At 55.6% G+C, this 68,377-nt stretch overlaps 1 protein-coding gene and 1 long non-coding RNA gene across 6 annotated transcripts; one reads left to right on the forward strand and one right to left on the reverse strand.

Annotated features, from left to right (window-relative positions):
• The first annotated feature begins 525 nt into the window (after positions 1-525).
• Positions 526-35,786, forward strand: CXXC5 (CXXC finger protein 5). Of its 5 annotated transcripts, none has more exons than XM_042985234.1 (3): positions 526-1,024; positions 32,159-33,237; positions 34,755-35,786. In XM_042985234.1, the coding sequence occupies exons 2-3, from the start codon at positions 32,320-32,322 to the stop codon at positions 34,797-34,799; spliced, it is 963 nt and encodes a 320-aa protein (XP_042841168.1). In that variant the 5' UTR covers positions 526-1,024; positions 32,159-32,319; the 3' UTR covers positions 34,800-35,786. The 5 variants fall into 5 exon arrangements, with proteins under 5 accessions (XP_042841168.1, XP_042841169.1, XP_007077945.1 ...); XM_042985235.1 differs by lacking the exon at positions 526-1,024 and adding an exon at positions 1,112-1,187; XM_007077883.2 differs by lacking the exon at positions 526-1,024 and adding an exon at positions 27,999-28,076.
• Positions 20,253-27,953, reverse strand: LOC122238318. Its single transcript, XR_006217234.1, has 3 exons — positions 27,902-27,953; positions 26,658-27,000; positions 20,253-20,784 (listed from the first exon to the last, which is right to left on the reverse strand). It is a non-coding gene; the product is annotated as an uncharacterized LOC122238318 (long non-coding RNA).
• Positions 35,787-68,377: the final 32,591 nt, after the last annotated feature.

Genomic DNA, 68,377 nt, shown 5'->3' on the forward strand with positions numbered 1-68,377 from the left:
CGTCTAGCTCCAAGTGCCCTAGGCTAGAAGTTCCAGGCCCTACGCGTACCAGAGCTGAGGGGAGAGGCCAAGCCCTCCCTACTGGTCCAGGTAGCTTCCGGCGTGCTTAGGCAAGGGGGCAGAGGGACCGCGGATTTCCCCGCGAGGTAGGTCGTCGAGACCAGGTCGTCACAAAATAGGGAAGGTCCTCTTATTTTTTGTAAAGTTGCGGAAAAAAGAGATGAAGACGGGGCGCGCTGGGGAGCTGAGCCTGGGCCGACCTCGTCAGAGCGTGGGGAGCTCGAGGCGCAGTGGCTGCGGCTCCGGCCTCAGAGCCTGCGGCGTCCAAGTGGCCAGAGCTGCGCTGGGAGGGAGGCGGAGGGAGGAGGGAGGGGAGCTGAGGTGGAGGCGGGCGGGCGGGCGGGCGGGGTGGGGGGGGGGGGGGAGAGGAGGGAGCGTCGAGTCCGGTCCGGGTTTTGCCGGCAGCCCCCGGGCAGCGTTCAGAGCTCCTGCCCGGGCGGGCGCGCGGCGGCGGCGGCGGCAGAGGCGGCGGAGCCTGAGCGGGGATGTAGAGGCGGCGGCACTGGCGGCAGCAGAGGCGGCGGCGGCGGCAAGAGCAGGCGCCCGAACCGAGCGACAAGAGCGGCCGAACCTTGCCCCCCGAAGCCGGGCCCCGCGTCCCAGCCCTGCCCAGCCTGCGCCCAGCCATGCGCGCCGCCTGCTGAGTCCGGACGCCTCACGCTGCGCCCTCCGCCCGCCGCGCCGCGCTTCGCTCGGGGGTGATTAGTTGCTTTTTGTTGTTTTTTAATTTGGGCCGCGGGGAGGGGGAGGAGGGGCAGGTGCTGCAGGCTCCCCCCCCTCCCCGCCTCGGGCCAGCCGCGGCGGCGTGACTCCGGCTCCGGACCCGGGCACGGCGGGCTGCGCGGCTGGAGCGGAGCGCACCGCGGCGGTGGTGCCCAGAGCGGAGCGCAGCTCCCCGCCCCACCCCTCCCCCTCGGCCTCGCGGCGGCGGCGGCCGTGGCGGCTTGGACGACTCTGAGAGCCGGTAGGTGTCGGGCCACGGCCCTCCCCCGACCCCCCCGGAGGCCGGCCCCCTCCCCTTCCCCGCCTACCTCCCTCTCCTCCCTCGGGGCCCGGTGCGCGGCCGGGGCCGGAGTTCGCTGCAAGTCGGCGGAAAGTTTGGCGGCGCGAGCTCCCCCGAAGTTCAGGTGCGGAGAGCCAGGGACGGGAAAGGAGGGGTCCGTGTTTGGGAGGGGCGGGGGGCGCCCGCAGGCTGAGCCGCGGAGCCCTGTAGCCTGGGAGCCCTAGCGCCGGTGATCGCTCGGTGGCCGCTGCTATACTCAAGCCTCCCCAAGCCGCAGTCGGCTCGGTCGCAGATCACTGAGTACAGACAAAAAGAGGGGTTTTAGGGTCGGGGACTGCGGTTTGGGCGCCGTGGGTTGGGACCGAGGCTCTCCCTGCGGGGTACCGTCCCCTCCCCAAGTACTCGAGCTTGAGGGCGCTGGGGCGGCGGGAGCCCGGGTCCTCACCTCTTGGTGTTGGGCGGGCGCTCCGCCTGCGGGGGCGGCTGATTGGAGATATGCGGCGCGCACTCCCCCCGTCAGACCCCTCGCAGCCCTGTGTTTTGGGGGCTACAGTAACTGCTGCCCTGGACCACGCGTGGCTGAGTCTCACCCCTCCACTTGGAGGGGGCGGCCACTTCTATATTTCCCCTATGGTTCCTCGCCCCCGCTGCCCGCCGGGTGCCTGGCGGGCTGATCAAGTTTGACCTTTTTTTTTCCCCCTTCTTTTTTACCGTCTAAGTATCAACCCCCACCACAACCTCCGCTCTCCGAGGCCTCTCTTTCCCGTCCTCTCCAGCCTTGGGGAGTCTTTCAGCCTGTCTCCCGAGCTCCGCGTGGCCAAGCAGCGTGCAAAGCCAGGGAGGGAGACTGGGGGTGTTCCTGTAGCTGCGGAGTGTGGGAGGCGGGTGTCCCAGGCGCCTGCCTCGCTGCTTTGGCCCCAAATTTACCCATGAAGTTCGGCCCCAAGCCCCCCTCCCCTTTGCTTCCCTAGAGCGAGGGGCTGAACCGCCGCGAGAAGAATGTGTTAATTTTCTTGCTGGGGGAAGTTGTCCTCTCCCGGAATGGGCTGCTTTCCGGCGGGGAGCGCGGGGTGCGCCTGGCTTTGTTTATTTGTAGAATCGACAGAAAGTGAGTGACCCCAGTTTTTAAATTGGGGGGCTGCCTCCGGGTCCTGTCAGAAGAGCTGAAGCGCCCAATAAGGGAGCAAGATAGCTTTTTTTTTTTTTTTTTTTTTTTCTTCCCCGCTCGGAAGGGGTGCGCGGAGTTGGGCTGGTGCCATGGGCTGCAAGGAGGCAGCAGCAGATTTGGGGGGTTCTGTAGGGACTCATCCGTCAAGACCCACACCTTCCTTTTTCTCCCGAGACAAGGGTCTGAAGGCAGCCGCGCCCTACTTTGCCCCCAGGATCCTGGGTGGTCTGCGAGTCGCATCTTCGTGTTGGGGGAGAGCTGAACCGGGATCCGGCGAGCCAGCTTCTTGACCTCCGCCTTTCCCTGAGCGGCGGGCGCTGTTCGGAGCCCTCGGTTTTGTGGTGGGCCCAGCCCCCCCGCGTTTGCTCAGGAAGCGCTGGGGAGGGGGGCTTGTGTGTTCGTTCGGCCCTCGCCCCCGCCGGAGCCGCCCCGGGCGGCTGGCAAACAGAGTCCCTTTCAAGTTTTCCGCTGGGGCCGCCTGGCGGGGGCTGCGTGCGCGGTCGCTGCGGACTTGTTTGGAGCGCTATTTGAACGCCCGGCGCCACCTCAGCTGCCCCGGCCCGCGGGGGCGGGGGTGTCCTTCCGTGCAACTGAGAGCATTTCAATTAGATGTTTTTACCGGTCGCACTGGCCTAAGCTTCGCGTGAGCCCCCTCCCGAAAGACCCCGTATCCTGGGTCCCAACTGCCGCAGGAACCCCAGGAACTGGTACCCGAGGTCTCCTCCCAACTCTTTTTTTGAGAGCGATGAGGGGAGACTGAGGTCGGTGCTACCTACTACTGTCTAGTGTTGATTTAGCAGTTTCCCTGGATGAGACTCAAGCAGGAGCTGAGGGGGGGGGGGTAGTGGCCCGCTCTGCAGCTGTCACCCCCCTCCCAGAACGGAAATCGTTCTCTCCTGGGGAGGAGGGAGAGGGGGTGATTTTTGTCCTGGGAAGGGGTGGGAACAGCTGAGGAAGGTTGGCGTCTGAGTTCTCAGTCAGCCCTGGGGAGCTTGGTAGAAGCACCCCCACCTCATCTTGGCATGAGCTGGGGCTCTCCCAGGGAAGCCCCTAAGCCAGCCTTGTGGCTCCCTCTCCAAAGCCACCTCCCTTTCCAAGGTGGGGGCAGAGGTTCCTCTGCAGAAGACAGACCCTTGGCTGGCTGGCTGTCGGTTGGCGCCTTATTTATGTGTGTATTTGGGCCCGGCTGTTTTCCCGGCTCAGCAGGTGACCCTGGCCTGGGCCTCCTATCTCTCCCCCGACAGAGCCTGTTGACTTACCCGTGGGCCAGCGGCCTCGTCTTTATCACGTGAGGCCTGGAATGTCCACCCGCCTGGGCTGGGCCGGGTGGGGGAAGGGAGAAGGAGGGGAGGATTCTGCATCCAGGGCCCAGGCCAGCACAGGCCTCTGTTCCATGGGTTCCCACTATAAGCCAACTCTTGATTCCTCTTTCTAGCTTTTTGCCTGCCTTCTACCCATTTGACAAGTATGAAACTGAGGCTTATAGGAGTGTGGCAAGCAGGGTTGTATCTGCATAAAGAACCAAGCCTCTGAGAATTAAATACCCCACCTTCTTTAGAGCCCCACCTAGCTATTTATGGGAGAGTGGAATGGAAATGGGGGTCTCTCTGGGGGGAGGGGTGTGGGCTGAGCTGAGGTCAGCTGACTTTTTAAGGATTCTAGATAGGTCGGAGGAATGAGGGGGTATACTGATGAGCCAGACCCAGGCCTGCTTTCCTAGAGCCCCCTGTCTGGTGGGGTGACGATTAAGGCAGAACTAACTCCCCAGTCCTGGTGCTCTGGAGCATGGCCTTATTGGCCAGGGATGGGGCAGGGCTCATTTACTGTTATTACTGTTATTATTGTCTATTCTCTATATGTAAATAATTTATTCATTCATTGCCCCAACATACATTTTTTGAGCACCTACTATGTGTCAAGTCCCACCTTTCTAACTCTGCCCCTGCTTGGGAGGCAGGCCCAGGGTAGAAGCCCCTCCCTCTTTCCCCACCCGCTGGGGCCTGGATTGGGGCTTCCCACCCTTTTTTCTGGTGCTCTCCCTCCCTTATCCCTACCACCTGGTGCTGTCCTAGCCTCTCTCTCTCTCTCTCTCTCTCTCTCTCTCTCTCTCTGTGTGTGTGTGTGTGTGTGCGCGTGTGTGTGAAGTGTCCTTGATTAAGTGTATTAATAGTTAAACTCTCACTCATAGCTGGAACTCACCAGACCACAAAAAGCCTCCCCAGTTACTCACGCGCTACTGCCCAACAAGAATATCCCACTCAAGTTTTTTTTTTTCTTTCTCTTACTTCCCCCTTCATTCCCCCCAACTCTGAGCCCACCTCCCAGGCTACAGGCAATGAAAAAGGACTGACCCCCTCAAAGACCCAGGAATCTCCCAGCCATTCCACCTGCCCCCTAAAGCCCAAGGCAATGTCAGCTGCTAGATGAGGCTGTGTGGGTCTAGTCTGTTGGTCTGGGATGTGGGAAGCTGGGTGGTGTGTGTGCTTATGACTCAGGGCATGTGGTATCTGTAAATCTGTGTGTTGAACGTGTGTCCGTCTGCCTGCCTTGGGGGGGTGGGAGTCTGAGCATGTGTATATTTGTGCATCAGGGCATGTGTATCTGTGGATCTAGGAGTTGTGTATGTCTGCATTGCATCTGTACATGTGTGTTTGTGAATCTGAGTACATATCTGAAAGTTGGATTTGTCCTTGTGAATCTGGGAATGTGCATATTCTGAGTTGTGTGTGCTTAGAATTTTGGAGTGTGTACTTGTGATTTGTGTATATCTGTGTTTTGCGTATTGTAAATCTGGGGGTGTCTGACTCCCTGAGTAGTGAATCTGAATTGGGAAAGTGGTATGTGAATCTGGGAGTGGGCATATCTGAGCTGTGCGGGCAGTGGTCTGTGTCTGTCTTTGGTGGCTGGTGTCTGTGTTCCTTTCTTTTTCTGTATCTGTCTGCCAGTCTGTCTTTCTGAGTCTCTCCCTCCCTCTTCCTCTCTGGTTGAGGCCGTGTGTGTGTGTGTGTGTGTGTGTGTGTGTGTGTGTGTGTGTGTCTGTGTAGCATTGAACCTCTCCCACCCCGTCCTTCCCCTCCTCTGCCCTCCCTGGCAGTAACTGGGCAGCCTCCCCGTCTGCCTGCCTGCTGGGAGTTTTGGAAGCTGTGGAGGGAGACAGGCTGGGGCCGGGGTGACAGCGCGTATCCACGGCGATGGCAGCCTGTGATTATGGGAATAAAAGGATTTTAAGGTCATGGGTGTATTTTTTTTTTTTTTTTTTTTTGTTCTGTTTTGTTTTTCCCCCCTTTGGTGGAGCCGGTGGCAGCAAAGGGCCAGAGCTGTGTGTCTGCAGGTTGGGAGTCTGTCCCCATGCAAGTGAACATGGATATGTGGAGCTTTCCTGGAAGCATGAATACATGTGTGCACATGCATGAGCAGAGCCTGTGAAAGTATGTGTTCTACGTGTGTTCTAGCTGCCTGCTCCCCATGTGAGAGGCCACAGGGCTATTCCCTGGGGGAGAATTCCCAGGAAAACTTTTTGCTTCTGGGAGAGACATGGAGCTGGAACCCTGCAGTCCTCTATATCCTTAAGAGCTGTCTGGCCTGATCCTTGTCTACCCGACCTTCCCTCCACAGTAGGGTGTCTTTTGCCAGAGACTGGCTGGGCCCAGTCACCTGGGCCAGGCCACATCTTGGGGTGTCAGTGCCCCTGGCCCTGCTCCAGTCCCTGTAATTGCATTCTGCCGCCTAATCCCCCGCCAGCTCAATTAGATCGCAAATTCTTCTTCATTTCCTGCCTCTGATGCTGGCCTCCCTCTGGGCTCGCAGGGCCTGGGAGAGAGGGAGGGGATCCTGCCCCCCTCCTGCCCGCACCAGGGGCTCTTAGAGGGTGTGATTAGTTGCTGGCACACTGGCCCTGGGGTGCAGGTTGGAACCTTGGGGGCCGACAGGACAGCTCTGTTGGCCTTCTTTGGACTAGCCTCAGTATTCCCATGCTGGGGGAGGGGCTTGTGTTACTGGTACATGGGCTCTAGGTAGACCAGACATCACTCTGGGCCAGGCCCCTACACACTGCCCTCACCCCGTGTCCCCACAGGCTCTGCTCGTGTTCTGTTTCCAGAGCAGTTGCTGGTCACCCTCTGGCACAGTAGTCGTGACCTTGTTTTTGACCTTTCATTGGTGTCTGTTCTGGAGGTCAGTAGGACCACTGAGCTCTTCTCTACTAGGTCCTCTTAACTTCCTCCCTTGTCTCAAGGGAGACTCTGACCTCACCCAGACAAGTGTGTTTGAGCCCTGGCTCTGGAGTCACACCTCATTCCAAATCTTGGCCACGCCACTGTCTAGCTGGGTATATGACCTTTGGGTGAGTTGTGTTCTCTGTGATCCTCAGTTTCCTTATCCCTGAAATGGGACAATAAGAGTGCCTGCCTCACAAGGCCATTTTCAGATGGACACAAGGATAGTTGGTCAGTGCCCAGCACCAGTAGCTAACCCACAGCATGCAATAAAAGTTGGCTTTCCTGGTGACAAGGACTTCATACCCCTAGTGAAAAGGAAGAAAAGAGTTGGTGGCTCACACATAGCATTTCCGTTTCCATTCTGCTCATTACCAGGTGTGTGACGTTGAGCACATCACTTTGCCTCTCTGGGTTTCTCTTCCCCATCGTAAAATGGGACTGGTTATAGGCCTGACCTCCTAGAACACACGGGAGGGCTATCTGCATGCAGATGCTTGGCCCCAGCTGCCCGCCCCAGCAGGTTTTCACCATATTGGTTACCTTCCTTTTTCTTTCATCACACCAAGCCTAGGGTGGTGTGGGACTGGTGAAGGCTCAGGCGCAGGGACAGGGGGACTGGCCAAGGTCATGAGGCCCGGGTGGGGTGGGAGGGCTAGGGGATGACCTGCTGGCTTGCTCACTCGTTTACTCGCTGGCTCAGCTGAGCTGTGAGGCATGGACTTCCCTCCCCGCTGGTCTCTGTGGAAAGTGGTGGCTTGGCTGATTTTTTTCTGTAAAGGGGAAGCTGGATGTCTACCCTCTCCTTCCCCAGGAGGCACCCGTGGCAGCGGCTGTGCTGACAGGCCTCCTGGCCTTCTTGCTCGGGTAGCTGGCAGCTCTGGAAGGCCGACTGCACACAGATCAGCCACAGGAAAGAGGGAACCGCGAAGGTCCCCTGCCATCACTCATCCCCACGGCCCCTCCCACCCTCAGCCTGGTCCCTTTGGATGGAAAGACAGAAAGGAGCCACAGCAGGAGAGTTGGGGAGACTGGCTCTGCCAGAGGTGGTGGAGAGGGATGGGGTGTGGATAGGGGGTCAGGAGCCCTCTGCTGCAGGGTCCCAGGATCTCCCTGGCTAGTCTTCTTATTTCTATGACCTCTGTCACTCACTGGCCTAGGTTCTTTAATATTTCATGGCCTGTGGAGCCAGCCCCCTGCCCTAGCCCCCTTTGTCTGTCTGCTTCCCCCCTTGGGGCATCCCTGTCGCTGAGTTGCTGAATTACTGACCCCAAGAGGCTGCCTTCCCGTTCCCCCAACTGGCCCCAACACCTTCTGTACCCCTCCTGACTTGTCTCCCCACACCTCTACTTGTCACACCTTCCACCTCATACACATCGTCTCCCCTTCTCTGACATCTCTGACCATCTCCCTGCCCTTTTCCTCCATTTTCCTCTTTTGTTGGCCTCCTCCTCAGCGGAACAGAAACCGTGGCAACTGGTCCGTCTGCCTGCTCCCCTGTCCACCCCTTCCTGCCCCCTCCCCCTAGCTGTGCTGGGCGTGAGAGCTGGTTTTATTTATTTTTCTGTTTGTTTGGGAAGAGGGCAGTGGCAGTTCTGGGCCCTGGCTGCTGCGCTCTGCCTAGAGCGGCGGGCAGGCGGGCCGTGCTGGCCTCCCAGGAATGTGGCTGGGACGCCCCGCGCTATATTTACTCCCCTCCAGCTGCCGGCCCCAGCAGGGCAGAGCCAGGCCTGCCCGGTGGCCCTGGGGGAGCCCTGTACCCACCCTCCCCTGTCCAGCAGACCCCACGTAGCCCTTGAGCCCACTGCTCCCTCCCTTCCCTGTGACCTCTTCTGACCTCCTTGGACTCGCCTGGCCTGCCAGCAGGAACACTCATGTGCCATGGCAGTACAGACGCAAAGTGCGGGTGCTAGGGCCTGATTCCTGTGGGGCAGCACCTGGTAGCCCCACACCCCCACCCAGGGGCCTAGCTTAGGCCTGTAATCTGGTGGCCAGAACTATGCAAAGCATCTTTCTGGGGCTGTCCCCACCAGGCCTGGTCCCTGATCTTGCCTCAGTGCCCTCAGCTCTGCTGCTCAGCAATGCTGGCAGGGGTAGGGTGGGTTGGGGCCTGGGGCAGCTTTGAGCAGCTGTGTTCTGTGCACTGCTCTCCCCCTCCCACGTAATGTGCCCTCTGCTAGACCTCCCGGGGTTCTCACATAGACATCTGTGTGCACACCTGAGTGCTTGGACATACATGTGCAACACATATGAACACATCCTGGATTATACCTTCCTTGGAGGCAGGGCCATGCCTCCTGTCATTGATTCCCTCATTCATCAGATGCTCATGGGGTTTTGTGAGCCCGCGCCTTGCCAGCCATGCAATGGGATATGGCAGTGATTCCTTCTTGTACCCCCAGTGTCTGGCACCAGCTAAGCAATGGAAGAGCTTTAGCTTCTGCTGTAATCAGTTGCTATCCCCCCATTATTACTATAATAATAATAATAATAATAATAATAATAATAATAATAATAATAAAGTTTCCACAATGGTAATGGCAATGGCTAACATCCTAAACCCTTACTGGGGCAGGCACTGTGTTAATGGCTTTCTTTAGTCCTCACTGTAGCCCAGTGGTTGGATGCTGTTAGCATCCCAGTATACAGTTGAGGAAACTGAGGCTGGACAGTTTGTTACTTGCCCCAGGACTTGCCACTTGGGGTTGGGTCCTGGCACAGCTCTTGACTGGCTGTGAACACCATGAGAATAGACACGGTTGGTCTGCATGTTTACTGCACCGTCCACACTGCCTGGCATACAGTAGGCACTCCCAGTGTTTGTTGACTAGAAGCCTTGCTCTCCTTCGTGGGGCCCTCATACCCCTGGCAGGGGGCCTGACGTGGTGTGTGTGTGGCGGGGGGCGATTGGCCAGTTGGACAAATGAATTAATGAATGATCAGATGATTCAGTGGGAATGAATGCTCTCAGGGAACACTGGGTGGGAGATGTGCTTGTGCTGGCGATTGGACTGCTATGTGGAGATCAACTGTCCCAGTAGAGGATTCTGAGAAGTGAAATGGGGGGAGGGGCTGAGAAATGTGGCCAGAGACCAGTAGACTGCTGGGGCCTAGCCCTTGGTGCAGGTCATGTCTTCTGCCAAGATCTCGGTTTTTCCATCTGTCAAATGGGCTTGGGAGGCTTTGTCCTCGCTGGCTTTCAGTTGGCCTGGTCTGGGACTGGCCTAGGGAGCCTGAGAGGTGAGGGGACTGTGGTGGAAGGGAGGAAGCAGTGGGTGGTGAAGACAGGAAGATTAAGCGTGGAGCTTGGCTTGGAACCTGAGAAGCAGGGAGACCAGCCCTGACCTGACGCCTTGTCCTCCCTCTGAGCTGCAGGGTGGAGGTGCAGGTTCACAAACCTCTAGCTACCCACTCTTGTCAGAGCTGGGCTTCCTGACATCTGCAGTGTCAGTGGCTGTGTGTGCCATGAGGGGGTGGCCTGTCTTCCAGGACTAGATTGGCTCTATCTCCTGGCCCATAGCCGCCCCCCCCCCCCCATCCCCACCGCCTTTCCAGTTCCTGTTGATCCTGATGGGAGAGACCCACCCCTTCTGCATGACCCACCTTCTCCAAAGCTTAGATGGGGTCTTGGTTAGCTGGGTCCATAACTCCAGTTGAGAGTGGGCTTGGCCCCCTTTCTTCCTGGGAGTGTAAGATCTTGGTGGCCTAGAATTTTTGTCACAGGAATTTAGAATCAGAATGCTTGGAGCGGAGGGATTCTTTTCAGGATTCTTGTCGTGTTGGGATTCTAGAATCACAGAACCATGAGTTTTACTGCAAAGGAAGCGTGAATGGTCATGTTTCAATCTTGTTTGACGCTAGGGGACAGTGAGGATCTGAGAGGAGGGGCTTCCCTGTGGTGCCCTCAAGTGACATGAGTATGTACCTGAGACAGAAACCCAGGTCTGTCTCTGATCTACCCCTCTTTGGAGATCTGGGCTGGCATGGGGAGTGGGCTGTGTGGGCCCAGTCAGGCAGCAAGGGGGTGCGGCTGGCCTGTAGGCACAGGAGGGGTCCTTGTGGCGGTGCCCACCCACCCGCTGCCCACCCGCCTGCTGCCCACGCTTCCCGAGGCACCAGTGTGAGGAGGAAATGCCGGCTGTTGCTTCCAGCGACAGCCGGCAGGGCCGGGCGGCTTCCCAGCTCCCCCTCTGATTCATGGCCGCCTGCAGCTCCCCCCTCCCCTGGGGGCCTCAGCAGCCCCATCTGTGCAATGGGGAGAGGAGGCTCTACCCCAGAGTCTAGCGTCACAAAGGCAATGAATTTGGGGCTCTTTTCAAGATCACCATGATGCTTCGAGAGTGTTGGGAGACCAGCGTGGAATAGCCAGCTGGGCATTTGGACCCGGAGCATTGAGAAGTTCTGCTTGGAGTCAGTCACCCTAATGCCTCCTATAGTCTGAATTGGTGCTGAATTGGTTCCTGGGGCAGAAAGTGTGGTGGGTGGTAAAAGGAAGAGCACTGGATGGGAGGCTTAGGTCACTGGGCTCTCTCTTGACCTCAGTATACCCATCCGCAAAATGGAGGATGTTATTCAATGAGGTCTTATTCACTGTCAACTCTACCTGGGTATGTGCTGGATGAGGTGCATACTGGGAATGCTGAGGCAAGTAGCAGAGTGGTGGGGCAGGGCGGGGGGTCTCTTTGGCTGCAGACATGGGGCGGGAGTATGATTTGGCTGAAGGGGTGGCTCTAGGAGAAGGAATGAGGTAGGGGGGAGATAAGGAGCCTGCCAGCAAGGCAACGTCCAGCGGAAAATCCCAGCCATTCTCAGGAAGCGTTTCCTCCACCGGTCTCCTGGGAGGGAGGCGAGGCAAGCAGGAAGGCGAGTAGATGGGGGCAAACAAAGCCCCCCAGCCAGTCTGAGTGGAGATGTCCCTGGCCTGGCAGCTGGGCGGGTGTGCCCCTCGCACTGCGGGAGGGCTGGAACGCACCCCCCACCATGCTCTGAAACTGGGCCTGTGGTGGGAGGGCCAGGGCTGCCAGGAGGGGCCGGGCCATAGTCCAGATTTCAAAGCCTTCCCCAGGGGCCTCGTGGTGCCCTCCGCCCTGTCCTGAGCTGCCGCCGCGGGGGTGGCAGATGCTGTTTCATCGGCTGAGGCAAGTGGGAGGCCTCCGGAAGGTCCTCCTGGGAGGTTCCGGGGGGCAGTGGGGGCGTCAGCAGCTGCCGCCCAGCCAGAGCTGGCTCACAGTGGCCTCCCAGGTCCCTGTGTACCCCAGGCTTGGGGCCTGGGGGAAGTGCTTTGGAATTGAGACTGGTCCCTCCTGCCTTTGCCTCACCCGCCCCCCCCCAACACACACACACACACACACACACACACACACACACACACACACACACTGCCCACCAAGCTTCTTGGCTCTGGCCACCTCCCATCCCTGGCTGTGTCTGCAGAGCCCCCCGGGGAAGGCAGGGGAGGAGGCGCAGTGGGCTCAGAACAGCGGGTGCCCGTGCAGCCAAGTATTTGTGCGAGCTGTCAGAGACAGACAGGCATGTGGGGAATTTGGTGCGTGTGGGGCTGGGGGAAGCAGCCGGGTGGGCAGGCAGGCAGGGAGGGAAGGTGGGGGTGCCTCCCCCGCCTGTTGAACCCTGCAGAGACCACTGTTTTCCCCAGCCCCAAACCAGAAGGTGTGTCAGGCACTGTCTTCCTGCCTGTACCAGTGCAGTGAGACTATGACCCTTGCTAGGGTCTGATAGGGTGCTGACACTGGGGAAGGGGGTGCCATGTTGAGTGTTGGAGCCTGGGAGAAGCTGTCTGGTGAAGTGTGGAGCCAGGCAGGAATCCGGGTTGTGCCCGACTCTGGCCTCCAGGAAATAGCAGCTGTTATGCTCCCGTGTACCCCCGCCACCAACCCCCCTGCTCCCAAGCCTGGCACAACTTGTTTCCTGGCCAGGGTCCGGCTGGGGCAGATTGGAGGAGCCTGGTATTGCCCAGTCTGGGCAAGGAACAGGCTGGGTGGAAGGGGCCATGTTTATAAGCCTACAGGTACTTGGGGTGCTGGGGAGGGGCTTCCCCCAGACATTCTTTTGCGAAAGCAGGTTGGAGTCACTTGGATGAGGGGAACTTGGCCCTTCTTTCCCTGGACAGAGACCCCAATTTAGTCCCCTTTGGGGTCTGCTCTCCAGTAGTGCCATTAGGCATGTTAGGGCCTAGAGTTGAGTAATACTTGATGTTTCATATCTGAGAACCCAGAGAGGGGGATACACTGGCCCAAGATCACACGGTGGGCTCCCCAGCCTTCTCTGTACCCTCATGTGGGTGGGGCCAATGGGGGAGAGGTGAACATTGGGGGTTTGCTGGGGTGGGGGGACTATATTTAGTCCTGCAGAGCCAGGGGGCCCCTGGGAGCAGCTGTCAGTGGGGGGACAGACAGAGGCCTGGAGCTGCATTTAGTCTGGACAGAAATATCCTCCCCCCACCCACCCACCCACTGGCTGGGCGGCCAGGCTGCGGGCTTGTCCCCTGAGGGGCAGCTTGCCTGGGCCTGGCGGCCGGCGGGACAGGCAAGATGACCCGATAGGCTTTTCCCAGCTCAGGTTTCGATGAAACAGGAACCGGAGCCGCAGCTTGGGCTGTGGGGGCCAGGGCAGCCGGAGCCTAGGGGGCCAGGGCGGCCTCCCCCTACTCCCCCCTTCTCCCTGTGGTGCAGCCTCCCATTCTCTGAGGCCTGGGGAAGAGGCAGGTTATTTATCAAGCCAGCCTCCCTGCCGTGTCTGCCTGCGCCTCCCCCCACCTTGCCTCCCCCCACCTTGCCTCCCACCCCCCCCCCCACTCTTGTGCTGGCGGCCATGAGCCTAGCAGAGCAGGGTGAGCTGGGCGGGCGGGCAGGCGGCAGGATGAGCTCAGGAGACGTGAGTCACCCCATCCCTAGCAGCCCCACGAGGCCCTGCGGCCTTGCAGGCAGAGCGCACTCACGCACTCCTCACACGGCACACCCAGGGGCACACGCTTGGGACAGACACATTCACTCAGCACACGTAGTTCCACAGGACCCAGCACATACAACCAATGCACACAGTGCGGTCCTGGTCACCTAATCTGTGGACGCTTACAGTCACAGCCCTGGCTTCTGGCATGTACACATGCTGGCACATACATAGTCACACGTGGGCGTGCTGTACCCCTGGGAGGACCCCAGACACTGCTGCAGTAAAGTTGTATGTCTGCTCCATCTTCAGGACACAGCCCACAACCACATGGTCCCATAGAATCGGGCCAGGAGCAGTGACACAACAGAACCTGGCATGTGTGCCCACACATGTGTACACACACACATGCAAACACACATGATACAGTTGGGGCACCACTTACCCAAATGACCATTGGCCAATGTAGAGTCACCTGAGTTGTGTAGGGTAGGTGTGAGAAGGGAAGTGTTTTCTCCCATCCCCCAGGCTGGCTTGGCTTTCTCTAGGGGAAGAGGCCCAAGTGTCAGGCTTGGAAATGTTAAACCCACCCTGACCTCCAGGATGAAGTCTGACCCCGGTAGAGCAGGTTGGGTACAAATGGGGGAGAGATACAGAGGTAGCCAGGAAGAGGAAAGACCTGGAACAGAAAAGCTGTGGAAGATATTTTTTCCTGGGAGTGCCGAGTGGCCAGCTGCTGCCCCACTCAGGGGGCAGGTCCTTGGGAGTTTGGGGGTACCAGAAATTGGGGGAAGAGACCCCCTTGTTCTAGTGAGCTGTGCCCCAGGAGCGTGCCTGCTCACTCTGGCACCCGCTTTCCTCAGTTCTTTTGGCTCCCAAATCTCATCTCCCCCACCTTGCAACTGGTACCCTGAGATTTAGAATTCAGACAAATTTCCTGGTTCTTAGTCTACTGGCCTACAAAATGGGTACAGAGTTGACCTGAATACAAGGAGCGGCTGGGCTGCTGGATTGGAGGGATGCCCTAAAGGAGCCTGTAAGTTTCTGCTGTGCATTGGGTCTAGGGCTTGCCTTCCCTGGACTGGGCAGAACTGGGGGCATGTCTGTTTTTCATATACTGAAAAACACCAGTTTTCAGATTAGAGAATTGAGTCTGATGGGTCTGACTTCATGGTCATGAAGGGCTTTAGACACAATCACCCAGCACCCAGACTACAGATCATTCTGGCTCTACAAGGTTGAGAGAGCCCAGAAGGGGTCAAGAGGAAGGTGGCTGTAAGGTCTTGGGCCCAGGCTAGCTCCCATCTCCTGACCACACAGATCTCCCTCATAAAGGCCTAGACAGTGGTCAGGGAGGGAAGGAGGGGCCCAGGCATTCTGAAGTAAACAAACAGCAATGGTCAGTCAGGAGGATTGGATGTCCCCTGAGCCATGGACTCGAGTTGGACAGGCCTGGGCTCCAAACTTGGCTTGGTCACTGCCTGCTTTGCAATCGTGGGCCACTCTGACCTCACTTTTGCCACCTATAAAATGAGTATGAGCCTTATCTCTGTGTCTCAAAGCTATGAGACCTGAAATAGATAGTGGGGTGTGGTTCTCACTATGTCTCACCTGGATCTCCAGGTGAATCCAGACCTCCTCCCGAACTGACTGCTCCACCAAAGCTGGCATTTTCCTGGGAGTGGTACCCCACCACAAGGACTCCTTAATTAGACTATCTTGGATTCGGCCTTCTTTAGGGCTGTTCTCAGGGAACGCTGAGGTGTGGGAGTGAAGAGGCTGACCTTGGGGCTACAGGGAGGGGGAGGCATGGGAATGGGTTGGACCCAGGGAGAGGAATGTGGGGTCCTTGGGTGTCTGGACATCCCTGGGGGCTTTACAACATGGGAGGAAGCAGAGTCAACCATAGATCCACTTCTATGGATTGAATAGATATGAGTCTATGCATTCTCAGTTCCCCAACCCACCAGTACACAACAAGGCCACAAGTTAGACTCAGCAGGGACTTACAGGTGGCAAATAGGTTCTTTGCAGTGTGGTGAGGGGCTTGGCAGACACCTATGTGAATGCACTGTTGGGACCACTGGAGACAGAAGTGCTGACATAGAGCAGGCCGGGCTGGGGCCCAGGGAGGGAGGAGGAAAGGTTGGCAGGAAGTATAGATGCGTTCTTCCTGTGGCCACAAAAGGCAATGCAGGCCTGGACAGCTGAGTGCTGCCCTCCCTATAGACTTCAGACCTCTACCAATGTTCATCTCTCTTTGTTCCTACAGGTAAGAGGGCAGGGGAGAAATGATCTCCATGGGGCTGGAGAACTGAAGCACAAGGAATTGGCTCAGATTCAAAGGCAAACAGTGACAGAACTGGGGCCACAACCTAGGTTACCCAGCACTCCTGGCTTGAGCTGTTCTTGACACTCTTGTACTGGCTGATGATGGCAGTAAAAATAATACAGCTGTCATTTGTTGAGCACCTTCTGTATGCTGGCCCTGCACTGAGAACTTCTGTCCTCTCTAGGACCCTGACAAGGGTGGGACTGTCATCCTGTGCGCTTTACAGACCATGGAATGGGCTGAGCAAGGTCAAGCAACTTCTCTGAGGCCACCTAGAATGTGAGCTGTAGATTGGGAGAAGAACCCCGGTCCCAAAGCCCACTTGGACACTTTCATGGTCTGAAACTGTGCTTCGGGGGGGGGGGGGTCCTACCCATCCCCATAATCACATGACAGGTAATGTTTCTGGTTGGGCCATCCTCTTCCCCACCTATGCCCAGCTCCATGACTGTCCTAGGGCCCTCTGCTATCTCAGGGCACTCCCCAGGTTTGGACACAAGGGCCTTGGGACTGCTGACTCCTTAGGCCTGGGAAGGGTGAGCCCTGTTGACTCTGGCTTCTGCAAGGGTTGTGATTCACTGGGACTGGGGTAGAGGACCAGGGGATACACCAGGGAGCAGATTGGTGCCCCTTACGGTTTCGGGGATATCCTTGCACACAAGTTCTGGGAAACTCAATTGCTGTGCTGGTGGGAGCCGCCTGGAGTCCTGGTCAGGGTCACATAACTCCTGCATCCCCCAACCTCCCACCTTCCTGGGGGCTCCTTTCCCTTCTAGGGAGCCCTGCATGGAGTAGTCGAGAAAGTGCCCTTGAGTTAGAGATATCTAATTCTGTACACAGGGGCAGCCAGAGCAGTGACCCCCCACCCCCCAGTCAGTGTGCCAGTTAGCCAGCGAGAGCACCAGGCACAGTGTGGCCCTAGGTCAGGACTCAGTAGAGGTCACTGAGTCAGGTTTTTGTTCTGGAAGTTGGTATTGGCTTCAGATGGAGGAGCAGATTCTCTGGGTTTAGGGTCCTGGGCTATGTGGCAAGTCACTTCCCTTTTCTGGTCTCAGTTTCTACATCTGTGAAATGACAGACAGTCTGCTGAACACGTTCTCTGGGGGAGGGGTATGTCAGTCAGACACACACCCACATGCCTTCAGCTGGTGTTCCCAGGTCCCCCAGGCCCAGTGTTCCTGTAGCCCTCACACTGGCCACCGGATCCAGGAGGAATAAGGCAGGCTCTAGAATTGGGCAAGCCTGGATTTTATTTTTTTTATTTTTTATTAAAAAAAATTTTTTTTTAATGTTTATTTATTTTTTGAGACAGAGAGAGATAGAGCATGAACGGGGGAGGGTCAGAGAGAGAGGGAGACACAGAATCTGAAGCAGGCTCCGACGCGGGGCTTGAACTGAGCTGTCAGCACAGAGCCCGACGCGGGGCTTGAACTCACGGATCGTGAGATCATGACCTGAGCCGAAGTCGGGCACTTAACCGACTGAGCCACCCAGGCGCCCAAGCCTGGATTTTAGTCTTACCTCTACCATCCACAGTTACTGCCCCACTCAAGTCTGAGCCTCAGCGTCTTCATCTGTGAAATGGGTGAACCTTGGTTCTTACTTCTGGGTTACTACTGTGAGGATAAAACAAAGTGTGGACAGAGCACCTGGCACGGACTCTGTCGATGGTAGTGACAGTGGAACCCTGACGAATACCCTGAGCTGTCCTAGTTGCTGTCCCCCGCCCAACCTTGGTCTCAGGGATTCTGGGAAGGAGACAGTGCCAGTCTGCTGGCTCAGCCGGCTTGGCCACTGACCTTCAGAGCACCCAGGCTGTCAAGGCCGCCCGCCTGCCCGCCCGCCCGCCTCCCTGCCTGCCTGCCCGCCTGCCTGCCGGGCGGGCAGGGAGGGGCGCCAGCCAGCTCTTCGCCTGATGCTACCCGCCCCTGCTCCCACTCTCCTCTTCCTCTCTGCGCCTGTGTGTGAGCTAATTAATCTCAGCCCCTTTGGGAAATTAGAACGCTGCAGCCGCGGCCTCCTCAACCTCGCAGTGCCTGTGCTGCTACTGGGCCCTGCCAAGACCCACTGTGGTTTGGGGGCACAGGGTGGGGGATGGGGGAGCAGGATGAGCTGGGCAGGTGTGAGTCTCCCTGAGCGCCCCCCCGTCCTGACCAGGGAGCTCTGGCTTTCTAGCTTCCTCCCCTTCCAGACAGCATCCATAAGGACATCAGGCAATTGCTTCGCTGGGTGAAACTCAACCCCCAGCACCTCCCTGCCCTGGTCCTGGGGCTGGTACGGTCATCCCTCACCCCACGTTCGATCTCATTGCGGGGTCCTCTTGCCTGCCCAGTTCAGGCTGATGCAGATAGATGTAATTATGGAATTTTGCTTGGGAAATTAATTTGAAAAAGTTAATTAATTGGTGGTTCCGGAGGTGGCAGGCTCCACGCCCAGCCAGTCCTACTGACGTCAGTGCTGACCCGCCTGAGACGTGCAGCTTCCTGGGCAGGCTGGGGAGAGGGACCCCAGTGACCTGATTGGGCAGTCCTGGTGCAGGCAGAAGCACAGTGAGGAGGAAGAGGCAGACTAGTATCCTCACCCAGTGTTGGCACCTGGAAAGTGTGTGTTGACTGGACGTGCTAGATGAACTTGGGCATCCTGAGAACTCCACCACTTGTTAGCATGTTCAACAAGCCATTGTCAAGCTTCTGTATACCAATCCCAGTGTCTCAAGTGTCCATAGCCAGCATAGACAGCTGAATGTTTTGTCCACTTCTTATAAATCTCTTTTCTCAAGGGGCGCCTGGGTGGCTCAGTCGGTTAAGCGTCCGACTTCAGCTCAGGTCATGATCTCGCGGTCCGTGAGTTTGAGCCCCGCGTCGGGCTCTGGGCTGATGGCTCAGAGCCTGGAGCCTGCTTCCGATTCTGTGTCTCCCTCTCTCTCTGCCCCTCCCCCATTCATGCTCTGTCTCTCTCTGTCTCAAAAAGAAATAAAACGTTAAAAAAAAAAAATTAAATCTCTTTTCTCAAAACCTCTAAACCTATACCCAAAGGCTTTTCTAAAGGGTTCAAGGGACATTATAGATCCATTGTGCAGATGGAGTAACTGAGGCCCAGAGAGGATGTGACTTGCCCATCTTTTAAGCTCTGTCCTCCAGCAGGATGGCTTAGGGGGTGTATAAAGCTTAGGCTTCTTCCCAGGGGAGGAATACTTCCATGGGCAGCCCCCTTCCAAGTTCCAAGTGACAGGGGCCTTAAAGTTGACTCTGTTCCCTAAGGAGAGGGCCAGAGAACGTGGCCAGCCCCCAACCCTGGCTCCCCTGGTCCTGTTGTGTCTCCTGCCCTGACCCCACTATCAGACATGTATGTTGCCCTGTGTGTGCATGTAGGGGCTTTCTCCACCACCCTACCTAATCCTCAAGATGACCTAGCTGGCTGAGGCAGGAGCCTCATGCCCCAGGGCTCCCTTTGGTACATAGAGACCCCATTTCTAGTACCTCTTGGCAAGGGCCCCTGACCAAGTTCTAGTGTCTAGAGGAGTGTGGGCTCAGTAAAGTCTTTGTCCAGACTATGGAAGGGTGAGGGCTGGGGCAAGAGGTAGCCATCTATAAAATAGGAGAATGAGAGCCAAATGGACCGTTAGGACAGGTCAGGCAGGGATACTGACTTGCAGGAGGTCAGCAAGGTGAGGAACTTGGGCTTTCAAGAGGTTTGGACCTGCATTCTTCCAAGCTGTGTGGCTTGGGCAGGTTCCTCAGCTTTTCTGAGATACTTTCCTCATCTGTTAAATGGGATGATCACGTAGGCCACTCAGAGTGCTGTGGTGAGGCACAAGGTGGTAGAATCACTTGAGGTGTCTGGCCTTGGCACCAGGCCGGGTGGGAGAACAGGGAGCCAGTGGGACTGTGCTGGTGCCAGGGCCTGAGAAAGCCCACAGGGTTTTGGAAGGGAATCTGGTGCATGTGGTTGGACCGAAGAACTGGAGGACACAAGAGGAGGTGATACTTGTGGGGCACCCAGGGGCCAACAGCTTGCAGCCCAGAGCCCTGGGGCCCTCTAGGGGGAGTCATTCCGTACAGCATCACTCCCAGATTTGTTTAGCACGTTCCCTCAGGACGTTCCCACGACCCAAATGGGACCTGCAGTTAATTGTGTAGGCCTCACCTGATAGTTGTTCAGAATAAAAGTGACCATCATGGACAGGCTGAGCTGGGCACTTTGCATCCCACAGCACTCTGATGTGGTCTGTACTGAATTTCTTCAAGGTCTGACTTGGAGGCTTGGGTTTAAGCAGGCCATACCTATTCCCTGAGCATCCTGTGTAAGCTGGGTATAGGGTCAGAAGGGAGAAGCTTCTTCAACCCACCTTCTCTCCACGAAGCTCTATGGTACTGCCTTCCAGCTCGTTAGACCATTGGCTGAGTGTTCAGGGCTCTCTGCACAGACTGTTAAACACTCCTGTGAGTGTATCTGTCCATAGGTGCCATATATAGCACCCTAGACTGGGAGCTCCTTGAGGGTGGGGTCCATGGCATCTCTCTGTATCCCATGCCTAGCACAGAGTTACCTCTAAATAGGATAGGGCTGTTTTCCTATTTTGTAGGCAGACAAATTAAGGCTCTGTGAGGACGTTGCTCAGCCAAGGTGAACACAGCCTTTTGAGGGGCAGAGCTAACCTGGCCCAGGTGGGTGTGGGGCTGCTGGTGCCCTCCTGGGGACCTTGTGTGGGCCTCAGTACCTTCCCTGACTTCTCTGGGGCCTGCAGCTCCTGATCCACTTGGAGGGCAGTGTTCCCAGTATCCAGGCTTAAGCCCTGTGCTCCCGAGAGTGGGGAGTGAGGAGTTCTGGCATCAGGGTGTCAGAGGGCAGATCTTAATCTCTCCAAGCCTCAGTTTCTTCATCTGTGAAATGGGGATCTTGGTACTTCTGCCTGGTAGAGCTTGGGGATGGGGGAGTGGTAACAAGAAATAATGCATGTGTTCTTAGCTCCATGCCTCTTTAAGTGTTCCGCCATGGTTATTATTATTGTTGACACTGTTGTGTTATCATTACATTATTATTCACGCTCTCGGGCCCCCAGCGGCTGCAGTGGCTTTGGGCCTGGACACAGAGCTCTCGTCTGCAGAGAAGGAGTTACAGTTTCTAATTAGTGCCCTAAGGAGAGGGCCTAGGTTTTTATTTTTTCTGGAGGATCCCACCTGCCCAAGGCTTCCCCAGCCCCTGTCATACCCTCCCCAGCCTCAGGTAGGGGGCCTGGCTCCAGGCAAAAGCCTCCCCAAATTTCCCCTGCCACTCCCCCCGCCTCGCAGACCTCTGGGGCCATGAATCATTTATGAGGCAAAAATGAAACCAATTAAGGACAAACTTTGAAAGCCTCTAATTGCTGCGCCTGGTGGCACCGAGGAATGAGGGGAGGCAGGCCTGCTCGGTGCGGAATCTCCTTGGCCCGGTCCTTCCCAGGCCGCCTGTCCCACAGCGTCTCAGGGCGCCGCGTCCTCCCGGCTCCCCGCCGCCTCCCGGCCGGCCGGCCGAGGACGTGCCTGCGCGGCTCTGGCTGCTGCGTCTGCCGCCCCGGCGCCCGGCCGGGTCCCAGGCCGACTAATTAGGCCCGGCTCCCCTCCCCGCGCCGCCCGCTCCAGGCCCGAGGTGATGGCGGCTGTTCCTGCCGTTCTGGGGCCTGTGCCCCAGAGCTGGCCGCGTTTCTCGGGGCGGGAGCCAGCTCGGCTCGCCTGGCTTAACCCAGACGAGCCCAGGACGCCCTGTCCCTGAACTGGGAGGCTGGGGCTCCCCACGCCCCCACAGTGGGGTACAGGCGAGGGAAGGCTTCCGTCGGTGCTGGGGCACATGGTTGGACATTGCCATTCAGTTTCAGGCAGAGCCGCTCTGCTCAGCACAGCAAGAGTGGAAGGAGCCGGAGCCGGAGCTGGAGGTGGGGTGTGTGGAGGGTGGGGGGGGGGGTGGCTGATGAGAGGGAAGCTGGGAGATGCAGGGCAAGGGGTAGGGCGGGGTATTGAGCTCCTGAAGTGTTGCAGCGGAACCCACCTCTTCCCCTCAGCTTTGTCAGGAACACAGTGACCTAATGCAGATTCCTTAGCCTTAGTTTCCCTGTTTGTAAATTATCAGGACTGACCAATCTTCTCCTGATTCGAGATTTGAGGAACTGGGCTTTATATCCCCTACTTCCCTCTCTTGTGAGCTCTGGGAGGGTGGAGGTCAGGGTCTGGAGTATGGACCCAGCAGGGCCTGCCTCACTGCCATGAGCTCTGGGCACGGGTGACCAGCCTGCTCGCTGTGCTGAGGGCCAGGCAGGCCCTGGGCACTCAGGCACGTTGTTTGCTGAAACCAAATTTCTGTGCTTGTGTTTTTCCATAATTATATTAGCAGGTGGGATTTTTCCTCGGGGAGGCAGTGGGAGGGGGAGCGCCATGGCAGTGTCCCCGCCTGCTCTGAGCGTGAGCTCACACTCAGCTCTGCCCGCCCGCCTGTAATGATTTTTTAATTATGCAGCCAGTGCTCGGAATTGTTAATCCGCCTCCAGCCCAGCATCCCCTCTTGCAGCTCACACCCCAGCCCCTCACTGGTGTCCCCAGAGTGGTGGTGCCCAGCCGGGTGTCCATCACCGATGCTTAAAGTCCCCACCACAGTGGGAAAGAGGTGAGGCAGAGAGGGCCGCAGGGGTAACTCTGCTCCATGTGCATGTGACAGAACTTGGTGGTGGTGGGGCCTGTGGCTCTCTTTGTCCTCCTTCCCTCCTTTAGCCCCAGCATGGCTTGTACCATGGCTCCAGGATAGCTGTGGCTCTGGACAGGGACAGAGGAGGGATCAGTGCCCACCCCTGAGTGATTTGGCCACACCCATTTCAGAGACATTAGCCCCACTCTCCAGCCTCGTGTGACCCCAAGGACACACACAAGTATGATCTTTGTCTCTGTCACACACACAGTCACACTCTGCTTCCCCTCCACTCAGACTCACAGCTACACAAGCACAATAACATGCTCTGTGTTTCTCACACACATAGCCACACCTGAGGGCCAGGGTGCCCTCAGGAGACCACATAGCTGCCTCCCGTGGCCTACAGTGCCCTGCCCCCACTCCCTTGCCTTCATACCTTCCACCCCCACCCCCTAACTGGGATGCACTCTGAGGCCTTCCTTCTCCCACCGGGTGCAGTGGCTGCCTGTTGTGGCTGGGCCTGCCTGGACATCCATCGACCTGGCCTGGGGGAGGTGGTGGGGGTGGGGGCTGTTCTGCAGCACCGTGGCGGCGGCTCCTCTCCAGGCGCCCAGCTGTGGCATCTGTCAAGGTCAGATAGCGACTCCGGAACCAGCCGGCTCGGCCCCATGGCCCCTCTCGCCTCATTATTTTTGTGTTCCGGGGCTGCGGCGACACCTCCCTCCTTCCTCCTCAGCCTCCTGCCTCATGCCTGCCTCCCCCACGCCTCTGCAGGGAGGGCCTGCGGTCTGGGGGCTTTTGTTTTCCAGTTTTTTCCACGCTCAGGCCAGGCAGGCTGGGTAAGACGCTGGTCAGAGCTGTTAAGTCTTGAACAACAGGCAAGGAAGGTGCCTCCCTCGTGACTGGGACAGGCTTTCGGCTAGTGGAACCCTGGGTTGGTTTCTCAGGGGGACAAACTGAACGTGGGTGGAACCCAACCCCCACCAAAGCTCAAGCACACCTGTGCGTAGCTTCCTGTTTCCATAGGGGCCCCAGCACCTGGCACCAGTTCCTGTCTGCACCATCCCCATTCCAGTCAGGCCCCACATTCACATCTCAGAACCCCTAGAGGCCCTGATACAATTCCGTGTGTGCACATGCACACAAACACACTGGTATACACACGGCGGCAGTGTGTTGACACTCGTGGGCCAGAAGAACCCACAAACATCTACCCGCCACGTAAACCACTATACTCTACACACATGCACACTGAAGCGTATGCTCACATCCACAGATGTAGATAACACACACTCTACTTGTACACACAAGGAGGTAACACGGTCACAGACATTCACCTGCACTGGTTTATAAGCCTCATGTACACATCAGTGTTCACACCCACAGAGTGACATCTTGAGTCTGTGCACTCACACCTGGGCACACCCGGAGTCCCCAGACACACACACTCATGCGCACAGCACACGCAGCATCTGACACACCTCCCAGGTGGATACATGCAGATATCCTGGTCCATAGTGCTGCTCTTCACGATACGCACTCCAGCCAGAGCTCACTGCCTGGGGCCCAGTGTTCCTTGAGCACATTTATACCACCCAGGAGGCATTTGTCCCTGAAATGCTGAAGTGAGCTTGAGGCCTCCCCCTTGATGTGCTCTGTGTGTCGAGGGAGCCCCTGGAGAGTGGGAAATGGTAGTTGACAGATGGACTGTCCTACCAGCCTGGTCAGCCTCTTTATGTAGACCAACCTGGGCCCAAGAACACCAAGATGGAGTGTGACGGGGGCGGGTCCCAGGTTCACATGGTGAACTTGGTGGCTTCTGGCAGAGAGGGCGGTCTCGGGTGGGATGGCCTCTCAGGTTCTGTTTCTGGGTCCCTGGCCACCACCAGCCCCCAGTTAGGGTGTGTAAGTGTTGGGGGAATGAGATGTGGGCAGACTCCAGGCCCCCCAGAGTCTCTGGGGTAGTCCTGGCGATCCACTCACTTCCTCCGCCAGCTGTGGACTGCTGTGACCACCCTTGAGAGGGGGAGGTAGCTGGAGGTTTAGCAGTGACAGGGCCCCCACCCCCCAGGAAACTCAAAACCCTGGGCCAGCCGCGGGTGGCGGGTTGGGGCAGGCACAAAGAGGGCCTCTGTGCGGCCCGGCTGGGCTGCCCACAGGATTCTGGGGGAGGAGGCAGGAGCCGGTTTCCGTCCCATTCTGCTTCCTGCGGAGGCCGCCGGAATGCCCGGAGCTCTGGCCTAGCCTGGCCCGTCCGGCCCACCCGCAGCCCCTTCCCCTGTCTTTTCCTGGGCCTTAGGGTACAGCTGCAGAGTTCTCTGCAACAGTGCCTTCACATGTTTGCCCAGAGCCTGAGAGCCATCCCCCAGAACCCATGGGAAACCTAGGGGGTTCCCCTAGGCTGGGCTGAACTGGACCTCATCCTCCAGCCATAATCCCTCCTTCCATGTCCCTCAGAGCCCTTGGCCAGTGTTGGAGAGCCAGGCCTTGGGGTCACACAGACCTGGTTTCCAAATCCTGGCTTTGCCACTTATTGACCTTGTGACCTTAGGCAGGTGACTTTACTTCCCTGAGTCTCACCCTGTAAATGGGTGACAATACTAGTTAAAGAGTTACAGAAAGAATTCAGTGAGAAAATGTGTGTAAAATGCTTAGCACAGTACCTGGTAGAGTGAGTGTGCGTTATTAGGGTCTGCTATTACGTCTTCTGGGGAGATAGGACTGGGAAGGAGCTAGATGCTCCTCTCCCAAATAGGTCTTATATGTGGGGCTTTTTCTCAACCCTATGACCTATTCAAAACCCTTCTCTCCAGTCTTTAGTTTCCCTATCTGCAAATCACATCACAGGCAGATTCAAGTTCTCTGGGATTTAGAGGATGGGAGGGGGTCACTATCTAGAGTCTTTTGTCTGTGTCTCTGTACCTTTTTCCTCGTGGGCCCCTCAGGGATAGTGACTTTTTACAATTTGGGGTGAGGAGTAAGATCCATTCTCCATTTTACAGATGGGAAACTGAGGCTCAGTGTAGGCGAGAGGTTTGGTCAAGTCAACAGGAAGAGACAGGATGGAGCCAGAAACCTAGACTTTAGGACTCTCGTCCCCTACATGGTCCTGTTAACACCCTTGCTCCCCACACACAAGCCCTGGAAAGATAGATCCCCCTCCTCTAATTCCTTGGCCCACTTATGTTGAGCTAGCCTTCCTCGGCTTACCCAGCGGGAGGGAGATCCTGAGTGAGTGAGTAGGTGGGCTCTGATCCCAGGTCGGTGTCAGCTTGGTCATTACTTTGGGAAACGTTAGTCTAGATCCAGAGGGTCCCAAATGGAGAGGGCATTGCTTTCTCTACATCACAACTCTTTACTGAACTGCCCGCTCTAAATGGGGCAATAGTCATCTTCCTTCAGAAGGTGTGTAGGAAGATTCAGTGAGGCAAGGAATACAGTGTCTGGCACACAGGAAGTCCTCCTTCCTTAACATATTAGCTATTACCCTCCTGGTTCCATGTGATAGACAGAGAAACAGACTCAGAGGCCTTATGCCAAGGTCACACAGAGAGGAAGGACTCTTCTGATCCTTTTGCTCTTCTAGGGAGGGAACCTGGCCTGACAGAGGTACCTGGTAAGGGAGGCTTTGTCTTTATCTGAAGTGTCCCAGATCACTCCCTAGAGCTGCAGGTCAGGGTACACTGCCTGCCTGGGGCCTCAGTGTTCCTGTCCATGAAATGGGCTGACCCCCTCCTCCCGCTGTTTTTTGAGAGCTCTGTAAAGGAGAGTAGAGTACCGTGTACTCCTGGGGTCTTCTTTAGCATGTTTCATTCTTCAGGTAATGGGGTTTGTGCCTGCCCTAGGTGAAGGGGTCTAAGAGGGTCAGGGGTGCGGAGTCAGGGAAACAGAACTGTAGCCCCCTGCTGTCTTTGGTAGTTGGTCTTGGGGGGTTATTAGTCCTGAGGAAATTCTAGTAGTACTGAGGGCATGTTCTACCCCAGGCCATCTGCTGGGTGTTAGCAGTGGTTAGTGTGTGCTCGAATGTGTGTTCACCTATAGCTGGATGGGTGCCCTGTGCTCTCTAGCGAGGGCTGCATTTCTCCTAGCCTCCAAGACCACTGTCTCCATGTGCATCTTCTTGGGCCCGAGTGGGGCTTTTTTTCCCCTCTGGAAACTCCCTAGGCTGAATCATGGAAATCAGAGACGCCACCCCCAATCCCGCCCCCCCCCCCAACCTGGCTTGCTCAGCTCATCTAAGTTCAACCACCATAGCCTGTGGTCTGTTCTCTTCACCACCACTGCTTTGCCCACCATCAGTCTGTCTGTCCATCTCACCTCCCCTGGAGGCCAAGAAGACCAGCTCCAAAGTTGGTGGAGGGGACCTGAAGAGGGTGTAGCAGGGATGTCAGGAGTGCACATGGAAGTGTGGGGAAGAATGTGAAGAGCCAGAGTGTGCAGGTCTGCAAAGCTGGCCTGTCCAGACGATGGCGGAATGGTGGGCCCTACTGGGCCGGTGCCTCCGGGTCCTGAAGGCCCCTCTGGAATGCAGCCTCCTCCAAGAAGCCTTCTGTCAGCAGGTAGGACGGCTGGGAGTCTATTCTAGCCAGCAAAGGAGCAAGAGAGGATTGGCGCCTTGCCCTCAGACTTTGCCCTTGGCAGTGGTGGTGGTGGCGTAACTCTGTAAATTTATTAAAAATCATTGAATTGTACACTAATAAATGGGTGAATTTTATTGTTTATAAACTATGCGGGGCACCTGGGTGGCTCAGTCGGTTGAGCATCCAGATCTTGATTTCAGCTCAGGTCATGATCTCACAGTTCAATGGTTCGAGTCCCAAGTCAGGTTCCATGCTAACAGATCGGAGCCTTCTTGGGATTCTCTCCCTCTCTTTCTCTCTGTCTTTCGGTCTCTCTCTCTCAAAATAAATACACTTAAAAAAAAAAAAAAAAAAAAAAGGAAAGAAAGAAAGAAACTATACCTCAGTAAAGCTGTTAAAAAAAAATCCTACCCTTGGCCTCAGCGCCCTGCCCAGTTGGGACTCGGCCAACCCCCTGACCATACCTCGCACCCTCTTCCTTATTTCTTTTTTTTTTTTTTGAAGCAAACTCTACCCCCCAACGGGGATCAAACTCACGACCCTGAGATCAAGAGTCACATGCTGTACCGCATGCTCTACCGACGAGCCAGGGACCCTTCTTCCCCTTTTCTTAAGAACTGTTTTCCGGCTCATGTCTCCTTTGGTAACCTCCCCTTGTCTTTAGCTCACAGGCTAGCAGTCCCTTCCTCCAGAAAGGCCTCCAGTGCTCCACTTGGTTGCCTTCCTGCTCTTATTTCATATTGGTTCATGTGACCACTGGCCAAGCTCCTGTGTACTCCTCCAGGGCCGTGCTGGGTCTGTATCCTGCACTGTTTCCCCAGTACCACAGGGCATGGGGCCGCTTTTGGGTAAATAGTAGTGGGATGTGTGCATGTCTCTGTGTAGACAGCGTCATGCCTCCCCCCCAGTGCCCCTTCCCCCATTGCGGTCTGGCCCAAAGGCCTCAGGACAGAACCCTGCTGGGGATGAATCCTGGCTCACCTGGGGCTCAGGGTGGAGGGAGGGCATTACCATCACCTCTGGTGACTTCATTGCCAGCTGGCATTATGAGGTCAGTAGCCCAGGATTCCAGGTTCCTGCCTGGGCATCTCCAAGCCCCCCAGGTGAAGACACGACACTGGGGTCTGTGACAACTCATCCCCACAACCACGTAGAGGTGACAGGCATGGTAACAGCCCTGGAGGGTGGGGGCGGCCTTGGGATTGCTGGGTCACCTTGCCCTGGGCTACTTTGTCAGTTGCACAGGTAGAGAGCAAAGGTAATCCCAGAGCAGGGTGACTAACACTTAGGTTCTGGGTTCAAATTCTAACGGTCCTGGGTACCAGCTGCTTGACCTTGGCCTGACAGCTTGAACCTCTTTGAGCCTCAAATTTCTTCATCTCTCAAATTAATTATTTCTGTTTTGCTGGCCGCTGACTTCTGGGAGGAGTCAAGGAAGGAGAGCAGACATGTAAAGCATAAGAGTGCAGGGACTGGTACACAGTAGGTGCTCAATAAATGCTACCTGATAGAGTTAGTTAAGAGACCCTGGGTGTCACTTGTTGCTGGGAGCTAGTTAAAGTGGGGTGGGTCTCTGTCTTCTGGTGCTGGCTAGGGCCTGAGAGTAGAGGCAGGGGGCGGTCCCAGTGGCAGGAGAGTGGTCCCAGCTTTGACTTCCTCTCTTCCCAGTTTTGCCAGTAAGCCAGAGCCCATAGGAGGTTGGGCCACAAGGCCAGGCCCTGAGGCCAAGAACCCATTGACCCTCAGCCCTCCTTCCTATCTATCTCTGCTTCCCTGGGCCCTGGGCCAGAGTGGGCTGGGGACCACCCACCCCCTGCCTCCCTTTCAGAGCTGTGGGCATATCCAACTGCTTTCTCTTGGTCCTCAGGTCCTCGAGTGTAGGATTCTCTCCCTCAGGGCTGTTTCTGTGTCTGTCAGACCCTCAAGTCTTTTCAAAGCTGGGCTAAGAGCCTTGGATCTCTCTGAGCCCAGGTCCATCCATTTTCTGCTTCCCATGAAGCTCTGTTTTCTAACCTTGACCCTTTGCCCTGTCCTCTCCAAGTCCCCCTTTCTCTGACCCGCCCCTCAAGTTGTCTGTCTCATGATCCTCCCGTAGCACCTGTCTCTGTTCTTCTGCCCCCATGTCCCCCTCTGCCTCCCAGCTCTCCATGACGGGTTACCCCCCCACACCCCCTCATCCCCCTCCCTCTGGGCTCTGTCCCCACCCGTCAGCCCCTGGTCCCAGCTCCCGGCCGGCCCGGCTCCTGCATGGACAAAGGGGTCCTTTGTGGGCTGACCGCGGCTGGCGGGGCGGCGGGGCGCTGGCTCCGCATTGCTGATGAAACGGAGCCCTTTGTTGTCCCTCCTCAGGCGCAGTATTTCTTTTTGGGGGCTGGATGCGTTCCTGGCAGGGCCGATGATGGATGCGCCCGCCGCCGCCCGCCTGCCCGCCAGCTTTCCCTCCCGCTCATTCCCGCTCCGCTTCAACGCAGCCCCAGCTCCTCCCCTGCTGCCTGGGCACTGCCAGGCCCTTCGTAGCCTGGGAGGGGGTTGCCGTGTGCCTTGCAGTAAAGGACTAGGGCCTGGGAGAAGGTCTTAAGTCCTCCCCTTCCGTGAGTAGGGCAAACAAGCCCTGTGGTCATTGGTCCACTGGGACCAGGGCATCAGCTTTTCCCAGGGTCTAAAGGAGAAGATGAGCCAGGTATAGGGGCAGATTTGGAACAAGCTTAGGGACCAGGCCTTGGGGACTAACTAGATGTTGGTATCTACCCACTCCAGGGTTTGGGGACAGAATTACCTGTGTGCCAGTCCCCCTTCTGTACTCCCCACCTTCAGTTTCTGTGGCTGACACATCAGTGTTCTGCCTGCAGCACCTGTTTGATGACATATCACGTCGTCTGCTCCATAGCTCAGCATGTCCCAGGACATGGGGGGCTGGGAGAGGGTAATCCCTGAGGAAGGACAGAAAAATGAAAGATCAGAGAAATTCAGAGAAAGGGCCAGAGATGAACAGAACATGAGGTTTTGTCCCTACCACGAGACTCAGGATGGAGACAAAAGCAGAGAGACTCAGCCAGAGCACCAGCCCTGAACGCAGTCCCGTGTTGGAGGGAGCTGACTTCTAATTGACCTGCCCGCCCTGTACACAGAGCCAGATCCTGAAGCTGGGAGGAGGGAGGGAGGGAGTAGAGCAAGAGCAGCGTTAATGCAGCTATCGATTTCTGCCACCAGCCAGCAGGCCGCAGAGGCGGGGACACACAGGGGGGCTAGGGCGCAGACTGCTCCCCTCCCCACCTCTCCAACCCAAGGGCTCCTACCTTCTTCTGTCTTCTCCCCTCACCATGTCTGGGGCTGCTGGAGCTTGCTCCGGAGCAGGGTAGTTGAGCTCAGATGGGCAGGGGCAGTTAATTTGGGGTGACAGTCTCTAGCCCTGATCTCACTGGCCCTGGTCTCCAGCACCTAGCCAGGTGTCACTGATGCCCAGAGGGGTACTGATTTCTGAGGGGGGGCCTGAGGAGCCAGCCTGGGTTTAGCCCTCAGGAGGTGGGACAGAGCACAGCTATCCTTGGGCATACATCATCCCCTTGCTCTTACTACAACTCTGATCTCTGTGGTACCCCTAGCCCAGCCTGGACACCTTGCCAGGCCCTCCTGGGTTTGTCCTGGTAGAATGTGCCAGCTTGCCCAGCTCTTCCTTACCACCCATCTACCTTCACTAGGAAGGAGCGTTCGTGGGCCAGTGCTCTCTGGGGAGAGGCAGGGAGCGTCTGGCTGTCTGCTGACGCCTGCCATTTTCGACTCACTCAGGAGCCAGAGCTTTTTTCCCTTTCCTATACGCACTCCTCCTTGTGGCCACTCCTTAGCAGCCCTGTCTGCTCAGGGCCTCAATTTCCCCCTGTGTAAGTGCAGAGGGTTGGACTAGATGACCTCCCGGGACCAGGACCGGCTGAGTCCTGTGACTGGGGGATGGTGGGGTTGCCTGGGGACAAAGATGTATGTGTGCCGGCCCCAATCCTAGGGCGGGACAGGCCCAGCCAGATGTGCGCCTCCCCCTTGAGCCGCCAGCTGCTCAGGCTGGGCCCTCTCCTCCCGCCCTTCTCCCAGGGGTTGCTGGGCCACGGCAGGCAGGCAGGCAGGCAGGCAGGCAGGCAGGGAAGGGATGCGAGAGAGCCAGGGCTGATGAGGAAACGGCCGCTCCATTCCTTCTGGACAGTTCCTCCCAGACCCAAGGAGCCTAGCTGCTCGCTCGTAAGCCTTAGCCCTGGGGCCTAAGCAGAGCAGGCTCTGTCCTAGAAAGGGGCACCTCTGAAATATGGATGTGGCCCAAGAACAGGCTCTGCTCCCTGGAGGGTCGCACCCACTCGTCCCAGCCTGCACCAGCCAGAGGCCCTTCCTGCCCACAGCCTACCCCAGCTCTGAGCTCTCACTGGGACCTCATCCCAGACCCATCTGGGAGCCAGGCTGGAGCACAGCAGGGAGGCCTGAGTAGAGACAAGAGTGGGGTCTGAGGTAATGATGACTGTGGTTTGAGAGTGAGGAGGAATCGTGTGTTCGATATGTACACAGTGTGTCCCCACATTCTTACAGGAGAAGGATTGTCCTCTGGCACAGTGCTGCCTGCCCTCTAGCAAGAGGATACATGCTCCTTGAAATAAGGATCCTGTGCGCTATTTGGTAACCCCTGTTAGAGTCACTTTACTTTCCCTGCAGGACTTGTCAGAGCGTTGAGATAGATAATCAGTATGTATTAGGAGTTGCCAAATGAGGGCCTAGGAGCAGCTTCCCAGATTTCTGGTCTGTACGTTCAAGCTTTGCAGAGGCTGTTCCAACCCCTCTTTGTAGATGGGTCACAGAAGGAAGATGAGGAAGCAGAAGGTGACTCTGTAACCATCTGAGGTTCATAAACATCTCTAGCTCTTCCCTACTACCCCAGCCCAGGAAGAAGTGGCTGCAGATCTAGGCTGTACGGATTCAGGCTGGGCTTCCACCATGACGCTCATTAACTGTAGATCCCTGCTCAGTTCTAAACCTTATGTAAAACGGAGTATTCCTAGCCACTACTTCAAAGGGTGCTTGTGAGTCTGAACTGAAGTAGTACAAATAAAAAATACCTAACCATGTTGGGTCTGGCACTTAAATAAATGCCCAGTGGGGCTTGTGGTTGTTACTACATGGGGGTACAGTTGTTGGTAGTGGTGGTGACGTTGGGAAAGGAAGTGTTTACTGCTGCCCTGACCCTATACTCTTTTGTCCCGATAGAGTGAAGATCCTTCCACGTGGACACCTGACCATGTGCCTGCCCTGAGCAGCAGGGCCCCCCAGCCATCTGTGTTGTGGGCAGCAGGGCCCGGTGCTCGTCTGTGGACCCCCCGCAGTTGGCAGGCCCCCCCCAGCAGCGGGCTCTGGGCCTCGGCCCCACCATGTCGAGCCTCGGCAGTAGCCCCCAGGACAGCGGTGGCAGCAGCAGCAGCAACAGCAATGGCAGCGGGAGCAGCGGCCCCAAGGCAGGAGTGGCTGACAAGAGCGCGGCGGTGGCCACTGCCACCCCAGCCTCGGTGGCGGATGATGCACCACCCCCAGAACGTCGGAACAAGAGCGGCATCATCAGCGAACCCCTCAACAAGAGTCTGCGCCGCTCCCGCCCTCTCTCCCACTACTCTTCCTTTGGGGGCAGTGGTGGCAGCGGCGGTGGTGGCAGCATGATGGGCAGTGAGTCTGCTGAAAAGGCTGCTGCCGCTGCAGCTGCCGCCTCCCTGTTGGCCAATGGGCATGACCTGGCGGCAGCCATGGCTGTGGACAAAAGCAACCCTACCTCAAAGCACAAAAGTGGTGCTGTGGCCAGCCTGCTGAGCAAGGCAGAGCGGGCCACGGAGCTGGCAGCCGAGGGACAGCTGACGCTGCAGCAATTCGCGCAGTCCACGGAGATGCTGAAGCGCGTGGTGCAGGAGCACCTTCCGCTGATGAGCGAGGCGGGTGCTGGCCTGCCCGATATGGAGGCCGTGGCGGGCGCCGAAGCCCTCAATGGCCAGTCCGACTTCCCCTACCTGGGCGCCTTCCCCATCAACCCGGGCCTCTTCATCATGACCCCGGCGGGCGTGTTCCTGGCCGAGAGTGCGCTGCACATGGCCGGCCTTGCCGAGTACCCCATGCAGGGAGAGCTGGCCTCGGCCATCAGCTCGGGCAAGAAGAAGCGGAAACGCTGCGGCATGTGCGCGCCCTGCCGACGGCGCATCAACTGCGAGCAGTGCAGCAGTTGTAGGAACCGAAAGACTGGCCATCAGATTTGCAAATTCAGAAAATGTGAGGAACTCAAAAAGAAGCCTTCCGCTGCTCTGGAGGTAACGGCGCCTTAGAGGGAGGTGTGTGGGCTCTTGTGTCTGTCTGGCAGTCCAAACCCACCCCCCAGCCCCCCAAACCCGCTTTTCCTACCTGGGCGAGTGGGGGCTGCTCAGCCAGTCCCTGGGCTCTCGGGTTCTAGAGCAGGCTCCCAGACACCAGTTCACTGCCCAAAAAAGTCAGAGCCACATCCTGAGATCTCATTAGGTTGTAGTTTGCAAGGCCAGCATAAAGTTCCAGGAGGGGGCCTAGCACTTCCCAGCCAGGCCCGGGGATCCTGAACCCCCTCCTGGAGTTTTGGGCCAGCTACTGATGTTCCCATATAGGTCCTAAGTTGCTGACTTTCAGACATATTCTAACGTTTCCAGTCCATAACCTAGAATGCTGGGGGCTCTTCCGTGTCCCACTTGAGGGGTTCTCTCCTGTGGACCATGTGGCTTTGAGGGGTAAGCCCTTCACTTGCCCCTTCAGAGCCTGGCCTTTCCCCTAAGGCCACCCAAGGATAGAGCGGCCCCAGTGCTCACTGCCCTGCTCTAAGGCCTGGAAGAACCCTGCGTCTAGACATCCAGTTGACAGATTTGGGGTTTCTTGGGGCCCCAAGGTCAGTCTGGCTACACAGGTAATCGCCACGGGTCCTACGGGCCTGGAGTGAGGGGGTTGCTGTGATCTTGGGGTATAGGCAAGGCCTGTCCACCATGGGATGATCGGCTTAGAGCAGGCAGAAGGGTTCCCAAGCTGCTTTCTTTCTCTCCACCCTCGTGGCAGAGCTTGTCCCTGTGCCCCCAGCCGTGGCAGCCTAGCTGTGGTGCCAGGCCTGGGTACAAAAGCATCTTTTCAGCCTGCTGTCCCGGCCCCGGCCCCGCCCCTCTATGAGTGGGCTGGACGCAAATGTTCAGAATGGTTGGAAAACAATAATGGCATCCCAGCCATGGCTACTCCCCACCCCCAAGCCCCAAACCTCATATATCTGCTCTCCTGCCCAGAGAATACACCTCTATGCACACAGAGGCACTCACCTCTCATCTAGTGTAGACACACACATGCGCGCACAAGCGCACACACGGCCCTGCCCAGTACCCAGTCTTACTGTAAGTGTACAGCAAATCCCCTTCCTCCCCACCACACCTCCGGACACACTACACACCGTGGCATCGCTTGAGACACACATCCGTATGCTTACATGCTCCCTCGACAGAAACATGCACACAGCCCCAGATGCACCACAGCCACTCGGCGCTTGTAGCCTCTGGACCAGGGGAATGGGTCTTCCTGTTTGGAAGGAGGGTTCCTGGACACAGTGGCTCAGGGGGCCTCAGGGTGCTCCGGGCCCTCCAGCGGCCCAGCGGGTCAAGGCTTCTTCTCTGGCCTGGTCAGGATGGCAGGAACTCCACGGGGTGGCTGCCTTTACTCCATGCCCGTCCCTCCGCCATGAGGCCGTCCACGGGGGAGCGTCTTTGCATCAGGCCCCGCCGGACCCTGACTGAACTCTCTCCTTGTTTTTGTCTCCCGCCCCCGCCAGAAGGTGATGCTTCCGACGGGAGCCGCCTTCCGGTGGTTTCAGTGACGGCGGCGGGAACCCAAAGCTGCCCTCTCCGTGCAATGTCACTGCTCGTGTGGTCTCCGGCAAGGGATTCGGGCGAAGACAAACGGATGCACCCGTCTTTAGAACCAAAAATATTCTCTCACAGATTTCATTCCTGTTTTTATATATATATTTTTTGTTGTCGTTTTAACATCTCCACGTCCCTAGTATAAAAAGAAAAAGGAAAAAAATTTTAACTGCTTTTTCGGAAGAACAACAACAAAAAAGAGGTAGAGACGAATCTATAAAGTACCGAGACTTCCTGGGCAAAGAATGGACAATCAGTTTCCTTCCTGTGTCGATGTCGATGTTGTCTGTGCAGGAGATGCAGTTTTTGTGTAGAGAATGTAAATTTTCTGTAACCTTTTGAAATCTAGTTACTAATAAGCACTACTGTAATTTAGCACAGTTTAACTCCACCCTCATTTAAACTTCCTTTGATTCTTTCCGACCATGAAATAGTGCATAGTTTGCCTGGAGAATCCACTCACGTTTATAAAGAGAATGTGGATGGCGCCGCGTCGAGAAGCCCCTCTATCCATCCACACGTGCAGAGTGCAGAGCTGCGGCGAGGAGCTCACAGAGGGGGAGGGAGCAGCCCACCCACCCCTGGGCCCAGGCCAGCCATGCTGCACTCGCGGTACCCAGAATGGGATCCCCCCTACCCCGACGATGATGATTTTGCAAAAATGAAAGTTCTGTTCCTTTATCCATTGAGATCTGGGGAGCCCGTGTCTCAATATTTCCGATCCTGGCTACTTCCCTTAGAGAAAATAAGTCCTTTTTTTCTGGCCTCGCTGATGGCAACAGAAGAAAGGGCTTCTTTGCGTGGCCCCCTGCTGGTGGGTGTGGGTGCCTGGGGGGCCCCCTTGCCCAGGGCCAGCTTCCTGCTGATGAACATGCTGTTTGTATTGTTTTAGGAAACCAGGCTGTTTTGTGAATAAAACGAATGCATGTTTGTGTCACGAAGCACCAATGGCTTCTTGCTCTCCGGTTTGGGGGGCTGGCTTGGGGGCTGTTGGTGGGCAGGGGTTGTCTGGAGCCACCTTGAAAAGAAAGAAGGATGGCTTGGGGACATTTAGAGTGGGGATCTCTTGGGTAATGAGGCCCTGTGGTACCTGAAGGGGGTCAAGCAGGAGCAGCCGGCCTGGCTGAGGTGGTGAAAGTGCTGTTAAAGTGACTGGTACTGGAACATCTCGTCTGCCCGGTTGTACCCCCCTGCCTCAGAACCCGGACCTCCGGGGACCTTCACTCACTTGGGGCCACCATCTCTATTTACCTAAGGTTGTCGGGGCCTGATCAGTGCAGAGCAGCCCGCAGTACTGGAGGAAGGGCCCAAGCTGCCTGTTCGGTTTCTTTCTTGCAGGGGTCTACTGCTCCCCCAACCGCTGCGGTGACACCCCAGGGAGCAGGTTTAGCCCAGGTTTGTGGGGACCTGGCTGTGCCCAGAATGCATGCAGAAACCTCCCTACCCCCACATACCCCTCTTCAGGCCTGAGGGCTGGCTGCTGGACTGGGGCCTGGGGGGATCCTTGGCTTTGGTTCTTGTACGACTTTCTCCACCCCCAGAAAATGTGTTGGCGCAAGGTTGTCCGCGACCTCAGAGGCCAGATGTCTGGGGAAATCACCACATAGCCACATGGTCTACGCCAAGGCAGCCTGAACAGGAAGGAGTGACAGCTGCATGGCCCCCACCCCTGCATATCACAGAGGCCGGCCTGCAGGATGAGACCTATCATCCACCTGACGTGGAGGCCTTCTTCCCACCCAGCTGCTTTGAGCCTGGCTGAGATGGAGGCTAGACTTGAGGAAGGACTTCCTGACAATGTCAGGGCCTCGCTTCAGGTGGGTGAGGGCTTTCAGGACGAGGGAAGGGGCAACTTCTGAAGCTGAGTGGGCAGCGAGCTGGGTGAGATGAGCTGCCTCTGCTATTGTTCCTGGGAAGAGAAAAAGCAGCTCATATTGGGTGGGGGCTCTGACCTCCAACCCCTTCCCAGTGTCACAAGCTCCCTTAGAGCACCAGGAGCTCAGCAGCCTGGCCTGGCACAGCAGGGGCAGGCGGGGGTGGTAGGAGGCAGCTTTCAACTCCAGCTCTGCCTGGGAAAAATTCCCTTTCATGTGGCTGCCTGTGATCTCTCCAGGCGGCTCTGCCGAAGGGGGGCGTCCAGCGGGGAGTAGGGGGAGGTGTTGTAGCCAGGAGCACCCTCATCCCCTGCAGGAGGCAAACTGCAACACCTCCAGATCCTCAAGTGGGTGGGGAGGGTCCTCCTTGGGGGCATCAGGGTGGGAAGCCTGGCCAGCAGGGGGCACCCAGGCAGGACGCCCCCGCCTGCCCCCGCCCTGCTGCTGGCAGTACACAGGCCGCAGATGGCCTCGGCCAGCCCTCATTGGCATGCCTACAGGTGTGGGGTGGACGGCTCCAGTGCCAGCCCCGAGGGGGGTGCTGTGACTCAGCCAGGCTGTACCTTTTAGTGTGCCAACCCACAACCCAGCCATGGCTCCTGGACCTACCCCTCAACACAGAGAAGCCCTAAGCTTGAAGCCCCTCACCTCTTCCACCTCTTCCAACTTGGGCCTTTGTGCTCTACTTGTGGAAATGGTGGGCCAGCCCCTCTGTCTGTTGGAGGCGTAGGCAGGGGTGGGGATGGCTGTGGGCTGAACGCAAACGCATGATGAGACCTCAGTTACCTCATCTGGGAAACGGGGACAATAATCATCTCCCCTCCATAAAGTTGCCTGAGGTTGAAATGAGATCACTCTAGGGAAGGGCCTGGCTCATCTTAAGCACTCAGTCAAATGGCAGCTGGTGTTGCTATTTTAAAGCTATTCAACTAAATCTCACCAAGATGTCCCCCACCTTCTGCCCAGGGTGTGGGTCCTCCCTAAAGCCCTAGCCACCTCACCTCCTGCCTCCCACTTCTCCCTGCCATGGGGTAGCTGCTGCCCCTTCCCGCGGGCTCCAGCCCTGGCCAAGCCCTGCTCCAGCATTGCCCATCTCTGCCCATTTCTGTCTGGCTCACTGTCTCCAAATCTCCATCTTGATGGTCTCTATTGGTTTCTGACTCTCTTCTCTGTCTCTGTCTTACCATCTTTCCACGTCTCTGAGTCTCCACGTGTCTCTCCCTGTATCTTGCACCTCTGTGTCTTCTGTTGCAGGCTCACCCCTGCTGCTCTCCCGCTGACAGGGAAGTACTTAGAGGGAGGCTCCCTGTGGAGCTGTATGTCCAATTCCCTTCCCTAGGGGTGCCCTCCGCTCCCCACTGCTACAGTTGGGAGCCTGACTTCCTGGTGACCTGGGAGTCTTCAGCCCATGCTCTCCTTTCCTCTACCTGGATGGCAGGGGTGTTTGGGGGTACACCCGAGGAAAGAGAGAAACCCAGACTCCGTGTAACCGTGTGTGTGAGTGTATGTGTGTGTGTGAAAGAGAAACAGACAGACAGACTTCAAGGCCCTGACAACCATGTGAGGCCTTGTGCAATAATGTGGATACATGTGACACGAAAATAGATCTGTGACAGTGTGTGGTAGGCTATGTGAGATCTCATATGGCCATGGGTGAACGTATGACATCAGCAGCCACACTTTGGGGTATTTTGTGACATTGCATGTGTAATCCTGTGACACTGTACAATCCTGTAGCAGACCCAATGTGATACCAGGTTGTACGGCTCGATGTGTGACATTGGGCAATTCCGTGTGTGACATCGGATATGCAACACTGATATTGCATGGCATGCATGACCCTGTTACAGACACTGGGTGATTCTATGTGGCTTGGGACATTGTGTCTGTGTAACCATCATGGGTGTGGCCCAAGACTGACACCAGGGATTCTATGTGAGTGTATGATGCCAGGTTGTGACCGTGCTGTGACCCTGTGACACCGCTTGCATGACCCTGGGCGTGTGCTCGTGACGTTGTGTGTCAGTGTGCACCTGTGATCCCCTCAGTGATGCTGACACTATATGCCATGTGTGGCTTTGTGTACAAGATTTCCTGGGTCTCTGCCTTGACGGCGTGCAACTCTGAGGACAGAGCGGTGTCCCTGGCAGCCCCTCTTGCCCACAGCCGGGCCCTGAGGCCCAGTCTGAGTGGGGGAGCTGGTGTGGGGGCAGCAGGCGCAGTTCCCACGGCTGCCACAGCCCCTCTCCCGGCCCTACCACCAGTTTCAGCTCCACAAAATATCCTGGCAACCCCAACCTCTTTGTTCTCTGCGGCCGCCAAAGGCCTCTCCTCACCCCAGCCTGCCCAGCGCCTGCCAGGCACCCCCCTCCCCTCCACGGCAGCAGGGTTTGGCCTGATCTAGTCCCTCGGTGCCCTTATAACCACCCCCCCATCCCCTCACTGAGGCACCTGTCTCATGCCCTGTCAGCACTACAGACTGGACCTTTGACCCTCTGCTATGAGCTTGCTGCGGTCATGTTGTGCAGGAAGAAGGAAGCAGCACAGCTCTTGTAACGTACTAAGTGATTGTGGGCCAGGAGCTAGGTTCTCTGTATGGTTATTGCCCTTTGGTCCAAGGCTAGTTGGAGGCTGTCTTCAATCTAGAATGGTTTCAAGTTGTTGAGTAAGTTTTCTTCTTTGGCTTCAGAAAATCCTCAGGATAAGGATTACTACCTATTTTACTGACGAGAAACTGAAGCCCAGTGAGAGTGCATGATCTGCCCAAGTCACAGAGACAATGTTAGCAAGGGTCTTACTAGAACTCGGGCTTCTGGCCTCTAGCCCCTTGTACCAGCATGCTTTGGGAGGACCAGTTGCCTCCATGGAAGGGAAAGGGGACTTAGGAGTCTGAACACATGGGTCCTCTTCACTTCTTGGTCCCCACATATCAGTGTGTGTGCGTGTGTGTGTGTGCGTGCTTGCCCTTGCTACATGACCTTGTCCAAACACCCTTGCTTCTCTGTTTCTAGGAAAGAAGGGCAACATAGCCAGGGATTGTGGGGTGGGGTAGGGCACTTGGCAGGGTGCTTTGCCAAGCAACAAGTTCACTTCACAGTGCCAAGACCCACAGTATTTCCAACAGGGACATGGGGCTGTTGGCCCCGGGGATAGATTCTGACTTGGGCCCTTAGCCTCTATTCTCAGATTCGACTTAGCTCTGTGCAGTCACAAAGGGCGTAGTGATGGCCACTTGGCTCAGCTGCAGTCAAGGCTGCTTAGGCCTGACCTGATTGCAGCACCAGCTCCCACTCCCTCTCAGGTGCCAGAGATGGATGGATGGAGGTCATTGTGCAGCCTGCCTGGGCCCCCCACTGCCCACCCGTGGCCCTATGCTGACAGGCAATGCTGACAACAGCTAAGGTGGGGGAGGGACAGGCAGCCACCAGCATGTTAATAATACAGACCTTGGCCCGGGCACCCTGCCGGCAGGTAATGGGCACAGAGAGGCTCAGCTGCCCCCCAAGGTCACACAGCCCTGCAGGGAGTCCCATCCCCAGAGGTCCACATCTTCCCTGAGGGCCTCTTGAGGGCTCTTCTTGCCGCACAGAGCAGAGAGTGGCTGGGGAGGATGGAAGGGCTGCAAGAGGGTCCCCCCGAGGCCACCGACCGGGCTGCCAAAGCGGACACTTTCATCTCTCTTCGCCTGTCGACCTGCCATCCCTCGGCGGCATTAAATTCCCCTCCTGCCAGAGAACAAGGGCTGCTTCAGATTCCAGGCAGCAGGGCGTGAAGATGGGGCGGGCCCTGGGGGGAGGAGAGTGGGGTCCTCCAGGGCTCCAGGCCTGGGTGCAAAGTGCCTGAGCTGGGAGGGGGCGGCTGAATTTGGGGGCTCTGGGGGGCCAGCTAGTAGCTGGCCTTCTGATGCAGGTTTGTTTCCTGTTGCATTCTCCCTTCTAATGGATGCCTTCCTCTTCAGGTGCTACGTCCTCCAGAGCCTTTTTCACCCCAGCAGGCCAAGTGTAGTGTCCCTGCACCACCCCCACCAGTGTACTGATCACTCTAGGTGACATCACCTGGCTTCTGGGCTGTGGTCTACAGTTCAGGGAGGGTGGCATTAGCACCAGAAAACCTTCTGTAGGCTGAATAAATACATTATCTCCTCTTTCTGGGCATTTTTTCCTCTTGCAAATTTCCATCCCTAATTTGAGCGCTGTTCACAGGTGGGAGAGACTTACTAGAAAGAGCCCCCTTTCCCTAGCCCCCATAGAACATCCATACTCTGCAGATCTATGCTTGGTTAGAGGTACTAATGATATCCCCAGCCTCACTATGCGTAGAACTTGTGGCCAGGCATTGGACCAATCCATTGCACTTACTAGCTCATTGAATCCTCACAATAATCCAAGAGGAGGGCATTTATCAGTCAGTCCATTTTATGGATGAGAAAGTTGAGGTTCAGAGAGGTAGAAGTGGAAAAACACACAAGGTCAACACAGCTGGGTTCCTCTGGTTTCAGAAGTTGTCGTTTAAACACCTGGTTATGCTTCAGGCTTTGGCTGGAAGGAGCCCCCCCACCCTCCACCCCACATGCTGCCTGTGATCATGCCCAGATGTGGGATTAGGGTCAAGCATTACTTCCTTAAACTTTTCTGCACTTTCTGACTCTGTGTTTTTTTCACTCTTTTTTGTTGCAATAGATGTATATTGCTTTTCAAATCAGAAAACCTAATAAAAGTTCTTTAACCAAATGTTCTTAAGCCCAGAAAGGTTTGGAAACAAAGAATACTGTGTGGAGTGAGGGTGGGGGATGAGAGGGTAGCCCAGGAACACTGCCCCCTCCCCTGGAATGACAGGGTTTGGGTATTTGGGGGGCCCAAAGTGGGTGCAGCCTGAATCCACTTGGGCTTCTGCCTCCATGGTGACTTCCCACCACTCTCCCAGCCCCTCACCCAGCTCTGAGGCCTGTCCAGGAGGGGGCACCGCATGTGGCTGAGTTTTAGCTCTGCTGCAGGAGGATCCATAGGCAGCTGCTGGGGTCCAGGGGGAGTGACTGCGAGGGTGAGGGCCAGAGAAGTGCCCGCCGTTGATAAGGCGACAGAGCCCTCGGGAGCCAGGATGCAGTGAAGCCATGGAAACGTGGCTGAGGTGTGAGGCTGGTTCAGCGCTTCCCTCAGGTGGCTGCCTCCCAGGCCTGGTGGGGGCCCAGCAAGACAGGCCTATTCACTCCCTGACCTCCTGAAGACTGGGCTTGGGCAGGCTGCTGGGCACGCTTGATGTCACCCCTGCCCACTTTCCCCAGGGCCAGGCTGGGATCAAGCATCGGGTCTGAGTGGGGAGAGCTGAGGACAGAGGCGACGGTACTCTGAGTCCTCTGCCCCAAAGTCCCCTGACCCCATTCAGTAATCCCTCCCACTTTCTACTACCCAGTTCCTTTCCTATAAATATGTGTGCATTATTTACCTTAAGCATTTTGATAAATCATAATAGCAGAGACATCTGCTGTCAAAACTGCAAACTGCATTTGGGGCTCAGCTGGTGGCCGAGGGCTAGAGGCTGGGGGTGCAAGGGTTCTGATGGTCCAAGGGGGATAATATGGATGACCGCCCCCCACCCCCCGCAACTCCTCATCCAAGGAAGGGCCTTGAAGGAGCCCCAGACCCCATCCTTTGGGACCCCTCCTCACCAGCTGCTGACCATGAAACCTTCCCAAGGAGGCTATCCACACCCCCCCATCTGTGTTCCCTCCTTCTGCCTCCCTCTGCCTCAGAATTAATGCAGCCGTGACAGCGGCTGAGGAGTCCCCGGAGTGGAGATTAACTCCTGGGGCAGCGCAGGCGGGGTTGACCATGGGAGGCTGAGGAGTGGGGGCCTGATGCACAGTCCTCACGAGATTAATCGCCCTGCAGCCGGCTTCATCACGAGGGTGCCCAGTGCTCTGACCCCCCCCCCACCCCAGCAGGGGCACCTGGCTCTATCAGGAGCTTGCCCTGCCTCCTGCGGCCCCCACAGCCCCCAGTCCAACTGGTGGAAGGATTTTGGTTGCTGAAACTGAGTTCCCTTATTTTGTCTTACCTTCCTGGTGGCCATCGGGAACCCTGAGGACCAAGCAGCAATCCTGTGGCCTCTTTCTCTCCTGTTCCCAGCTTGGCTCAGCAGCCTAGGGAGGGGGAGGCTTTAACCCTTGCCTGCCTCCTGCTGGTTCTGCTGGCCCCACAGGCCTGTGGGTTCTGAGAGCAGAGCTGGGGGATGGAGAGCTCAAAGAGGAGTGCAGTGGGACTGCCAGCTCCAGCCTAATGGGCCTGCTGTCCAGCCCCTCTACCCATCCTGGGGGAGTCTGTGGAGATGGTGGATGGAGAGCATCCTGGACAGATACCAGAGTAAGAATTGCTGGTTGATAAAGCACTGGGGCCGGGGACCTGGGTATTGGCCTTTCTCGGCTAGTCACCCACTTAAATATCTTCTAGGGGCTGCAGCTAGTGTGACTGAGGTTAGACATGGGAGTAAAGTTCCCCAGGCAGGTGGGACCTAAGGGAGGCAGGGCTGTGGTTGGAATCTGCCTTGACTCTGCAAGTCTGGCTGGAGAAGCCTCTTCTGTGCACCCACTGCCGCACGTGCCCCCATCACAGCCCTGCTGGAACCATACCTCGTGAACTCTTCTTGTTCACTTGTTGGTCTTCCCAGCTAGAAGGTGAGCTCCAGGGAGGAAGGGCTTGTCTTGCTGGCACCTATTAGGTGCTCAGTAATGCCGAATAAATGGATGAGTTGGAGGTAGAAGACATGGGTTGGCCCTCTGTGTATAACGAGCAGAGGGAAGAAACTATTGGGTCTGAGTTTGAGGTTCCCAAGTGCAGTGCCACAGGCTGGGGGCTGCCAAGAGGGGACCCCAAGAGAAAAAAGGGTCTGCAGCCAGGTACTGAGTTGATGCTCACAGGCTCTATGACTTTCTCTAAGAAGCCTCTTCTCCAGGCTTTAGTTTGCACATCAGCAAGTAACATCCCTTCCCAGAGGTGCTAGGGGCGTGGGATGAGAAGTCCTGCATACAAAGAATCTGTGAAATCTTAAGCCTTGTACCCCTTGGTGAATACAAGATCTGCATGGATGGGAAGAACCAAGAAGGCTTCTCAGAAGACTGTGAGAGGAGTTGAACCTCAAAGAACCATGCTGCTTACCTAGGAGACTTGGAGACTGGAACTTCAGCGGCAGTGAGGAGACCGTACCGGAGGAAGTTGACCCTGAGCTCCAGGATGAGTGTTTATATTTTGTCTTGGGGACAGTGGAAGCCAGTGATGGTTCCGGAACCTGGGCAGCCTTTGAAAGGACTTAAGTCTGAAGTGATCTCTTTAGTCAACCTGGATGTGTGGGGCACATTCCTAACCATCTCTCCACCCTTGCAGCTGGGGTGAGGAATCAGCAGGAGGCTGTGATCCTTGTCAGGTCCTCTTCCGAGGAAACTAAAACATATCCTGTGCTAGAGAGTCGGGGGGAGGGGGGGGGGTTAAGCCTGACAAGAAGTGATCTGTAGGTCTGGGGGCCTTGACCACTCATTACAGGGTGGGGAATCCAAGCCAGGCTGGTTGGAAGGCTTCAGAGCCTGTTCACTTCCTGGAGATGGAGATATAGGGACGTCTGGGCCCCACCTCTTACCCCCAAGATCCTAGAGGCAGCAGAGTTCTGGGCTTGGAGGCAAGGGGCTAGGATTTCCATGCAAGCTCTGCCCTAGTCTAGCTGGCTTCATGATCACATGACCAAATGCATAGCCAACCCTTCCTGTTCCTGACTTCTCCAATCAGTGCAATAGAGTCCGTTCTGGCATCAAAGTTCTAGGCCTTTCCTGGGGTGTTAGGCCTCAGGAGGGAGCTTTAATTTCAGGGTCCTTCACTCTAGCCCCCTCCCCCACCCTTGTGCTAGCCCCCCCTTCTGCTCTGCCACCCACACCCCCCTCACCCCTGACCCTGTGGCCAGCAGCCTCTGCTGCTGTCATCCGTTGTCATGGGAACCTCGCAGCTCTGACCTGGCGGGCGCTGGAGAGAGCTGCCCTGGAGCTCCTAGCAGGGGAAGCCAAGGGTAGCAGGGGGTGAGATGGGGGTGCCTATCCCTGCCAGGTTGGCTGGGTTCTGATGCATCCCATGGGAAGATGGCATTGGAAAGATGACCTGGATGGGGGTGCTGGGGTGCAGGGTCTCAGGGCCTTACTGCTCCTACTCCCTAGGGTCTCTGCCCCTTTCCAGGCTGCCCCCCGCCAAACCTGGATCCAGACTGGCGGTGGTAAGGAGGGGGGGGCGGGGGCCTTCCCATCTCCCTCATTGCTGATGGTTGTTCAGAACCCTGAGCTCAGCTCATTCTCGAGGCTAAAAATACCAGGGAGGCGGCAGCAGCAGCTCCCCTGACACCCTGTCCGCTGCACCCCCCCACCAGCAACACACACACACACACACACACACACACACACACAGCCTGGACCAGGTGCCAAGGTACAGCTTAACTCATAATGGTCCATGGAGTTAACTGAAGTTCTGTCCCTGTGTGAGACCCAGAACTGGGCTCCACTTCCACCTCTGACCTCAATTTGCTGTGTGATTTTGGGGGTAGTCCTCCAGCCTCTCCAGGCCTTGGTTTCCCTTTCTGTGTAATGAAGGAGCTACCAGGAAGAGGGGAGGCTCAGGAATGGAGGAGATTCTGCCCCATCTCATTTAATGACCATAATAGTCCTGGCAGCTCCTTGAGGTATAATCTCCCTTTTCTAGATAACCACACTGAGGCTGGGGAGGTAGGGGTAGCTCAAAGGGTGCTAATTGGGCCTTTGCGTTCCAGGGTGGTCCTCTCTTGTCCTGCAGTGGCCAGCTGAGCTTCTGGGACCCACAGGCATTTGGTGAAAAATAGGTCTGTGCCCCCACAGTAGGGTGGGGGTCAGCTCCCTCTAATCTCACAATAATTCCCAGTACTGTGAGCATGATTGCGACTGAGGAGTCCAAACTGCCCTCCACCCAGGGTCTGGCTGAGGTTTGAGGTCAAGATCCACATTGCCCACCCATCTGTGGTTGAAGTTCAGGTGAGTATCCACACTGCCCATTTGCCCTGGGCCTATGTCTTCTTTCTACCAACCCTAGGCTCAGACTTCATTTTGGGTTTCATACTCTCTCTTCTGGAAACCAGAATTTTTGCTCATCACCTCTGCTTTAGAGGAGGCCCAGTGTCCTCTGCGGACCAATGGGAGAAAGAAACATGAGTGCCCCTGCTATTTCCAGGAACCTTCTGGCACCCATGGAATCCACCATGGAAGACACGGTCATTGAGCACTGAAAGGCCTGGGAAACCAAACCTCGCTCTCAGAGAACCCTAGGATTCTGCTGCTGTGAAACCTGAGTCACTGAGTCCTGCTCCTTTCCTCTTACCTTGTCACCCAACTCCATGGACATCTTGAGAACCACAGGGCATACCTGCCCACAGACCCAAGGTCTCAAAATTTAGGCCTTGTTTCTGCAGGACCAGGGCATGGATTCTCAAAGAGGCCACCCAATTCTGCAGTGCAGACCGGCTTTGAGTCATACAGTCTAAGTTTGCAAACTCAGCTTTTCCCTTCAGTTACTGTGTGACACTGGGCAGGACACTTCATCTTTCTGGGTCTCTTTGTCTATCTGTAGAACAGGTGTTTAATAATACCTGTTCAAAAAAAAAAAAAAATAGTACCTGTTCATAAGGGTTGCTGCAAGGGTTAAGTGAAATATTTCTATAAACTGTCTGGTGGAGTAAAGCACTCGATAATCATTCTTTCAGGAGGCTGGAAGGGGAGACGCATGCTCTGAAAGGGTTTGGGGACATTTGTTCATCAGTTATTCCAGTGTCAAGAACTATATTGGTTGCTAGGTCTCAGGGCTTAAGCCCCCAGCTTGGGTCCCCTACTCTGAACTAGGGGCCTCCAAAAGAGAAGCATTACCCATTAGCTTTGTGAACATATTCTCCACCCATCAATGGATGCTCTTAAGTAAAACATCAGTAAACTGCATCACATTGGTGGGGAAAATTAAATGTAAATTAGATAGTTAAAAATGAATCCGATGCCCACTGCCTGACACTATTACCTCTTATTAAAAGTTATGAGATGTGGGCCTGAGAGAGGGGAGAGGTTGGTGGGAGGCATCTGATGGGGATTGGGGCTGTAAGGGATTGCCTACTGGAGCCCTGTTTGGTCTTTGGAAGAGTCAGACCTAAGGGATGGTCCTGCATAGGCTCTGGAGAGTTCTGGGGATGCTGGGACCAAAACCCTGGGTGTGGGGAGTAGGTTCTGCAGATTGTGGGTCCCTGAGTCCATACCTTCCCCTCCACAAACCTCAGTGGTTCTTCATTTGTAAAAGAAGGATAATAATAGAACCTACCTCACAGGGCTGAAGTAGGACCAATATGAGATGTTTAGAAAGTACCCAGCCTTGGGCCTGGCACATAGTAGGTGTTCATTGAATAGTTGTGATTACTAGAATATCATCATCACCACCATCACTGTGATTAAGTCCCTCTCAGCAGCAGGCCCTGAGCTGAGACAAAAGCTTTACAGACAAAAGCTTCTACACAGGCGGCCCCTTTTAGTGCATGGGGAGGATACTGTTATCTCCACTGTATTAGATGAGGAAAGCAAGTCTCAGTCAGGGGAATAAGGGATCTAGGATCACACATCCTATGAGGTAAGTGGCATTGTTTATTATTCCAAGGTCACAGAGGAACCCAAGGAACAGTAGTACTCCCCACACAAACTCTGCTTCCCAAACTTAACAGGTTACATTGACTGCTTTTTTTTTTTTTTTTTTTTTTTTGTGCACCTGCCCTGTGCTCCAGGTCCAGTGCTGGGTGTGGTGCCCACAGGTAAGTCATTCTGGAGTGAGGAAGACAGTCAGCCAGTCAGCCAGAGAGGAGAAAGAGGCTAAATCCCAAAGGAGTATTCTAACCAGAGCAAGAGTCCAGAGAATATATATACAGGCCTGGGAAGGGGGTCTGAAAACAACCCCCCACCCCCACCCCGGCCAGGTGCGATCTGGTTCAGTATTATGAGAGATTGAAAGAGACTGGAGGGAGGATGGGCAGGGCAGGTAACAGGACCAGCCCGAGCAAGGCTGGGAGGCTGGAAAGCCGGCGGCCAGGCCTGTGGTGGGCTGTGGAGGGTGCACGATGAGGGGGTGGGAACACGGAGCGGGTGAGTCACCGTTTCTGAGCCAGGCAGGCGGCTGCTGCGGAGCGGGGGGCGCATTCCTGGCTGGCAGGGCGGCCGGCACTAATGTCTTTCCCACATGGCCCCGAATTCCCGGCTCTCGGCACGATCACACGGGCAAGACGCTCCCGCGGCCACCCCCGCCCCAGCTGCCTCCTTCCCACAGAGAGGGGAAGGGGGAGGGAGTGCGGTGAAGGCGGGCGGAACTGGCCTCTCCCGGGAGGGCTGGGGGTCCGGGGGTCTTGGGCTTGGCCTCCCAGGGGCCTGCGGCCACAGCGCACCCTGCACACTGAGAGCCACTCACAGGGCGGTTTTAATCAAAATAAGAGCGGGGCTGGGCCTGTGAAGCAGGAAAGGAAGGAGGCGCGGAACGGCCATCAGTCCCTGGCCACATCCCTGCTTCTCTGGCCCCCACTCACCCACCCCCGCCCTGTGCAGGGCCCTGGCAGAGAAGGAGCGTTGTTGGAGGGCGCCCTGGCAGATCCGCGGCGGGACCGTCCGCAACTCCCGCAGCCTCCGATTGGACGCCATCTGCCCCCTCCCCTCCTTCCTGACCCTTGGGCTCTGGCTGGGGTGGGGGACTATCTGAGACTGCTGTGCATCCGGTGGGGGGCTGGGACGGGGGTTCCTGGAAGAGGCCACACCCAGGCCCTCTTTCTGTGGGGCGGACAGCCCTAGTGCAGACTGAGGGGACTATGAGCCACTGCTCTCCCACGCAGCCCCTGTCGCTGGGCCAGGCCCCTGGGGGGGAAACTGAGGCTGCGAGGGCGGAGGGGCCCACCCAGAGCTCCCTGTCTGCTGGGGAAAGTTGGCGGTTGTCCCTCCCAGCTGGGCTCAGAGGCGCTAATGAGAGTTAAATGCAGGGCGTGAGTCACCTCAGGGGCGGGGGGCTGGAACCACCCCCAGATGTGGATCCTGGGTGGAATGGAGGTTTGTCCAGACGGCTCAGACTTTTCCTCACTTGCCTGTGTTTTACCCTCTACTCCTTGGCAGGTGGGACCTGGATTCGTGACCCAGCAGATCAGGCCCTGTCACCTGGGCCAACTTCTCTCAAATGGCTGCCTGCCTTAAGGAGTGGGATGGGTTGGGGGTCAGAGACTATGGAACCACAGGGGGAATTCCAAATCCGAAGATGGGGTCCAGTACCCCAGGATTTGGGGGTTGGACCAACACCTGGGATTGTCTAGTAGCGTGAGCCCTGGGATATGGTGATGTGTCTTGGGATGGGGGGTGGGCAAAGGGCCCAGGCCACCCGGAAGGATCCCTTCAAACCCCTACCGCCCATCTGGCCTCACTCAGACCACCAGGCTGTGACCACACAGGGTGCCTGTCCCCCCCACTCCTTAGCCCTGACCTCAGACCAGCACAGGGACTTCAGTCTGCAGTCCTTATGACAGGGCAGACTGTGTGTGTATGTGTGTGCATGCATGTGGCCCTGTGACTGGGTCTATTTGTGCCACTGTGTGTATTTGTGACTGAATGTGTTGTTGTGTATATTTATGTGAGACTGGATGTCTGTGTGGGTCTCAGTATTGCAGGTGGCTTGAGATGGAATGTGGGTTTCTGCATGTCTATATCTGTGTGTCCCTTCTATGTCTCTGTGTGGGTCTTTCCGTGTGACTGTGAGTGTCTGTGTCAGCCTAGTCTCATCCACAGGATCCCTGGTTCCTCCCTAAACACCCTATCACCACCACCACCACCAGGAGCCACAGGGTTAGCCAAGTGGATCTGGAGGGGGGCTCTGGGGAGATACAGTGCCCGCTGTTTCCAGAATGTAATGGCCCGGCTGGGTGGGCAGCACCAGGGGGTGGGCGTAGGCAAGGGCAGCCACGGGAGAGAAATGCGGACAGGGGAGGGCCTCTGCTCAGCAGTCCCCTCCCAGCTCCCTCTGCTCCCAGCCCAGCGCCTCCTGGCAAGAGCTTATTTGCATGGTATTTACATTTCATTTGCATCGCGTTCAATTAAAAACCTGACCAGCTCCCGCCTGCCTGGCGCTGCCTGCCCAGCCTGGTGAAAATGTTGGTTGGGCATTGCCTGCCGCCTTCCCACCCCCCCCAACCCCCCCACCCCTATGGGTTGACTGATGTGGGAGGGGTCTTCCCTTCCGTGAGATCATCCAAGTCACCCATCCTAGGAGTGAGAGGGCTAGAAGTACAAATGGAGAAACTGAGCTCTAGAAAGACTGCTGGGAGCTCCAGACTAAGGACCAGTCTTGGATAGAGCTAGAAGAATATTAGTAGTAACAGCTGCCCTTTACGGAAGAGTCACTGTGCCAGGAGTGGTGCCAACACTTGGAAACAATATCTCATTTGAACTTTGCTACCTGTTGAGGTCAGGCCTTGCATTATTTCCATTTCACAGATGTAAAAAAAACTAAGGCTGGAGAGAGCAAGCCCAAGGTCACTCAGCTGATCCATAATTGAAATCTCTGTCAGTATGACTTTCAAGTCCATGCTCCAGACCCTAAGCATGACTGCTAAAAGTACAGTACTCCCCTCCTGGTGAAGCAAGCTCATTACCCCCAGAGTCCTTAGCTCCAGGACAAGCTACTGCAGCTTTCACCCTAAGCTGGGGGCTGGCCCAGCTGTTGCTCTTCTCTAGCTTCCTAAACTGACATCCATGCCAATCCCTGGTTATAGGGTGCAACACACCCTGTAGAAGTCTTTTCTGGCACAGGGCCATAGTCTTGACTGTTGCAGGACTGCCCCTTTTGGCAGTCAGAGCTAGTGACTTTGTAAAAGACAATTAAAGACCCTAATAATGAAAACAACTCTAGGGGAAACTTATGGCTGGGCTAAGGGTGAAGGATAGGTTGGAGAGATCAGGCAGGCCCATGAAAACATCGAAGGCCCCGGAGCAAACTTGGGCACTGGGAACCCTCAAGGCCTCCGCTGTCCTGGATCAGGAGCCTTCTTGGAACCTCCTCTCACCTGGCCACAGCTCAGCTGGTGGATGTCATCTACACAGGTAGGAACTTTTGGAACTGGGGAGAGTAGAAGTTCCCAGGCTGTCCACTGAGGGGTCATCTAAGGCCCAGAATCCAGCCCTGGAAGTGGGGACCCCTGGTATTGACAGGCCCCCAGTGCCCTCCCCGCAATAAAGGCCACTTTTTCCTTCCCCCACCACCCTTAGGGCTCTAGAGGGACTCCACCTACCCTTGAACTGGGGTACCTGGCTAATCAGCAAACACCTCCCCCTACCTCTACTTCCGTGATTAGTTCAGGAATAGACACGTGACCTAGGCCTGGCCAATTGGGATGAATCCCAAGGTTTGGGTTGGAATTATTGAGGGGGAGGTGGTCTGATCTGGTAGTGTAAGAATTTGAGGCCACCATCACTTGAGAGCTATCCATGAATGAATCCAGCAAGGGGAAACATCCTTGTATTTGAAGACAAACACTCCTACCTGAGCCTCAGAATGAACTAATAGGTTCTAATTTTGCTTCAGCAAGTGTATATTGGGTTTCTGTCACTTGCAGCCTGAAGTCCTTATCATTCAGTGCATGCTTTGCCCATTTCTGCCTTCAGACCTTTGCCCATGCGTTTCTTTGCCTAGACTGCCCTCCTCTTGCCCTATCCTGAGTAGTCATGCCTGTGTTTAGAGGTCCAGCTCACTTCTTCTCTGGAAAGCTCACTTCCATTCTGTACCCATCTTTCCTGGCTCCACCCTCCTGGGAGTGTTACCGAGAACTTCTGACCTTTAGCCTGGCTCCCAGTGTCTATGCCCAGAACTGCTATGCTAATTCCCTTTTCCAGGGCTTGTGTCTCATTGTCCCAGATGATAAATTCCTAAATGGCATAAACCGAGGGATGCCTGGCTGGTTCAGTCAGAGGAATGTGTGACTCTTGATTTTGGGGTTGTGAGTTCGAGCCCCATGTTGGGTGTAGAGATTACTTGAAAAAAAAAATCTTAGAAACAACAAAAAAGTCTAAATGGCATAAACTGAGTCTCCTCCTAGGAGAGGAGTGAGTCAGTACAGTGGTTAGACCCTTGGCTTTGGAATCAGGCAGCCTCAGTTCAAATTCTGGCCCATCTGTGTGAACTTTGAACCAGTCCTTCCACCTCTGAGCCTTAGTTTTCTGTTCTATAAAATGGGGATGTTGTGAGAATTGAATAAGTCTGCATGAAAAAAAAAAATTACTTAGCACAGTCAGTTCAGAAATGTTTACTACACACCCACTCTGTGCCCAGAACTGAGGGTTCAGCTGTGAAACACCCACAGTCATGGCATGGTCCCTTACCCTCAGAGCAGCTGAGGGTAGAAGTTAGGGAAGTGACCCCAGCTGCAGCGGACAGTCAGGAGGGTGGCGGCCATCCTCCCCAGCCTGCTGGCACTCCTTTCTGTGCACAGCAACCCCCCCCCGCCCCTCCCCCCCCAGTCCCTTTTCCTTCCAGGGCACTGGGGGCCCTGGGTAGGGTGAGGCCTGGTCATCCCCTCCCCCTTCCTCTCCCCTCCCTGTTGTCCCTTGGAGCCAGTGCCGCTCAGAGTTAATCTCCTTGCCCGTCAGGGGGTGACAGGAGGTGTCTGTCATTCGGAGCCGAGGCCGTCAGCCTTGCTGGCTAATTGGGGCGCAGGCGCCGGGAGCACGGGAAATGGCCGGAGGGAAGGAGCAGGAATGAGGGAAGGGAGGCTGCCCTCACCTCCTTCCCGCCAGGCTTGGGGCTGATCCACAGGGCTCCTTAGGGGAGGGGAAGGCCAATCAAAGGAGGAAGGGGCTATGGGATGGGGACTCTGTGACCTTGGGCATATTGCTATTCCTCTCTGGGCTTCTTCTTATTATTCATAATGACAACAGCTAGCCTTTATTGAGCAATTACTGTGTAAATCACTTCCCAGCATGCCTGCCAAAAACCTCCAATGGTTTTCTATGGCCCTTGGAATTAAAGCCAGACTTCTTCTAAGGTCCTTGAGGACCCCCAATACATAAGCCTCTGTCCTCCCAGCTCCCTGTCTCCAGCCACACCAGCCTCCCCACAGGGCAAGTTCTTCCTGCCTCAGGGCCTTTGCACTTGCTGTTTCTGCTCCTTGGAACACCCTTCCTCAGCCTCTTAATATGATTGACTCCACCTCATTATTCAGGTCTTGACTCAAATGACACCTCAGAGACAAGGTTCCCCCCGACCACCTCATCCAAAACTCTCTGTCCCCTACTGCCTTTTACACCGTCGCCCTTTTACATTATCCTAGTTATATTTTCACAGAATTTGCCATAATGTGAAATTCTCTCATATACATATTTGTGGTTTATATTCATTCTCCCTCTCTGGAATGGAAACCCCTAAGAACAGGAGACCTTGTCTCTGTGATTTACTACTGAAACCCCAGTGCCTAAAACAATGCCCGGCACTTGGAAAGCACTCAATAGATGGTGATTAAGTAAATGAAATTCAGGCATTTTATTAAGGACTTCATTCAACTTACTTCTCAGAAGAATCTTAGAAGGTTGGTATTATTTCCGTTTGACATGAGGAAACTGAGGCTCACAAAGATTCTGTGACTCATTGGAGTTAGTCCCAGAACTGTGACCCTAGAGGTTTAAGGGCTATGGGGATGATTGTGAGGGCCTCTGCCAGCCTGGCCCCTCAGCTAGCATAGGCCAGTGATGGGGTCATGGCACAAGAAGAGGCCAAGGGCCAGGAGACACCACACCAGGGTGGAAAGTTCTGCTGGGGGTCAGCTGAGGGCAGCCCAGGGCACCTCTTTTGGGTTTGGGGGCTTAGCCTATTCAGGCTCCTCTAACAAAATTACCATAGACTGGGTGGCTAAAACAATAAACATTTATTCCTCACAGTTCGGGGGACTGGGAAGTCCAAGATCAAGGCGCTGACAGGTTCAATGTCCAATGAAAACTGCTTCCCAGTGTGTAGATGGATGGCTGTCTTCTTATGATTCCTTCCATGGTGAAAGGGACTAGAGAGCTCTCTGGGGTCCCTTTCATAACAGTACTAATCCCACTCCTAACGTCTCTACCCTTGTGACCTAAACACCTCCCAAAGCCTCCACCTCCTAATACCATAACACTGGGGGTTAGAATTTCAATACACACATTTTGGGGGGACACAAACATTCAGTCTATGACAGAAGTAGAACCCAACATGCTGTACAGTGAGGTGGGTACATGAAGTTGGTGGTGCACATAGGGGACCTTCTCACAGTACTGACATTTCCCTGCCTCAGGACAGGGGTGAGGTGTGAGCTGTGAGCTAGGGTGGCAGCCCAGGACTCTCAAAGTCTCTTCCTCCCTTCCTACTTCTTATGTCCCTTCCAGCCTGGCAGAGTGCTGGTTCCTCAAGGCCTGGCACAATCTGGCCCTTGCCTCCCTTTCACTTCCCTTCCCCTGCTGTCCTTGAGAGAGAAAGAGAGAGAGAGGGCACAAGTGACGGTCAGACAGAAGAGAGAGAGAGAGAGAAGCAGGGCTTGTGCTCACCCAAGGTGGGGCACAGAGCTCACCCAATGTGGGACTCAAACTCATGAACTGTGGGCTCATGACCTGAGCCGAAGTCAGATGCTTAATGACTGAGCGCCCCCAGGCACCCTTCTCTACTCATCCTTTGAAGCCCAGCCCATCCTGCATTCTTCAGGAAGGGCTTCCAGGGGAGTGTTTGTGCAGTGGTTGCTGTAGGTCTGATGTCTGCCGGGCTGTCAGCACCCTGTGTCATCCTCAGCACCCATCACATGGCTGCACAAAGCCACTCAGTAAGCATCGTGCTGCCTCCTATCTATCCACGGTCCCAGGTAAGCCCATTATTCTAAGTTCCCTGCTGTCTGGTTCCCTATTCAGCTTCTAGGTGCTTCCAAGCCTGAAATCATAGCCTGGAGTGGGGGAAGGGACATGTGTGGACTACAAGATGTCTCTGCAAATCAGTCTTCAACTGCTGACACTTCATGGCCAATCAGACCCCAAGACATTCATTACAGTGATGTCTGGGTCCAATGAGGACAGGTTATTGGCCTCTGTTAACTCATGTGGATCATGCCGCATGAGCCAATCACAGCAGCTCCCTCCTCCTGTTTCCATGTCAGGATCTTTTAGGAGGTCCTAACCTGGTTAAAGGTCTAGGTTGAGGCCAAGCTGTGTGTACTTTGCCCTCCTGCCCCATTATCAGAGCAACAGTTTCCTCCTTTCCAGTCCTTGCTACTGTCCTGTTCCTGGCATCTGTTTCTTCCTGCCCCTTGTCTCCCTCTCTCCAGCCCAAGTAGCCATATCAGAGAAGTGTAGGAGCGCCTGGGTGGCTCAGTCAAGCACCCAACTCTTGGTTTCACCTCAGATCACTGTCTCACGGTTCGTGGGTTCAAGCTCTGTGTTGGGCTCTGCACTGACAGCACGGAGCCAACTTGGGATTCTCTCTCTCCCTCTCTCTGCCCCTCCCCGACTCATTTTCTCTCTCTCAAAATAAATAAACATTTAAAAATAATAATAAAATTAAAGACAAAAAAGGAAAGTGTATGGGTGTGAGGTCAGCTGTTGGGGAGGCAGACTGGCCCTATGTGAGGGGAGGCTGGGATCCTGCTGGCGGGGGGGGGGGGGGCAGGAACAGGGCCCTGCAGAGATGCCTCCTCCTTTCCCTTCTTCTCAACCACTGTCAGTACGAGTCAGGCACCCAGACCCCAGATGTTTCCTGCTGCGCTATGTATGTGTGTTTGTGTTCATGTGCCCCTGCTCCTGCATACACACCAGTGTCGGCCACTGGCTCCCCTGCCCTGACCTACCACTTTCCCCAGGAAGGGATGGAGGCGAGGTAGGGATGAGGGGAGGCAGGAGGAATCTTCCTATCTCTGTCCCCACAGTACTGGAAATAGACAAGTTTAGGTGGACCCTAAATGGGTACCCCTAAGCCTCTACCCCCTGTTCTGGGTCAGGGGATGTGGCAGGGGGAGGGGGTGTGGACACCAAGAGGGGGAATAGGGTACCAGGCCTGGCCTCTGTGCCTTTTAATGTAATGTGAACAGCATGCAAAGCAGATGCAAATATTATGCAAACTAGGACTTTTCTTTTTCTAGTCAACAGCTCTGACAGACTCTGAAATGGGCTACAGGGGGCCCAGAACTCAAGGGGAGGTATGGAAGTGAGGGCATCATCACTGCTTTGTCAAGAGAATGCTACACTCAAAACAGTACCTACCTGAGCACCTACTGCATACCCGGCACCGGGGTATATAGTATATTGGGCTGCTGAGGAGTCAGATGAAAACCAAGGCATAGAGGAAGTTTAGGAAAGTGAGAACAAGATCCGGTTCCATAGGAGTTTGGTTGAAGGCCTTTCAGAGACATCCTGCATGCATTTAATAGCATGTGAGACCAGATAGCAGAGTGGTTAAATTCTCCTGTTCCGGCCTCACCTAGACCTGGGTTTGGTTCCCAGCTCCATTACTTTAATTGCTGTGTGATCTTAGGCAAGGCACTTTAATTCTGAAGTTTGTTTGTTTGCTTATAAATTGAGAACAGTGATACCATAGACCTCCTTGGGTGGTCATAAGGCCTAAGTGACACGTATGGACTGCGGGTGGGGGGTGAGGGCATTGTGCCTGGCCCAGGGTAAAGTCTCCATAAAGGAGAATTGTGCCTATAGGAACTGCTTTGCTAAGGGAGCCTCCCACCCCTCCACCAGCTACTGCCCCAATGAGCTCCAACAGCACAAAATGCAATAAGCATCTGTTTGGGGGCAGGGCCTGGGTTTGCTTCTCTCTGTCCCCACAACAACCTTGTCTGGAGGGTCACTCAACTGATTGAATGAATGATAATTGAATGGTCTCAACTCTTCCGGCAGGCAGGCAGGGCAGGCCAGGACTGAGACCACTGAGGGGTTCGGAGGGTTATCCCCGGGTTGTGGGATCCCAGCAGTCACTGTAGTAAACAACCACTGGGTGAGTCTCTTTCTATGGATCCCCACCCCCTCAACTTCCCTCCAAACAAAGGTGTTGGGAGGGGATGGGGGGGGGAGGAGCTTCTGCCCTCAGCAAATGAAAACAAGGTCAGAGGTTGGGTGGAAGGCCAGGGGATGGTTCTGGTACAAAGAGGTAGGTGTATGTCTGGGGAGAAGGGGGAGTTCAGGGTGGTGGTAGAGGTGATGGAGTAGTAACAACACCCATAATAAGAGCCAAAATTTATCAAGCACCTAACATTTTACCAGGTTATATATGGTATTCAAACCTTACAGTAACAATCTTGATTATTGACCCCTCCTTTTTTTAAAGTTTATTTTATTTTTGAGAGAGACTGTGAGCAGGGAAGGAGCAGAGAGAGGCGGGGACAGAGGATCCGAAACAGGAACAGGCTCCGTGCTGACAGCAGAGAGTCCGATGTGGGGCTTGAACTCACAAACGGTGAGATTGTGACCTGAGCCGATGTTGGACGCTTGACCACTTAACCGACTGAGCCACCCAGGTGCCCCATCGACACCCCCTTTTAAAATGTATTTTTATTTTTTGAGAGAGAGCAAAAGAGAGAGCACGTGAGAACAGGAGCAGGGGAGGGGCAGAGAATCCCAAGCAGGCTCCACACCGCCAGCATGCAGCACGATGAGGGGCTCCAACCCACGAATTGTGAGATCATGACCTGAGCAGAATTCAAGAGTCCAACGCGCAACTGACTGGGCCACCCAGGTGTCCTGATTATAGTCCCCTTTTTAAATTCTTGAGGAAATTGATAGAGATGCTTGCCCAAGGACACTCAGCTGGTGAGTATCAGTACCAGGATTTGAACCCTGGCATTCTTGCTCCAAGGCTTTAACATCCACCTCTAAGTAGCTCCTTACCTGCTCCCAATGGCTGACCCGGGTTCAAATCCCTTTTCTCTCACCAAGCTTCTGTTGCTCTTCTTCACCCCCACATTCCCTTCATCTGCCTGGATATATCACTAATCCAGTAACCTGTCCTCCACCCCATTGCTCCCCTCCACCCCCATGCTTTTCCCCTCCTCCCTGCTTGTATTTTTGCCTTCTTCTGATCTATATTGTAGCCAGAGGGATCTTTTAAAAATTTAAGTCAGACCATGTCACTCCCAGCTTAGAACACACCAGACTCCCATTGCACTTTGCATAAACCCTGACCTCTCACCTGATCTGCCAAATCCTGCTCCATTTGTTTCCCCTTTGGACCTGAGGTCATGCCCAGAGGGGTGTGTTCCACACCCTGTCCTTTGCCTGGCTGGTTCCTCCAGATCTTTCAAGCCTCAGTTCAGCTCTCACCCCCTCAGAGAGACCCTCTTTGACTACTAGAGTTAATATGGTCCCCTTCCTGAGGTCAGTCTCACATGACCAATTTTAATATCTCCATGGCTCTTCAGACTGTTTGAAATGATCTTGTTCAACTATTTGTTTACTTGATTATGGCCTGTCTCCTTGAATTAGAATGTATGTTCTGTGAGTCTGGGGATAAGACGATTTGTTTTCTGGTGTCTTCATAGCCTAACCAGTGCCTGGCACTTAGTAGGTACTTAAAAACAAAAACATCTGAAAGAATGTGTGATCTGGATCAAGAAGTCTCGGCCCTTCTCTACCTCAGTTTCCTTTTTCTATTGGGTTCTGCCTCCTTGGCTCAGCCTCCCCAGGAGCGCTCTGGATGAGCTCAGAGATGGCAAAAGGCTCCCTTCGGGGGAGGGAGGGCACGATGCCCGCCGGGGGATGAGGTCAGCGCGGCAGGCACTTCTCCGCCAAGCCGGAGGCCAGCAGTGTCGAAAAGATCCTTTTGGCTAGACCCCCGCCCGGGCCTGAGATCCTAGATGGGCAGGGGAGGGCGGCAACCCCTTCCTCCGGTGGGAAGCTCCTCCCGGTGGGGCCTCCTCTCCCCCCCCCCTCCCCGGGGAGGCAGGTGGAGCTGCGTCTTCATCTTTGTTCCCATCTGGAGCGCGTTTGGCGCGGCGTGGCGGGGGCGGGGCTGCGCCCCCGCGGTGCCCGGAGAGACGGGCCCGCCCGCTTATCTGATCTGCGGCTAATTGAAACTCCCTGCTCGCGAAGGTCAGCTCGGTCCCCTGACAGCTGCCGAGCCGAGCCGGGCCGGATGGAAAACCCGGGCTGTGCAGGGCCCGGCGGGGCGCGGTGGGGAGGGGTTGTGGGGGGCTGCTTCTGCGGCAAAGTAGACAAAGGCGGCCCCTCCCTCCTCGTGCGCGCCGCTGGGGGTCCCAGAGGTAGCGGCCCTCGCCCTCACCCGGCCGGGCGCTCCGGCCGGGTCACGTGACCTGAGGCCACAGAGGAGGGGGGGACACCCTTAATCCCTACGCGTCCGCCCACCCGGCTCCCACGCCGGGGCCCCGTCTGGGGTCTCTGGGAGAGTCACCCCCAACTTCCTGCCCCTACCCCGCCTCCACGCCCCGGCTCTGAGACTTCCTGCCTCCCCGGCTCCGGGCAGCCCAGGCTGTGGGAAGCTGGCGGGGCGGGGGCGGCCTGATCCCCTCCCCCTGCGCGCTCGACAGGGCGCTGGGGGTCCGGGAGGAAGTGTGCGCGGTGGGGGGCACGGCCTGGCCCCGGGGAGGCCATCCGGTGGGGCAGGTGCGGTCTTAGCCCTGGGAGGGAGGGCTGGCGGGCTTGTTGCTAATGGTGCTGCGGCGGGGGGAGGGCACCGCGGGGAGCCCCGTTTCCAGGGTTCCGGGTGCGGATGTGGCTAGCTCTGGAGACTCCAACCCCGCCCGCCGCGCCCTAGGCGAGCCCAGGCCCTGAGCAGCCTGCACGCGTCCCCTCACCTCCCGCCTTTTGGGTCTAGGCTGAGGTGCTGGGGCGCTCCCAAGGTGTAACTTACAGCCTCCAGGCAGACCGCGCCCTTGAGCAAAGCCTTTTAGGCCTCGGCTTCCCCAGCCTGAAAAAAATAACCCTAACCACAGCTACCATTTTTCAGAACCTCTTGCCAAACATAGTGTTAAGCGTTTAACGTACTTTGTCTCAAGGCTCACAATTCCATTTTGCTGATGAGCAAGCTGAGACGCAGAGAGGTTGTGACTTGCCCGAAGTCACATAGCTAGTAAGTTACCCAGGAGGGACTTGGCTGACTCCAGAGTTCTTAACCACGGGTGGTCTCATTTTAGCACGAGCTTTGGAGTTGTGCGCCTATACAGGTCGATCCCCCAGGGTATTCACAAGTGCGGTGAGCCCCTCGGCGGCTTCTTGCCGCACATGTTCCCGTCTTGGAGCTAGGCACGTGTTTCTTGGCGCATTCCCGCGTGCTAGAGCCCGGGGACAGAGGCACAACAGCCTAGCGCGCTGGTGCCCAGGTGCGCCGTTCTCGGTTGGGTCCCGGCAGAGTCATATGGCCTGAGCCGCGGGCTGAGTGGAGCGGGGGCGGGGAACTCGGAGTAGAGTCCACGCGGGCCGCGGCGCCTGGGAGGCCGCAATCCGGGCGCCTGCAGCCGGCGAGGCGCGGGGTGACGCGCGGGGGCCCAGCTACCGTGACCTCCTCCGCGGTTTCCATGGAGACGGTGCACTATAAATAAAAAAAAAAAAAAAGAGGAGGAATTTCAAACCCGTTTTCTACGGCGCTTGGCGGGAGGGGGGAGGAAAGCTCTCTTTGAATCGAGTTTCCCATTTCACCTTCCCAGGCGGTGGGAGAGCTTCCCCCGCAGCCCAGCCGGGAAATTGCCGCCCCTCACACCGCGTGGCGCCCCCCGAGGAAGCTAATTAGCGCAGCCCGGGGAGCTGGGGACTGGGGACCTGGCCCCGGGGGGCCGGGTCCCGCCTCTTAGGGGGGCGCCTACAAATTGCCACACCCCCCCATCTCTCCAGGCGCGCACGCAGCCCGGCGCGGGCCGGGGCACAGGGCGCAGGCGGGAGGTCGCATCTGCAGCTTTGGCGCAATGAATCAGGCGCGGCCGCCGCCGCCGCCGCGGAGCGCGTCTGGCATCCGGAGTCTCCCGGGATCGAAAATAATTTGGGCAAAGCGGTGGGAGGTGTGTGCGCGCGCGCTCCGAGGGGAGGGCGGGGGAGCAGGCCGGGCGGGGTGCGCGGGGCGGGGGGGAGGTGCCATCCGACAGCCCCGCTGTGGTGAGAACAGAGTTGACACTTCTTTCCTTTCCACTTACTGCGGCAAGTACGGAGAGGAAGCTTAACCCTCTCGCTGCTTGGAAGATTGGAGGCGCCGCGAGCGCCCTCGTGAGGGCGTGCCAGGGTTGGGGGGCAGGTGTGTAGGGTCTTTTGAGACCGGTCCTTGCTGCCTGTTGGCTTCAGCTCTCTACCTCCTTACACTGGCGCCTGAACATTCCTCCAGTCATCCTTCGGGAGTTTTTCTCGATTCCCCTTTATCTTCTTCAGATCTGGCTAGTGTCAGCCCTAGGGCCTCAGTTTCCCAACCTAACCAAGAGGATGGGAGTTCTTCTGTAGCTTTTCCCCTATCTTGCCACCCGTTTTGCGACCCCTTGGGTTGGGCATTGGGCAGAGACGGGGGTGGGTGGTTAGGGCAATGGGTGCAGGAGTGGGAGCTCCACCCTCCTTCATCTCCCGCTTACACTCTGGGCGCCCTTCATCAAAATGGCCGGGTTCCTGTTTTTGCTTCTGACGGCAGAAATGTCACCGCCGCTGCATTAAGCACACTCGGTGGGAACTGGGTTTGGCTCGAGGAGCTGGCGCTCAGCCCTGCCAAGCTGCTTGCTGCAGGGGGTTGGGTGGGCCGGCTGGCCAGTTGGCCTGGCTGGGGTCAGCCTTTGTCTGTGTGGGTTCCTACCTTTCTGCCTCTCTGGCATCCCCAGGCTTCCCCTCCCTCAGCTTTGCTCAAGTTTCTTGGGGGGAGGGAGGCATCTGTTCAGACCCTTGTGGCCATTTGGCTCAAGGATGGCCGGAAGAGATGATGGGGTAGGGGCAGAACTCACTTCTTCCTTCACATCCCCATGTTGGGGAGCACCTCTGAAATTCATAATCTCCCCATTGGAGGAGGTTTGTCCATTGGATGAGGAACAAGTGGTAGCCAGGCCTCAGAGCATCCTCAGCTTTGTGACCTGAGGTTCCCCCAGCAGGGCCTAAGCAGGGGTGCTTTCCAATTTCCTTTACCTTCTTTGCAGCCAAGGGATCCCCCCGGTCCCCAGGGATTCTCAAACCTTGGTGCACATCAGACCACTTGTGGATGTGGGGAGGGAGGCAGATGTGGGGAATATGTAGAGTCTTGAGTCAGTGGGTCTGGGGTGGTCCTGTCATTGCTTGCTTCACAAGACCCCAGGGGAGGCCTTGGCTTTCACTTGGAGGCATGACCCCTTAAGACCTCACCCAGGAATCAGAGCTAGGAGTCCTACAGAGATCTGACGTCATGGCAATTAGCACTCTCACTGCACACCCTGGGAGATTGGGAGAGGAGAAGGGAGTGTCTAGGGTCACCTGGTAAGGCAGGGGCTTCATTGTTAAGAGTATGGCCTCTCTTGACTCTGCCCCTAATCAACTGCATGCTGGAGAGCAGATGAGCTAAACTGTGCCTTGGTTTCCTCTTTTGTAAAATCCGGATAACACTAGCAGTTATAACACACCAAAACGATGGGACACTGTGTGGGAAGTGCTGAGTGCAGGTCCAGGTACTTAGTTAATTCCATGATAAATGTGAACTTTGATCACCATTGTCATCACTATTAGAACCAGGACTGCAACTCAAGTGGTTCAGATGGTAGTTTTGGGAGCAGAGGGTCAGGCCCAACCATCTCTGTCTGGTTCCCCCAGTCTGGTCCTTCAGGGGCTCCATCAGGTCCTGGGCAGGGAAGAGTGCGTGCAGGGCAGGAGTCAGTCCCATGAGACTAGGGGGTGGTCTCATCTGTGGGTGTCATCCGTCTGAAGCCCTAAAAAGGGTATCCTTTTTTACTCTAAAGAAGTATTGCCCTCACATAGCTCTAATAGTTAGGGATGCTCATTGGGCACTGGCCTGGTTAGTGCCTGAAGCCTCGCCCCTCCTAGACCCATGCCCAGCTACACTCTTTTTTTTTTTTTTAAGTTTTTTTGTTTGCATTTATTTATGTAACCTCTACATCCAGTGTGGGCCTTGAACTCAAGACCTCAAGATGGCCTGCTCTTCCGACTTAGCCAGCCAGGCACCCGCGGCTATGCTCCTTTGTCAAGTCTCAGATTCTCTGCTGGTGGGGAAAAGGCCAGGTAGCCTCCCGAGGGATGGCGGTGAGACAAGGAGTGTTGATTTTGGGCATTTTGGGAGCAGGAACAGGATGGGAATGGGGATGTGGGATTCCACCTCCCTTAGGAGCTCAAGGAGGACATAGGACCAAAATGTTACTGGAACATAGGGCTGATGTCTGCTAAATTCAGGGGCTTTGGACCTACTGGTTTCTGAAGTGTCACCCAGGGATTATGGTCAGAATGCTGGAAGGACTTTCTGAAAACGAGGGCTGTGTTCTGGAGAGGGTCCTAAGGTGGCGCCTGGACACAAGAGCGTTTTCAAGTCTGACTTTGGGAAGGGGTGTGTGTTTACTTGAGCCTGGTGGACGGCTGAGATGATCTCTTAGAGCTCCTTCCTTAGAGGGCCCTGCTGTTGTCACACACACTTGCCCACACGTCTACCCTTGCTCAGCCAATACTCATCCAGATTCACATTGGTCCTCATGTTTTGATGCCTCCACATACACATTTTTATACACACATGCTAAAACATCACACGTGCAATGCATATATATACACCTAGGCATGAACACACACAAGTATACGCTTGGATATCCAGATGCACAGAAATTAACATGCGTGTACACATGGGTATCCTCATGCACCCATGTACACATCAGTACTTGTGTACACACATTAACACTCATGTACACACACATGAGCACACACGGGCAAATGCCTAGGTGTTTACTCTCTCATCAGCTCATTTGTGTGTATATGGATTGCCTGTTTCCCACAAGGATAGAGCTTCATTGCCAACTACCCCAGAGAACAGAGATTTGTTCAACCATGCGTAGTGCTCAGCAGTTGTACAATACAGTGTTATTTGGAATAGATGATTAAATGTATAAGTGTGTACAGGAATGTATGAGTCAATAATAACCAGATAGTAAAAGCACCCACTGTTTATTGAGCACGTACTTTGTGTCTAATCCTTGGCTAAGTGCTGACTTCACAGGTAATCACCTCATCTAAGCCTAAGTAGGAAGCGAGTGCTATTATTATAATTCCTGTTTAGGCCTGTGGGAACTGAGGCTCTGAGAAATGGTCAGTACCTGTATTAGTGTCCCAGGATGCCCTACCAAAGTACCACAGGCTGGGCGGCTTCACCCACAGACATTTATTGTCTCACAGTTCTGGAGATTAGAAGTCCAGATCAAGATATTGGTCACCTCCTTTTAAAGGCTATGAGGGAAGGAACTGTTCCAGTCCTCTGTCCTTGACTCGTAGATGGCCGTCTTCTCTGTATGTCTTTATATCGTCTTCCTTGTATGAGTGCCTGTGGCCAAATTTTCCCCTTCTTGTAAAGATACCAGTACTGGATGCGAGCCCACCCCAATGACCTCATTTTAACTTGATTATCTCTGTAAGGACTCTGTCTCCAAATAAGGTCACATTCTGAGGTCCTGGGGGTTAGAGACATCAGCATATGAACTTCGGGGAGGACACAATTCAACCCATAACACTACCCAAGGTCACATATCTAGAAAGTAGGGTAAGCAGGATTTGATCCGAGATCTGGAATGCCAGAGCCCACACTTTGCTCTTATTCTGTTGTAGTGTGTGTGCGTGTGTGTGTGTGTGTGTGTGTCCTAGTGGTCACTCTCTGTAGCTCCCATCTCCCACCAGCACGTGGGCATCTAGTACCTATGCGCATGAGCGGCCAGTGGCCCTCCCTCACTGGCACGCTGGTAGCTTTAATGCTCCTTTGGCTATGATATGGGGACCCAAAGCTGTTCTCCAGGACCCTGGTGGCTGGTGCTGCCCGACAAGTCAACAATGACAGGAATGCTTGGAGATGCACACAGGGGCCGGGGCTGCCTGACTCCCTCCACCAGCTGCCATCTCGGATCCTGCGGCCTCATTTCAGAGGCTGCTGGCTTTGAAACACTCGGCCCAGTCAGGCGGGAAGCTAGAGCCAGTGTGGGGGCAGGGGGCGGTCACGAGGCCTTCCTGCATCAGCTGGGGCAGCTAGGACTAGGCAGGCCCTGTGCCGACCTTTGTCCTGATAGCCTGAACCTTTCCTTGTGCTGCAAGAAGGCAGAGGGGCTTGACCTTACCCCTCCTGCTCCTCTGAGCTTGGCTAGAGATGCTAAAAAAGAAACCCGGCCCTTGGGCCAAAGAGGGAGAAAAAGCCCCCAGTCTGATGAGGGAGGCACCGCCTCAATCCTACAAGGACCCCAGACTTGGGCCTCACGGCCTCTGCTGTCAGAGGTTTTTCAGTTTGAAGAGTCCTAGTTTTTCTGTCTCAGTTTGTCCATCCATGCAGTGGGGATGACAGTCCAGTTTGCTATGAAGGTTCTGGAGTTACTATGGCAGGGAGGGACCAGGATTGACATGGGCATCTTACTTACTCCCTGCATAGCTATAGCATTCAGGGGGATGATGATGATGATATGGTGATGGGTAATATTTACTGAGCACTGATAGGGTCTCAAACTAAATGCTTACTGCATTCTTTACCTAATTATTTACCTAATCATTTAATCCTTCCAAAAAGTCCAGGAGGCAGCTACCATCATCACTGCCATTTTCTAGGTAAAGAAATGGGTTCAGTGAGGTGAACTTGCCCAAAGTCACCCAGTGAGAGAGTAGAGGTTTGACCCTACTCTATGCATTCACAGCAGGCCCTGAACTTGCATGAAGATGAGGGTCCCCAGATGGAAGGCCTGGGAATGAGACTCTTCCATGGCTGGTAATGGTTCTGGTGTTGGGGTCCCCACACTCTGAGCCCTACCCTTGCCTTGGGGTGGGGTCTGAGGTGTGTTCATAATGATGACAATATGTATCCTTCACCAAGGTAAATCAAGCACCTGACTCCACACCTTTGAATTTGGTCCTCACAGCAGCCCTGTGGGAATTATTCCTGCTTTACAGATGATGATACAGAGTGCTGGAGTCAGTCTCCAGAACAAGTTGGAAGGGCTGCACAGGTCCCAAACTCAGGTCTCCTGAGTCCATGAGGATAGTCTTTCTGCTAGAGGCAGGCAAGTGTCTTTGGATGCTTTTTTAAGTTTATTTATTTATTTATTAATTATGATTTTTTAACATTTATTTATTTTTAAGGGAGACGGGAACAGAGGATCTGAAGCAGGGTCCATGCTGACAGCAGAGAGCCTGATGTGGGGCTCGAACTCAGGAACCGTGAGATCATGACCTGAGCTGAAATCAAGAGTCAGACCTTCAATCGACTGAGCCACCCAGGCACCCCAACAGGCAGGCAAGTATCTTTGGGTCATTTCAGAACAAAAGTTCTGGTTCCTTTCCCCAGTGCTGGGTTGCTGAACTGTGACTGAACGTAGGGACAGGTAAGGAGAGCTTGTGGGTTCACAAGAACCAGTTCCCAATAGCAACACCAATGTCAATAGTTGACATGTATTGAACACTCACTTTGTGGCATGGGTGATGTGTATGTGTGTTTTTGTAGCCTTAGAATCTTTTTTTTTTTTTTTTTTTTTTTTTAGGGGGAGAGAGACAGAGAGAGCAAGAGAGCACGGATGGGGAGAGAAACAGAGGAAGAGAGAGAAAGGTTTTTTTTTTTTTAATTTTTAAAGACTTATTTTTAATTTTTTAAGAATATTTATATATTTTTGAGAGAGGGAGGGAGAGAGAGACAGATCACAGTGGGGGAGGGGTAGAGAGAGAGGGAGACACAGAATCCGAAGCAGGCTTTAGGCTCTGAGCTGTCAGCACAGTTTATTTATTCTGAGAGAGTGTGTGTATGAAAGTGGAGGCGGGGGGGGGGGGGGGGGGGGGGGGGGGAGAGAGAGAGAGAGAGAAAGAGAGAATCCCAAGCAGGCTCCATGCTCAGCATGGAGACCAATGCAGGGCTCACATTCACCATTGCAAAATCACTGCAAAATCATGACCTGAGCCAAAATCAAGAGTCAATCACACAACGGACTGAGCCACGGAGGCGCCCCCTCTCAGAATCTTCCTTAACAGCATCCTTCAGGCAGCTGCGGCCAATGAAGACAAGTAGGCACAGGAACTCCGTTCAAATAAGCCAATTTTAGTAAGCACCTGTGCTGAAGCAGGCACTGGGCTGGGCCCATGGGATGTAGGGGACAACAAGAGCAACATGTGGAAGGCGGATGTAAGATGTTGTGATAATATAGGGGAACAGCTAGACTGTGGGGACACAGACACCAGGGCTAGGAAGGATTTCCCAGAGGAAGTAATATTTAAGCTGAGAACGGAGAGTTAATAGGGTTTAGCCAGGCAAGAAAGGGTTGGGGGAGGGGAAGAGTTCTAGGCTGAGAGAACAGCCTAGAACAAGGGAGGCCTGAAGGTGGGAAGAGAATAGCCTCTCTGATGAACTTAAGGAAGCTAACTATGGCAGAGAATGGCATGTGAAGGGCTGTTGGGGAGGGCAGAGCATTGACTCAGGGCACTGCAGGCCAGGATAAGAGGTCTGGTTCCGACCCTGTGGTATGGGATCTGCTGATCCAGCTTCCATCCCTGTTTCCACGTGGTACTTTCCTATCTCCAAGACCCTTTCACATCAGTCAGATCCACCTAATACTCTTTTTTTTTTTTTTTTTTCAACTTTTTTTTTTTTTTTTTTTTTTAATTTATTTTTTGGGACAGAGAGAGACAGAGCATGAACGGGGGAGGGGCAGAGAGAGAGGGAGACACAGAATCGGAAACAGGCTCCAGGCTCCGAGCCATCAGCCCAGAGCCTGACGCGGGGCTCAAACTCACGGACTGTGAGATCGTGACCTGGCTGAAGTCGGACGCTTAACCGACTGCGCCACCCAGGCGCCCCCCACCTAATACTCTTTGAAGTAGGTGGGGTATGGGTCACTGTGCCCATTTTATAGATGAGGAAACTGAATCTCAGAGGTTACAAGCTTGGTCCATTTTACCTGGTAAGGCTGGTAAGAGGGGCACTGGGCCTCAGCCCCAGACATCTTCAGGCAGGTGCTGAGCCAAGGGTCTGGGCTACTTGCAGGAAATCAGTGTGGATTCTGGGACAATGGTTACAGGGTGGGGTAGAGGCACAGTCTGGTTTAGGGAAGCCCTGGGACTGTAGGGGGAGGGTGGGGATTCCTCCCCCTGAAGCTCCAGGCTGCACAGGACTGCTGCTGCCTCCCTTTCTCCCTCTTGCAGTCCATCCCCAGTGGCTTACAGGGGGTGAGTCAGCCTGGATGAAGTCACCCACTTCCTCGCAGCCTGCGCCCCCTGACCTGGAAGGCGCCTGCCAGGGGCACCAGCCGAGCCGGAGGACAAGCTGGGCAGCTCTCCAGGTCGCTCCCTCGCAGTTGATTTAGGGGGGCTGGAGGTGTCCGGAGCCATCAGAAGCAGCTGGGTGTCTGGGGCTGCGAGGCCCATAAGTCATGCCACCACCCGCCGTTCCCCGCAGTGCTCCCCGAGAGGTCTGTGATGAATCGCCAGGGACTGGGCTCATCAA

The sequence above is a fragment of the Panthera tigris genome, chromosome A1 (genome assembly GCF_018350195.1).
Source record: "Panthera tigris isolate Pti1 chromosome A1, P.tigris_Pti1_mat1.1, whole genome shotgun sequence".
Classification (NCBI taxonomy): Eukaryota; Metazoa; Chordata; class Mammalia; order Carnivora; family Felidae; genus Panthera; species Panthera tigris.

Bases quoted from the DNA above. Each gene is read 5' to 3' on its own strand.
- CXXC5 (XM_042985234.1), top strand. From the start codon at position 32,320: ATGTCGAGCCTCGGCAGTAGCCCCCAGGACAGCGGTGGCAGCAGCAGC. The intron at 33,238-34,754 runs GTAACGGCGCCT...CGCCCCCGCCAG, and splicing joins AGCCTTCCGCTGCTCTGGAG to AAGGTGATGCTTCCGACGGG.